A 72,089-nucleotide genomic window follows, 5' to 3' on the forward strand; every position below is an offset into this window, starting at 1 on the left:
GGTGTACTTGTTGTGTCATTGTCGTGTCCTTGTGGTGTACTTGTTGTGTCATTGTCGTGTCCTTGTGGTGTACTTGTTGTATCATTGTCGTGTCCTTGTGGTGTACTTGTGTGTCATCGTCGTGTCCTTGTGGTGTACTTGTGTCATTGTCGTGTCCTTGTGGTGTACTTGTTGTGTCATTGTCGTGTCCTTGTGGTGTACTTGTTGTGTCATTGTCGTGTCCTTGTGGTGTACTTGTTGTGTCATTGTCGTGTCCTTGTGGTGTCATTGTCGTGTCCTTGTGGTGTACTTGTGGTGTCATTGTCGTGTCCTTGTGGTGTACTTGTTGGTGTCTTTGTTGTGTCTTTGTTGTGTCTGTTATGTACTTGTTGTGTCTTTGGTGTGTACTTTTTGTCTTTGTAGTGTCCTTGTTGTGTTGTTATTGTTTACTTGTTGTGTACTTGTGATGTTTTTGTTGTGTCCTAGTTGTGTGTCCATGACTGAGGTGTATGTGGTGTGTGCTGCAGGTCTTCCTTCCGGCTGTGAGGAGGCCTACACGGCAGACGGGGTCAAGTACTTCATCAAGTAAGACCGTTTGGACTTATGGACTGGTCGTCATGGCGACCCTAGCGGCCATCTTGCTCCCGAGTCTGTCCCGTCCCTCAGCCTCCCGCGTCGCCATGGTAACATGACTCGCTGGTGTTGCTACAAAGGAGTCTCAAGTGGCTCCACTTCCTGTTTTGACAGTCATGTGACCCAGACCACCTCGTGGCGCTCACCAGGGACCAGCGGCGCCGTGACCCCGACGACTCCGCCCCCGATGACCCCGCCCCCGATGACCCCGCCCCCGACGACCTCGCCCCCGGACGGCTCCAGCGGCGAGCCGGAGTGTCAGCGCGGAGCGTCCTTGGAGACGGAGATGTAGACGGTGATGGTGCTGTTGCCATGGTGACACAGGTGTTAGCTGAGAACCAATCAGAAGCCAGAAGAAAGACACAATAATAAAGTGTGTACTTGTAATAATACACAATAAGAACTTGTAATAATACACAATAAGAACTTGTAATAATACACAATAATAAAGTGTGTACTTGTAATAATACACAATAAGAAAGTGTGTACTTGTAATAATAGACAATAAGAAAGTGTGTACTTGTAATAATACACAATAAGAACTTGTAATAATACACAATAAGAACTTGTAATAATACACAATAATAAATTGTGCACTTGTAATAATACACAATAAGTACTTGTAATAATACACAATAATAACGTGTGTACTTGTAATAATACAAAATAAGAAAGTGTGTACTTGTAATAATACACAATAAGAACTTGTAATAATACACAATAAGAAAGTGTGTACTTGTAATAATACACAATAAGAACTTGTAATAATACACAATAAGAACTTGTAATAATACACAATAATAAATTGTGCACTTGTAATAATACACAATAAGTACTTGTAATAATACACAATAATAACGTGTGTACTTGTAATAATACAAAATAAGAAAGTGTGTACTTGTAATAATACACAATAAGAACTTGTAGTAATACACAATAATAACGTCTGTACTTGTAATAATACACAATAAGAACTTGTAATAATACACAATAATAAATTGTGCACTTGTAATAATACACAATAAGAACTTGTAATAATATACAATAAGAAAGTGTGTACTTGTAATAATACAAAATAAGAAAGTGTGTACTTGTAATAATACACAATAAGAAAGTGTGTACTTGTAATAATACACAATAAGAACTTGTAATAATACACAATAAGAACTTGTAATATTACACAATAATAAATTGTGCACTTGTAATAATACACAATAAGTACTTGTAATAATACACAATAATAACGTGTGTACTTGTAATAATACAAAATAAGAAAGTGTGTACTTGTAATAATACACAATAAGAAAGTGTGTACTTGTAATAAAACACAATTAGAACTTGTAATAATACACAATAAGAAAGTGTGTACTTGTAATAATACAAAATAAGAACTTGTAATAATACACAATAAGAACTTGTAATAATACACAATAAGAAAGTGTGTACTTGTAATAATACAAAATAAGAAAGTGTGTACTTGTAATAATACACAATAAGAAAGTGTGTACTTGTAATAATACACAATAAGAACTTGTAATAATACAAAATAAGAAAGTGTGTACTTGTAATAATACACAATAAGAAAGTGTGTACTTGTAATAAGACACAATAAGAACTTGTAATAATACACAATAAGAAAGTGTGTACTTGTAATAATACACAATAAGAAAGTGTGTACTTGTAATAATACACAATAAGAAAGTGTGTACTTGTAATAAGACACAATAAGAACTTGTAATAATACACAATAAGAAAGTGTGTACTTGTAATAATACACAATAAGAAAGTGTGTACTTGAGGTGTTCAAATCAAGGAAATGATTGTTGGTCCTCGTATTGTCGCACACTAACACACAACTTTGTGTGTTTTTGTTGTGTTGTGACACAATCAATAAATCAATTTGTTCTTCTTGTCACCACTGAGTAACTAAACTACATGACATAGTACATAATACACTACATGACATAGTACATGATACACTACATGACATAGTACATGATACACTACATGACATAGTACATGATACACTACATGACATAGTACATGATACACTACATGACATAGTACATGATACACTACATGACATAGTACATAATACACTACATGACATAGTACATGATACACTACATGACATAGTACATGATACACTACATGACATAGTACATAATACACTACATGACATAGTACATGATACACTACATGACATAGTACATGATACACTACATGACAGAACATAATACACTACATGACATAGTACATGATACACTACATGACATAGTACATGATACACTACATGACATAGTACATGATACACTACATGACATAGTACATCATACACTACATGACATAGTACATGATACACTACATGACATAGCACATGATACACTACATGACATAGTACATGATACACTACATGACATAGTACATAATACACTACATGACATAGAACATAATACACTACATGACATAGTACATGATACACTACATGACATAGTACATAATACACTACATGACATAGTACATAATACACTACATGACATAGTACATGATACACTACATGACATAGTACATGATACACTACATGACATAGTACATGATACACTACATGACATAGTACATAATACACTACATGACATAGTACATGATACACTACATGACATAGTACATGATACACTACATGACATAGTACATGATACACTACATGACATAGTACATGATACACTACATGACATAGTACATAATACACTACATGACATAGTACATGATACACTACATGACAGAACATAATACACTACATGACATAGTACATGATACACTACATGACATAGTACATGATACACTACATGACATAGTACATGATACACTACATGACATAGTACATAATACACTACATGACATAGTACATGATACACTACATGACAGAACATAATACACTACATGACATAGTACATGATACACTACATGACATAGTACATAATACACTACATGACATAGTACATGATACACTACATGACATAGTACATGATACACTACATGACATAGTACATGATACACTACATGACATAGTACATAATACACTACATGACATAGTACATGATACACTACATGACATAGTACATGATACACTACATGACAGAACATAATACACTACATGACATAGTACATGATACACTACATGACATAGTACATGATACACTACATGACATAGTACATGATACACTACATGACATAGTACATCATACACTACATGACATAGTACATGATACACTACATGACATAGAACATAATACACTACATGACATAGTACATGATACACTACATGACATAGTACATAATACACTACATGACATAGAACATAATACACTACATGACATAGTACATGATACACTACATGACATAGTACATAATACACTACATGACATAGTACATAATACACTACATGACATAGTACATGATACACTACATGACATAGTACATAATACACTACATGACATAGTACATGATACACTACATGACATAGTACATAATACACTACATGACATAGTACATGATACACTACATGACATAGTACATGATACACTACATGACATAGTACATGATACACTACATGACAGAACATAATACACTACATGACATAGTACATCATACACTACATGACATAGTACATGATACACTACATGACATAGAACATAATACACTACATGACATAGTACATGATACACTACATGACATAGTACATAATACACTACATGACATAGAACATAATACACTACATGACATAGTACATGATACACTACATGACATAGTACATAATACACTGCATGACATAGTACATAATACACTACATGACATAGTACATGATACACTACATGACATAGTACATAATACACTACATGACATAGTACATGATACACTACATGACATAGTACATAATACACTACATGACATAGTACATGATACACTACATGACATAGTACATGATACACTACATGACATAGTACATGATACACTACATGACATAGTACATGATACACTACATGACATAGTACATAATACACTACATGACATAGTACATGATACACTACATGACAGAACATAATACACTACATGACATAGTACATGATACACTACATGACATAGTACATGATACACTACATGACATAGTACATGATACACTACATGACATAGTACATAATACACTACATGACATAGTACATGATACACTACATGACAGAACATAATACACTACATGACATAGTACATGATACACTACATGACATAGTACATGATACACTACATGACATAGTACATAATACACTACATGACATAGTACATGATACACTACATGACATAGTACATGATACACTACATGACATAGTACATGATACACTACATGACATAGTACATAATACACTACATGACATAGTACATGATACACTACATGACATAGTACATGATACACTACATGACATAGTACATGATACACTACATGACATAGTACATGATACACTACATGACATAGTACATGATACACTACATGACATAGTACATAATACACTACATGACATAGTACATGATACACTACATGACATAGTACATGATACACTACATGACATAGTACATGATACACTACATGACATAGTACATGATACACTACATGACATAGTACATGATACACTACATGACATAGTACATAATACACTACATGACATAGTACATAATACACTACATGACATAGTACATGATACACTACATGACATAGTACATGAGTGTGTGAGAAGGAGCTGGATGATTGTTTTCTTTGCTCAGTCATGTGCTTGTGTGACATCAGCTGGTTGCCATGGTGACAGAGTAGCATTTCCTGGTTCTGCCGCAGCGTCGCCTAGCAACCGTTGCTAGGGTCGTCCAAATGCAGCCTGATCATTGAAAATGATCTTTGGACACGCCCACTTATGCTTCCTTGGCCTTCTTTCCTTCTCATGTGTGTGTGTGTGTGTGTGTGTGTGTGTGTGTGTGTGTGTGTGTGTGTTAGTGGAAGGGGAGGGGCCAGGTTGGCTTTGGCTTCTGATTGGTTAAAAGTAGGTCAATCTTGTCCGCTCATTTGACCCAGCATTCCTGTGTGTGTGTGTGTGTGTGTGTGTGTGTGTGTGCGTGCGTGCGTGCGTGTGTGTGTGCGTGTGTGTGTGTGTGAAATGATGAGAGCTTAAACGTCAATAAAGTTATTGATTGTTTGTGGCAGGTCAAAGGTCATCTTGAATGTAAAGAAAGTGGAATTTAAAAAAAAATCATAGAAGTTGACTTTTCTTTCTTTTTTTTTTTCAGTAATTTGCCTTAAAAACACATTTTGAAAAAAATGACTGAGAGGAGAAGAAGATGATTTGATTGAATGATTTGAAGTTGAATCACATCATTCATGAAGTTATGAAAACATGAATTTGACATCCAGTTTGTTCCTGCCAGGACAAAAAAAAGTCTTGAGGGAGTTAAACATTTATAAAACATTTTTAAATTCAGTCCTAAATAAATAAAAATGTCAATCATCTCGTGTATTTAATACATATTTGTTTAACCCTTTATATGCCCATTTATGTCAGGTTTTTATGTATTCACTTATCTAGTTATTTATTTATTTTCTATTTATTTATGTATTTATCTATCTATGTATGTATTCATCTATTTATTTTGTCATTTATTTATGTATGTATTTTTTAATTAATTCTATTATTTATTTATTCATCTATTTTAAGTATCTATTTATTTATTCATCTATTTAAGTATGTATTTTTTTGTTTTTGTTTTTTTAATTTATCCATTTATTTGTGTATTCATACATTCATGTATTTATTTATTTATTCATCTATCAATACATGTATTTATTTATCTATTGATTGATTCATCTATTCATGTTTTTGTTTTTTCATGTGTTTAGTAGTTTATTCATCCATCCATCTATTTATTTATTTATTCATCTATTTAAGTATGTATTTGTTTTTTATTTATTTGTTTATTTACACATTTATGTATTTATTCATCCATCAATACATGTATTTATTTATCTATTGATTTATTTGTTTTTTCATGTATTTATTAGTTTATTCATCCATCCATCTATTTATGTTTATATTTATTCATCTATTTATTCATTTATTTGTTTTTTAATGTATGTATTAGTTTATTCATTCACCCATATATGTATCTATTTATTTATTTATTCATTCATTTATTTATTCATGTATTTAAATATGTATTTGTTTTTTATTTATTTGTTTATTTACACATTTATGTATTTATTTATTTATTCATAAATGATAAATAAATAAATCTATCTATCAATGCATGTATCTATTTATCTATTGATTTATTTATCTATTGATTTATTTGTTTTTTCATGTATTTATTAGTTTATTCATCCATCTATCTATTTGTTTGTATTTATTCATCTATTTATTCATTTATTTGTTTTTTAATGTATGTATTAGTTTATTCATTCACCCATATATGTATCTATTTATTTATTTATTCATTCATTTATTTATTTATTTATTCATCTATTTAAGTATGTATTTGTTTTTTATTTATTTGTTCATTTACACATTTATGTATTTATTTATTTATTCATAAATGATAAATAAATAAATAAATCCATCTATCAATGCATGTATCTATTTATCTATTGATTTATTTATCTCTTGATTTATTTGTTTTTTCATGTATTTATTAATTTATTCATCCATCTATCTATTTATGTTTATATTTATTCATCTATTTATTCATTTATTTGTTTTTTAATGTATGTATTAGTTTATTCATTCACCCATATATGTATCTATTTATTTATTTATTCATTTATTTATTTATTCATCTATTTAAATATGTATTTGTTTTTTATTTATTTGTTTATTTACACATTTATGTATTTATTTATTCATAAATGATAAATAAATAAATAAATCTATCTATCAATGCATGTATTTATTTATCTATTGATTTATTCATCTATTGATTTATTTGTTTTTTCATGTATTTATTAGTTTATTCATCCATCTATCTATTTATGTTTATATTTATTTGTTTTTTAATGTATGTATTAGTTTATTCATTCACCCATATATGTATCTATTTATTTATTTATTTATTCATTCATTTATTTATTTATTCATCTATTTATGGGTTTATTCATTCATGTGTCCATTTATTTGTTTACTCATCCATTTATTTATTTCTCTATCTATTTATGTATTTATTTATTTATTCATCTATTAATTTATTTATCTCTTAATGTATTCATCTATTTATTTATTTATTTATCTATCTATGTAGTTCTGTATCTATTTATTTATATATTTATTTATCTATCTGTGTAGCTTTGTATCTATTTATTTATATATTTATTTATTTTCTATTTATTGATCTCTTTTTTTAATCTATTCATTTATCTATTTTCGTATCTGTTTATTTATTCATGTATTTGTCTATTTATGAATCTTATATATTTCTGTATTCATTGATGTATTTATCTATTTATGTATTTAAATGAGTTATGATGATGTTGAAGGGCTGCAGTACTGGCATGAATAAACATAATATTAATAATAAAACTAATAATCATATTTTTGCTGTCAGACTCCAAACTTGATAGCAGTTTATTGTCATCGGAAGGAAAAAGTCTCCAATCACAAACATAAACAATATTTAGTTGATAAATAGTCCACGTGAACTCGGCGCCGTGTGGAAAAAGAGAGAGAGAGAGAGAGGGCGGGGCTTGAGACAGCTATGACGTCAGCGAGCTCTCAAGCCGGCAGAACGAGTTGAACATTCTGAGTCGATTCATTGCCGTTCGGCTCCGGCTCGAGCTCGTCGCTGTTTTGAGGAATATTCCAACATCGCCGAGAAAGTTCTAGAATGTCTTTCCTTTTGGGGCCGTCGCAACCCGGAAAGTGCTTTGCCGCGTCCGCGTTCGCGTGTTCGACTCCGAGAGTCGTTCGCAGAGTCCGACTCGCGCACTGCGTGCACGCAGCCCCGGCCCCCGGCGCGCTCCCGCACGCACGCGCGGGCGCGCGGGCGCGGCGTCGCTCCTCTTGTACGCGCGCAGCCGCGCAGGTCCGCTCACTTGTCGCGCGTCTGCTCCTCATGGAAGGAATGTTCCGCATGCGCGTCAGCGCCTTCACGCCCAACTTGCTTCGTGCGGCTTCTCACGGAGTCCTCAAGTCTCACGGAGTCCTCAAGTCCCTGCTGGAGAAACCCATCACGCACCATGAAGGTCTGCGCCGCTTACGTCATCGTACTAATTATGACTTTTGCATATTCTTACATTAACACTTTGATTGACACATTGTATCGACTTGATTGGCTCCTAATGTTAAATCCATGAACATAATAATATTTCTATGTCATCAATTGACATTTATGATATTTGTTGTGTATTGAACACTTTGTTGCTGTGAGTAAGAAGCAGCAAGTAATGTAAAAAAATAAAATAAAAGCGCTAGCTTTTACTGTGAAAAACGAACCGTCGCCAGAATTTGACTGTAAAAATAACGATGGTATCATTTTGTATTGCACCAAAAAAAATAAAATTGTGTTGACTTTTTTAAGTTGACAGTAATGTAAAAACACAACTGTAAATTTGACAATAAATAATTAGCAGCTTAGTTGCTGTAATTTTACAGTAAAAAATAAAAATGGTTTCTATTTACAGTCATAAAAAGAAGAACTGTAGATTGTACAACTAAGCACTGGCAGCTTAGTGGACACAATTTTACTGCAAACAAAGAACAGGTTTTGACTTTTTTCATTGACAGTAATGCAGTGTAAAAAAAATACAACCGTAAATTTGACAGTAAATAATTAGCAGCCATAATTTGACTGTAAAAATAACAAAGGTAGAATTGTTTGTAGTAATGCACTGGAAGAATAACAAATACACATCAAACTAATACACCACAAATGAAATTATTTACATTTATTGGTCAAATTCTAGCGATTGAGCAGCAATTTTTTTATTTTTTTTTATTTATTTTTTTTTACCGTAAAAGTTTTACAGCGCATTACTGTGAATGGAAACATTTGACCATTTTCATTTTCACAGTAAAATTCTCAGAATATTTTTGTTTTATTTTTCTACTGTCAATAGAGAAGTGAGACACTAGGGGGCGACCTTCTGTGTTATTTGGCCGTGGAAGTGAAGTTGTTAGCAGGAAGTGAAGTAGGGAAGCAGGAAGTGAAATAGGAAGCAGGAAGTGAAATAGGAAGCAGGAAGTGAAATGGAAGCAGGAAGTGAAGTGGCAAGCAGGAAGTGAAGTTGTAAGCAGGAAGAGAAATGGAAGCAGGAAGTAAAGTGGGAAGCAGGAAGTGAAATGGAAGCAGGAAGTGAAGTGGCAAGCAGGAAGTGAAAGGTTGGTAAGCAGGAAGTGAAATGGTAAGCAGGAAGTGAAATGGTAAGCAGGAAGTGAAATGATAAGCAGGAAGTGAAATGGTAAGCAGGAAGTGAAATGATAAGCAGGAAGGGAAGTGGGAACAGAAAGTGAAAGGTTGGTAAGCAGGAAGTGAAATGATAAGCAGGAAGTGAAATGGTAAACAGGAAGTGAAATGGTAAGCAGGAAGTGAAATGGAAGCAGAAAGTAAAGTGGGAAGCAGGAAGTGAAATGGTAAGCAGGAAGTGAAATGGTAAGCAGGAAGTGAAATGGTAAGCAGGAAGTGAAAGGTTGGTAAGCAGGAAGTGAAATGATAAGCAGGAAGTGAAAGGTTGGTAAGCAGGAAGTGAAATGTAAGCAGGAAGTGAAATGTAAACAGGAAGTGAAATGGTAAACAGGAAGTGAAATGGTAAGAAGGAAGTGAAATGGTAAGCAGGAAGTGAAATGGTAAGCAGGAAGTGAAATGGAAGCAGGAAGTGAAGTGGCAAGCAGGAAGTGAAGTTGTAAGCAGGAAGAGAAACGGAAGCAGGAAGTAAAGTGGGAAGCAGGAAGTGAAATGGTAAGCAGGAAGTGAAATGGTAAGCAGGAAGTGAAATGATAAGCAGGAAGTGAAATGATAAGCAGGAAGTGAAATGATAAGCAGGAAGTGAAAGGTTGGTAAGCAGGAAGTGAAATGGTAAACAGGAAGTGAAATGGTAAACAGGAAGTGAAATGGTAAGCAGGAAGTGAAATGGTAAGCAGGAAGTGAAATGGAAGCAGGAAGTAAAGTGGGAAGCAGGAAGTGAAATGGTAAACAGGAAGTGAAATGGTAAGCAGGAAGTGAAATGGTAAGCAGGAAGTGAAATGGAAGCAGGAAGTGAAATGGAAGCAGGAAGTGAAATGGTAAACAGGAAGTGAAATGGTAAGCAGGAAGTGAAATGGTAAGCAGGAAGTGAAATGGAAGCAGGAAGTAAAGTGGGAAGCAGGAAGTGAAATGGTAAACAGGAAGTGAAATGGTAAGCAGGAAGTGAAATGGTAAGCAGGAAGTGAAATGGAAGCAGGAAGTGAAATGGAAGCAGGAAGTGAAGTGGGAAGCAGAAAGTGAAGTGGGAAGCAGGAAGTGAAATGGAAGCAGGAAGTAAAGTGGGAAGCAGGAAGTGAAATGGTAAACAGGAAGTGAAATGGTAAGCAGGAAGTGAAATGGTAAGCAGGAAGTGAAATGGTAAGCAGGAAGTGAAATGATAAGCAGGAAGTGAAGTGGGAACAGAAAGTGAAAGGTTGGTAAGCAGGAAGTGAAATGATAAGCAGGAAGTGAAGGGGTAAACAGGAAGTGAAAGGTTGGTAAGCAGGAAGTGAAATGTTGGTGAAGTTATTTGTGATGTGCATGCAGTGTTCCACAAGGACAAGAAGTTGGAGGAGGACTTCAGCGTCCCTCAGTCGGCCTTCCTGGGCCCCACCTTGTGGGACAAGACTCTGGCCTACGACGGGGACAACTTCCAGATGGAGTACATGGACCTGGAGGAGTTCCTGTCCGAGAACGGGATCCCCGTCGGTCCCCTCATGGCCCCGCCCTCGCCCCCCGCGGTGGACCTCAGCAACCAAGCCTCCACCTCCGTGACGTCAAACTACCTGCACGGCGGCGGGACAGGTACGTCCAAGCCTTTTCAAAATAAGAGTGCGTGGAGGAAGCCCAAACAAACAACATTCCACAGTGGACCAGGCGACAGGATTAGCTCTGCAGATGTTAGTTTGTCATTTTAGGTTTCACTTATTTTGCACTAAAAAATAATAATTATTCAACAATTTCTTCCTTATGAATTCGTTTCAGTAAAAAACATTCAATTAAATTCAAGTTGGCTTAAAGAAAGTATAACAATAATTTCACACGGACAAACAAGTGTGGACATTTTTGTAACGTTTATGAGTTCACTTGGTTTTAGTTTAGCTCCGCGTGATAGCAAAAGTCTACTTTGGAGCTTTCGTGTTGTCGCGAAGTGGATAAAATGAAGGCTAGCCAGGATGCTAATGAAATGCTAACCGGAAGTGTCTGTCACAAACATCCTCTTCCGGCTGCAAAGCTCCAACAAAAACACTCTTAAAGATGATCCATGACAAACAGTCACTGAGTTTAAACCGCACAGGATGACTAGTTTTTACTACTCTAGTAAAAATAAATACAGTGTTAAACTTTAATTAAGAAGTGAATGTTTGTTTGTTTTTGTGACCGACAGCACCATCTTGTGGCCACATTTGCTCATTGCAGCTTTTACTTGCTTTCAACCGGAAGTAGAAAAGATTTTACTGTCGCTTTCCAAATCGATCTCTTGCTCAAGCAACGTCTGCCAAGTAATTTATTATTATTAATATTATCATTTTATTCAACGCGTGAATCTCTAGATCATCTTCAGAGCTGTCTCTTAATATTAAGGGTTGTTTTATTTTTTACACCCTTTTTGTCAACATTTTTTTTTCTATGGCCAACACACAAAATATGCAATATTTTCCCCCAAAAATATTGAAAGTTTAATATTTGATGTGAAGTAATTGGAGCCTTAAAGAGGTAAATAATTCATGACAACATTGATTTGAATTCATTTCTATTTTTTGAGAAAAAAAAAAATCACACTTAAGTTCTTGAGGATCCAAAAGGGTCCCATTCAATAAAAGTGTTTTTAAAAAATTCTTTTTTTTTTTTTTACTTTAAACATTTAAATCTTGGTTGAATTTCAGATGTATCCGTCGTTTATAAATTGTATTTTTTCCCTTATTGTTTGTCATAGAACATTTATTTTTTTATGGCAAAAACACAAAATAAACAATATTTTCTTCAAAAAATATTTAAAAGTGGAATATTTAATATGAAGTAATTAGAGCTTTAAATATTTATAGAATTAAAAAAAAACAAAAAAAAACTTCCATTGCTCAATGAATCAAAATCAATTAGGTTATGAATTCTATAAATATATATATATATTTATAGAATTCATAACGTGTATATAAATATATATATATATATATATATATATATATATATATATATATATATAGAATTCATAACATAATTGATTTTGATTCATTGAGCAATGGAAGTTTTTTTTTGTTTTTTTTTAATTCCATTCTACTATAAGTCTTGGGATCCACACACACACAGAAGTAGAAGGGGGGCGTGGTCTGGGGCGTGGCCAAAAGGGGAGGAGTATATTTACAGCTAAAATTCACCAAATCAAGTATTTCATATATATATATATACGTATATATATATATATTTTATTATATGTATATATATATATATATTAATTTTATTATATATATATGATATATATATATATATATATATATATATATATATATATGTATATATAAATACTTGAATTTCAGTGTTCATTTATTTACACATATACACACACATAACACTAGATGGCAGTATTGTCCTGTTTAAGAGTGTCACAACATTGCTGTTTACGGCAGACGAACTGCTTTACGGTATACAAAAACGTGACTGCTGTTGTTGTGTGTTGTTGCCGCGCTGGGAGGACGTTAATGAAACTGCCTAACAATAAACCCACATAAGAAACCAAGAACTCGCCCTCCATCATTCTACAGTTATAACGTGATTGGGCAGGTATGCTGGTTATATTGTGGGTTAGCGTTAGTCCGCCTGAATTTCGGGAGATTTTCGGGAGAAAATTTGTCCCGGGAGGTTTTCGGGAGAGGCGCTGAATTTCGGGAGTCTCCCGGAAAATCCAGGAGGGTTGGCAAGTATGGCGACGAGCTTGATGCTTATTTGTGTCAAGTTCGTGGACTGAACCACCGTTTTCTTGTTTGTACGTTTACAATAGCTTTTACATTTAAAGTTTTTGTACGGAAAAAAAATACTGGAGAGTAACCATTGTAACCAAATTAAAGCTGCAAGCAGCATTGGTCGGGCCCGCGTATTTGGCAGGTGCTAGTCCTAAGTGTCCCAATACTTTTGTCTACTTTTAGTCTGAAGTGTCCTAAGACTTTTGTCTAGTGTACCTACCTTGTCTGCATTGTGTGGGCACGTTGGTGCTTCCTGCTTTTAAGCAGCCATCTTAAAAAAACAGCAGCGGTCTTTGAAGGGTCATAAAATCAAAACCGGAGCAGTTAGAAAAAAAGCGCTTCTGTCATTGTAATCACAAGGGTTCAATCTCTCTCCTGTGTTAGTTTGAAGGCGAAACGACAAACGCGCTCAGAGGAGTTCGTTTTTGAAGGAAGGTGACCGGTTTTTACAAAAAAATGTGTTTTGAAGGGGGAATAGCAAACTTCCTGTTGATTTTTGCTGGGGGTTGTCAATTTATGAAATGTAGGTCTAAGTGAGACCTACGGAGAGGTTTTTGTTTCATGTCTCTCCGACCTTCCCAGTGGGAGTTACAGGCAGTTTTGTCATTTTTTTTTCTTCCGAGGAGCAGTTTTTTCTCCGTTTTATTCAAAAATTGCTCTAGAGCGCAATTTTTAAATTTGGGGTTAGGTTTTTTTTTTATTAGATCGCAATTTTTGCCAGTCCTGATGTGTGCGTTCAGTTTGGTGAGTTTTGAAGCATGTTAAGGGGGTCAAATTACAGCTCAAAGAGGCAAAAGTTACTGTTTTTTAGTACTTTTTTGTCTTGAAGGGGGAATTGCCAACTTCCTGTTGATTTTAGCCCGACAATGTACTATTATGAAATGTAGGTCTAAGTCAGACCTACATAGAGGTTTTTGTTTCATGTCTCTCCGACCTTCCCAGTGGGAGTTACAGGCAGTTTTGTCATTTTTTTCTTCCGAGGAGCAGTTTTTTCTCCGTTTTATTCAAAAATTGCTCTAGAGCGCAATTTTTAAATTTGGGGTTAGGTTTTTTTCATTAGATCGCAATTTTTGCCAGTCCTGATGTGTGCGTTCAGTTTGGTGAGTTTTGAAGCGTGTTAAGGGGGTCAAATTACAGCTCAAAGAGGCAAAAGTTACTGTTTTTTAGTACTTTTTTGTCTTGAAGGGGGAATTGCCAACTTCCTGTTGATTTTAGCCCGACAATGTACTATTATGAAATGTAGGTCTAAGTCAGACCTACATAGAGGTTTTTGTTTCATGTCTCTCCGACCTTCCTAGTGGGAGTTACAGGCAGTTTTGTCATTTTTTTTCTTCCGAGGAGCAGTTTTTTCTCCGTTTTATTCAAAAATTGCTCTAGAGCGCAATTTTTAAATTTGGGGTTAGGTTTTTTTTTTTATTAGATCGCAATTTTTGACAGTCCTGATGTGTGCGTTCAGTTTGGTGAGTTTTGAAGCGTGTTAAGGGGGTCAAATTACAGCTCAAAGAGGCAAAAGTTATTGTTTTTTAGTACTTTTTTGTCTTGAAGGGGGAATTGCCAACTTCCTGTTGATTTTAGCCCGACAATGTACTATTATGAAATGTAGGTCTAAGTCAGACCTACATAGAGGTTTTTGTTTCATGTCTCTCCGACCTTCCCAGTGGGAGTTACAGGCAGTTTTGTCATTTTTTTCTTCAGAGGAGCAGTTTTTTCTCCGTTTTATTCAAAAATTGCTCTAGAGCGCAATTTTTAAATTTGGGGTTAGGTTTTTTTCATTAGATCGCAATTTTTGCCAGTCCTGATGTGTGCGTTCAGTTTGGTGAGTTTTGAAGCGTGTTAAGGGGGTCAAATTACAGCTCAAAGAGGCAAAAGTTACTGTTTTTTAGTACTTTTTTGTCTTGAAGGGGGAATTGCCAACTTCCTGTTGATTTTAGCCCGACAATGTACTATTATGAAATGTAGGTCTAAGTCAGACCTACATAGAGGTTTTTCTTTCATGTCTCTCCGACCTTCCTAGTGGGAGTTACAGGCAGTCTAGTTTTTTTTTTTTTTCCTAGGGGGCGCTAGAGCGCAATTTTGAGTTTTGTGGTTCGGTTTTTTTTTTTAAAAAAGGCAATTTTCGCAGGTCCTGATGTGTGGGTCAAATATGGTGAGTTTTGAAGCATGTTAAGTGGGTCAAATTACAGTTTAAAGTGGCGGCGGAAGAATAAAGAATAAAGAATAAAACCTTACAAATACAATAGGTCCTTATGTCCCATTCGGGAGTCCTTTTGCAATGGGCCATGCGGGCCCTAATAATGGCCTGGTGCAAAAATAAATAAAAGCCTTGTGCAAATAACCGCCTGCTTCTTTTAAACGCCTGTCTCCAAAATCGATTTTGCGAAATAAACGCCCGGGCTACTATTTGGTAATATACGGTATTTATTTAATTTTGCACTGACTGTGTCCCGCAGTACTTTTACAGCGTCAGCCGACCTCAACAACTTTGATGGTGTTGTCCTGCAGGTCTGAGCAACACCGTCGACCCAGACTCCATCCAGGTGGCGGTGAACTACGAGCCCGACCCGGCCGATCTAGCGCTGTCCAGCGTGCCGGGCCAGGAGGTGTTCGACCCCAGGAGGCGCACGTTTTCCGCGGAGGAGTTGAAGCCTCAGCCGATGATGAAGAAAGCTCGCAAGGTCTTCATTCCCGAAGACTTGAAGGTAATTTGGAGCCGGTGCTCAGACACGTGACCTCCATCGTACTTAAAAAGTATGTTCAAGACTTGAACATACTTTTTATGTACTTGAACTTCAAGTACATAAAAAGTATGTTAGAGTGCATCAAAAGTACCAAGTAGAAAGTACATGAAAGTCATACTTGCCAACCCTCCCGAATTTTCCGGGAGACTCCCGAAATTCAGCGCCTCTCCCGAAAACTTCCCGGGACAAATATTCTCCCGAAAATCTCCCGATTTTCAGCCGGAGCTGGAGGCCACGCCCCCTCCAGCTCCATGCGGACCTGAGTGAGGACAGCCGTGACAGGAGGACAACAGGGTGACAAGAAATAAATCATCCAGACTAGAGATAAATTGTATTATTATGTTTATCTTACCTAAAAATAAATATATTTGTTAATTAAAAAAAAAAAAAAAACTAAATTAATTTTTACTATATTTTTCTAAAAACATCAAAATTAATTTTATTTTTTATTTTTTCTGACTCCTTATTACATCCAGCCATAGAATTATACATTAAAATAAACATATTTGAAATAATTAATTATAAATTATCATAATAATTCATTTAAAATGACCATATTTAATTATTAAAATAATTGCTTGTTTATCAACAACTTTAGCATTTTATTCATTACATTTTGAAGCTCTCAGAAGCCAAGTTATGTTATATTCCTTAATATTTATTTATGCAAGTTTGAAGTATCAATTATCTAAACACAGTTTTGTTTGCATATTTTCAGGATATATATATATCTATATATATATATATATATATATAGATATGTATGTGTGGGAAAAAAATCACAAGACTAGTTCATCTCTACAGGCCTGTTTCATGAGGGGGGGTACCCTCAATCATCAGGAGATTTTAATGGGAGCATTCGCATACCATGGTTTATATAGGGCACAGAGTGGGTGGGTACAGGCTGGCGTAGGGGCGTGGTGATTGGCTCATGTGTTACCTAGGAGGTGTTTCCGTCTATGGCGGCATGTTGTTACAATTTCGCTGCGCTTGTTGAGGGATGACAGGTCTGGACGGTAAATGATAAACAGTTTCTCTTTCAAGCATAGGTTGCATCTTTTATTACCACTATTGTAAGGTGTGCTGGATGCAAGAATTTGCCATGTTATTGAATATTCAACATTATTGTCTTTGAGGTCCCAAATGTGTTTGCTGAGTTCTGTGGTATTTCGCAGGTTTTTGTTCCTGAAAGAAGCCTTGTGATTGTTCCATCTGGTTTTGAATTCACCCTCGGTTAATCCTACATATGTGTCGGATGTGTTAATGTCCTTGCGTATTACCTTAGATTGGTAGACAACTGATGTTTGTAAGCACCCCCCGTTGAGAGGGCAATCAGGTTTCTTTCGACAGTTACATGCTTTGTTGGTTTTGGGGTCGCTCTGACTGGGGGTCGACGGCTCATTTGCAATTGTTTTGTTGTGGTTTGAGATGATTTGTCGTATATTGTTCATGCAGCTGTAGCTCAATTTAATGTTGTTCTTGTTGAATACTTTTCTTAGGTTGTTGTCTTTGGGAAAGTGTTTGTCAATCAGATTGAGGAATTTGTGTCCAATGTTCGTTGAGACGTTTTTGCTGTATGGGGGGTTGTACCAGATGATGTCGTTTCGTTTTCTGTTCTTTTTTGGCTGGTTTCCTGGCGTGGGTTCATAGGTGAGGGTGAAATTGTATCCGCTTTCATCAAGGGCTTTTTGGTACGGGGGGGTTGCTTGGTCAAATTCAGCTTTGCTAGATGACAGCATCGATAGCCTTTTATTGATTCCGATAGGTATTCTTTTCGTGGTGGTGGGTGGGTGGTTGCTGTCATGGTGCACGTATTGGAGTGTTGTGTTGGGTTTCGTGAATGGTTGGTAGCTGTTATTTCTCAGGTTGAAAGTGACGTCAAGGAAGTTGACGGTTTGCTTGTTGGCTTCAATCGTGATCCGTAGGCCGTATATATATATATATATATATATATATATATATATATATATATATATATATATATATATATATATATATGAAATACTTGACTTGGTAAATTCTAGTTGTCAATATACTCCTCCCCTCTTAACCACGCCCCCAACCACGCCCTGCCCCACCCCTGACCACGCCCCCACCCCCCACCTACCGAAATCGGAGGTCTCAATGTTGGCAAGTATGATGAAAGTTGAAGTATGAAGAAGAATGAGGAAAAAAAAGCATTTATTGGAAGTGGTCTGGGTTCTTGTCCTCGAGCAGGACGACAGGTACTGGGCCCGGCGCAGGAAGAACAACATGGCGGCCAAGCGTTCCCGCGACGCCAGGCGGCTGAAGGAGAACCAGATCGCCGTCCGAGCCAGCTTCCTGGAGAAGGAGAACAGCGTCCTGCTGCAGGAAGTGGCCGCCGTGCGGCAGGAAGTGGCCGTCATGCGCAAAGAGCTCAACAGCGCCAAGAACATCCTGGTCAAGTACGAGGCGCGGCACGGGACGCTGTGAGCGCTGCTTATGGCCTTTTACCAACCAACATGTCTGTTTCCACGGCAACTGTCACTCAGCACTCTTTGAAGTGAGTGGAGCCAATTAGAGAGCAGCGTGTCTGAACCCGCCCCCCTTCTCACAGACTCCGCCCCCTGCAGCTGCACACGTACTGTACACACGAACGTCTATGTCATCTTCCTGCGCTCGTACAAAAAAATGACATTTTAAAATGTCAAATCTAAAAAAAAAAACCAACATTTTTTCAAATCCCTCATAGTTCGTTGTTGTGTTTGAAGCTCAAGTGGGCTTTGTGTAAAAATTAGGGATGGCCGCCGATATTTGCCAAAAAATGCGTATCGGCAAGGCATGGGAAAATGCCGATCCAGATCCAGTTTAAAAAAAAAACCCCGGTCCGTGTTTTCCAACGCACAGATTTAAATAATACATTCCACTTTTCTGCTGCTCCCTAATTTCCGTTCCGCATTTTCCAGCACACCTTCAACACATCCACAGGTCTGTGGATTCTCACGCAGTTGCTTTTAGCTGCTGGTAGTGATGGGTTGATGAGGCGTCATGAAGCGTTTCGACACATTGCAAAACTGTATTGATACTGTGTCGATACTGTGTCACTAAATACTGACATCTGCTGGACATTAAAAATCCCTACAGGCAACCTATGGACCGACTCAACTGACACTGATTTGATGCCCTAGTACAGGGGTCACCAACCTTTTTGAAACCAAAAACTACTTCTTGGGTACTGATTAATGCGAAGGGCTACCAGTTTGATACACACTTCAATAAATAAATATATTGTCATTTGTAAGTTACACGTAAGTGTGATTTAAACAAGAATAGCTAAATAAATACATTTATATATATAAAAAAATGGGTATTTCTGTCTGTCATTCCGTCGTACATTTTTTTTTCCTTTTACGGAAGGTTTTTTGTAGAGAATAAATGATGAAAAAAACACTTAATTGAACGGTTTAAAAGAGGAGAAAACAAGAAAAAATTTAAAATAAAATTTAGAAACATAGTTTATCTTCAATTTCGACTCTTTATAATTCAAAATTCAACCGACAAAAAGAAGAGAAAAACTAGCTTATTTGAATCTTTTTGAAAAAAATAAAAAAAATAATTTATGGAACATCATTAGTAATTTTTCCTGATTAAGATACATTTTAGAATTTTGATGGCATGTTTTAAATTGGTTAAAATCCAATCTGCACTTTGTTAGAATATTTAACAAATTGGACCAAGCTATATTTCTAACAAAGACAAATCGGTATTTCTTCTAGATTTTCCAGAACAAAAATTTTAAAAGAAATTCAAAATACTTCGAAATAAGATTTAAATTTGATTCTACAGATTTTCTACATTTGCCAGAATAATTTTTTTGAATTTTAATCATAGTAAGTTTGAAGAAATATTTCACAAATATTCTTCGTCGGAAAAACAGAAGCTAAAATATTTATTATTCTTTACAATGAAAAATTAAAAAAATTACTTGAACATTGATTTAAATTGTCAGGAAAGAAGAGGAAGAAATTTAAAAGGTAAAAAGGTATATTTGTTTAAAAATCCTAAAATCATTTTTAAGGTTGTATTTTTTCTCTAAAATTGTATTTCTAAAAGTAATAAGAAGCAAAGTAAAAAATAAATGAATGTATTTAAACAAGTGAAGACCCATCCATCCATCCATTTTCTACCGCTTATTCCAAGTGAAAACCAAGTCTTTAAAATATTTTCTTGGATTTTCAAATTCTATTTGAATTTTGTCTCTTTTAGAATTAAAAATGTCGAGCAAAGCGAGACCAGCTTGCTAGTAAATAAATACAATTAAAAAATAGAGGCAGCTCACTGGTAAGTGCTGCTCTTTGAGCTATTTTTAGAACAGGCCAGCGGGCGACTGATCTGGTCCTTACGGGCTACCTGGTGACCGCGGGCACCGCGTTGGTGATCCCTGCCCTAGTATATACAATAATATAAACCAAGTCATTGTATTTCATTTAGGATTATTTCATATCTTCATTTAAATAAAAATAGATTTGTATCTTTTTTAGATACAGTCAATAAATAATGTGAACATGTATCATAACATGGACATCTAAGAGAACGTGTTGTGGATGATTGTGGACTGGGAATTGTTTTAATATTATTTTTTTTACACATTTGTATAAAAAAAAAAAAAAAAAGTTTTTCCGACGTATTACATTTTAGACGATTTCTCTTCTTAGTTATTATTTCTCCGGCTGTAGAAAAGAGCCGCTCACAGGGCACAGAGGAGGCGTCAGTGCGACACAGTTGGCGTATCGGTCACGTGACCAAAACAGCTCATGATCGGTCACGTGACTTTCTAAAACCGACACAGGGTTTTGCTCTATGAGCTCGACGCATGCGCCGATGCATCGGTGTTGCCGGACCCATCACTAGCTGCTGGCATTGCACTACAGGCTCTTCCCACTCCTTCTTCTGTCTCCCTCTCACAGACAGCAAGCGCAACTTCTTACACACGTCACACATCACATACGTATACGTCCTCTCCCAGCAGAGAGGTAGCAGCATGGCTAATGTTAGCTGTGATGCTAGCGCAGCCGCTAAGGTGCGCGCCTGCTCAAGCGTCCTCTGCGCACGGCAAATCTATGCCACGCACAAAATCAAATTAAAAAAATAAGCGCATAACAATTTTCGACACACGGACACGACAGAGAAAACAGTTTTTTCGTCATCATTGTTCAAATATTGTGACGTCTGTCGAGACGCTTATCTCCATTCGGTGCCACACGTCCACACCATCAAAATGCCGAGGCAAAAACTGGTTCACTCCTCCTCAATATGTGCCCGTCATAGTCTCATCCAATGCAAAGTAATCCATAAAATTCACTACACTAATTCAAAACTATCCAAAATCTACCCCACTGTTAGCAATACCTGCAATAGATGCAAACAATCTCCGGCTGATCACGTCCATATGTTCTGGTCCTGCTCTAAACTATGTTCCTTTTGGGAGGACATTTTTGACACAATCGGAAAAGCATACGGTCGAAACTTTCCTCCCAACCCATTATCAGCCATTTTTGGCGTATGCCCCGATAACATGTGCCCGGTACCACTAAAACGCGCTGTTGCTTTTACGACCCTGCTGGCCAGGCGATTGATCTTGTTTAATTGGAAGCTGGCTCGCCCCCCCCATCACACGGCCGTTGGATTAGAGAGGTTCTCTACAATCTAAAACTGGAAAAACTTAGGTTTTCGCTAAAGGGCTCGGTTCAAGCATTTGAAAGCTCATGGAGCCCTTTTTTTGCTGTATGTCAACTCTCTTGACCTATGCCCAGACGCAGATGAGGAATAATCTCCCTTTTATTTATTAGTATTATTTTATTCTATTTTTTATTTTTATTATATATTATTATTATTATTATTTTATTTTATTATTATTATTATTATAGATATATATTTTTTTATATATATCTGTCTGTCTCTGGCCGCGTATGTGTCTGTCTTTGTCGTCTTACTTGTTACATAATTGCGCCATTTGTCCCTCGTTAGTGGGACCTGAGTGGGGTGGGAGGGTGGGTGGGTGGGTGGTTTTGGGTTTTAAGGGAAAGGGTGTGAATCATTTACTGACTTTAAAATTGTACTGTTTTGACTTGCACTTTTTTTCTGTCTATTTGAAAATGCCAATAAAAAAAGTTGGGGGAAAAAAAATGCCGAGGCAAAAATGTCCACATCAACACCGTATGAAAAAATTTGTGATTTTTTTTTTGTTGTGATTTCCTTCTCTGCATGAAAGTTTCAAAGTAGCATATATTAATGCAGTATGAAGAAGAATGTTTTAATGTAGACATGCAAGCCTTGAAAGAACATTTTGAAAATCAAGACTACATTTCCTGCAAATGGGTGCATTTCTACCCTATATTTTAACTTTAGATTTATTCTCATATCAAATTTGGCGGCCTTTTGACACTTACATCAGGCGCCCCCCCTCCACACCCTGGATTATAAATAATTCAAAGTGATTATCTTGTGTGATGACTGTATTATGATGATAGTATATATCTGATAGTGTATATCTGTATGATGAATCAATTTAAGTGGACCCCGACTTAAACAAGTTGAAAAACTTATTCGGGTTTTACCATTTAGTGGTCAATTGTACGGAATATGTACTTCACTGTGCAACCTACTAATAAAAGTCTCAATCAATCAATCAAAACACATAGAATCATCATACTGCTGTGATTATATGCATCAAGTGTTCATTCAAGGCTAAGGCAAAATATCGAGATGTATATTGTGTATCGCAATATGGCCTTAAAATATCGCAATATTAAAAAAAGGCCATATCACCCAGCCCTAGTTCAATGATGCCATTTCTGTTTGTCATGTATAATTTTGTCTATTTTGTGTTTATCCTTGAATAAACAGGTCAGTTTCTTGTTACCAACCATTGTGTATTATTCAAACTCCCCTAATTCAGCTGGCTAGTTGTTATCAAGAGTACTAAAACCCTTTTCAACATGATTCTGACAACTAAGTAGGCTAAATAACTTTAAACTTTAATACATGCTCGGATAGGCCAGTATCGGTCAATATCGGTATCGGATCGGAAGTGCAAAAACCTGGATCGGGACATCCCTAGTAAAAATGTTTTCAGCAATGAACCCAAAGCGCAGCGGACATGTTTTATTTTGTTAGCTCAGGAAGCTAACGTGTCGCTGATAGCACTAGCTCATTAGCGATTAGCCGCAAAGCTAATATGAGCTTTCAGGACAACAAGACAAGATTCTGTGACAGGAAGGTGATATATTTGGAATATTAGAACCACAACATGGATTCTTTGTTTTGGTTTGATTCCGTTTAGAACGCAAACTGCAATAACTTGGCTGCTTCTTCTTCTGCGTTACCTGGAAGGCTACCAGTGCCGCCCCCCACTGGCAGGGCGAGGCATGAATGTATTTTGACTGATCAATGAACTGGACTACTGATCAAAATAAAACCTTTATTGTAATTGTATTGTAATACTGTAACGTATTATTTTCGGGTCTCCCTATGTCTAGCATTAAAAAATTACAGTTGGTACAAAATGCGGCTGCTAGACTTTTGACAAGAACAAGAAAGTTTGATCATATTACGCCTATACTGTATATACCTTTATATACATATATACATATATATATATACCTATACTGGCTCACCTGCACTGGCTTCCTGTGCACTTAAGATGTGACTTTAAGGTTTTACTACTTACGTATAAAATACTACACGGTCTAGCTCCGTCCTATCTTGTCGATTGCATTGTACCATATGTCCCGGCAAGAAATCTGCGTTCAAAGAACTCCGGCTTATTAGTGATTCCCAGAGCCCAAAAAAAGTCTGCGGGCTATAGAGCGTTTTCTATTGGGGCTCCAGTACTATGGAATGCCCTCCCGGTAACAGTTAGAGATGCTACCTCAGTAGAAGCATTTAAGTCCCATCTTAAAACTCATTTGTATACTCTAGCCTTTAAATAGCCCCCCTGTTAGACCAGTTGATCTGCCGTTTCTTTTCTTTTCTCCTCTGCTCCCCTTTTCCTTGAGGGGGGGGGGGCACAGGTCCGGTGGCCATGGATGAAGTGCTGGCTGTCCAGAGTCGGGACCCGGGGTGGACCGCTCGCCTGTGCATCGGCTGGGAACATCTCTGCGCTGCTGACCCGTCTCCGCTCGGGATGGTGTCCTGCTGGCCCCACTATGGACTGGACTCTTACTATTATGTTGGATCCACTATGGACTGGACTCTCACAATATTATGTCAGACCCACTCGACATCCATTGCTTTCGGTCTCCCCTAGAGGGGGGGGGGGGGGTTACCCACATATGCGGTCCTCTCCAAGGTTTCTCATAGTCATTCACATCGACGTCCCACTGGGGTGAGTTTTTCCTTGCCCGTATGTGGGCTTTGTACCGAGGATGTCGTTGTGGCTTGTGCAGCCCTTTGAGACACTTGTGATTTAGGGCTATATAAATAAAGATTGATTGATTGATTGATATATTGATGAATATATTGAACCTTTATTGGATATATTGATGAATATATTAAAATGTTGATATTGTTTTGTACAGTCTCTTCTCACACTTGGATATTTCATGTGTATTTTAAAAAGTATTACTACAATAGTTCTTCAGAGACAACGTTTAATGATGCTTATTGTCTACAGTGTAGACAATAAGCATCAATCAATCAATGTTTATAGTCTTCACTACCTTTATTGATCACAGATCAATGACGTTTGTCTTCACTACCTTTATTGATCACTGATCACTGAGTTCATAACTTTTATGGACAGAATTCCTAGGCGCAGTCAAGGCGTTGAGGGGATCTGGTTTGGTGGCTGCAGGATTAGGTCTCTGCTTTTTGCAGATGATGTGGTCCTGATGGCTTCATCTGGCCAGGATCTTCAGCTCTCACTGGATCGGTTCGCAGCCGAGTGTGAAGCGACTGGGATGAGAATCAGCACCTCCAAGTCCGAGTCCATGGTTCTCGCCCGGAAAAGGGTGGAGTGCCATCTCCGGGTTGGGGAGGAGATCTTGCCCCAAGTGGAGGAGTTCAAGTACCTCGGAGTCTTGTTCACGAGTGAGGGAAGAGTGGATCGTGAGATCGACAGGCGGATCGGTGCGGCGTCTTCAGTAATGCGGACGCTGTATCGATCCGTTGTGGTGAAGAAGGAGCTGAGCCGGAAGGCAAAGCTCTCAATTTACCGGTCGATCTACGTTCCCATCCTCACCTATGGTCATGAGCTTTGGGTTATGACCGAAAGGACAAGATCACGGGTACAAGCGGCCGAAATGAGTTTCCTCCGCCGGGTGGCGGGGCTCTCCCTTAGAGATAGGGTGAGAAGCTCTGCCATCCGGGAGGAGCTCAAAGTAAAGCCGCTGCTCCTCCACATGGAGAGGAGCCAGATGAGGTGGTTCGGGCATCTGGTTAGGATGCCACCCGAACGCCTCCCTAGGGAGGTGTTTAGGGCACGTCCCACCGGTAGGAGGCCACGGGGAAGACCCAGGACACGTTGGGAAGACTATGTCTCTCGGCTGGCCTGGGAACGCCTCGGGGTCCCACAGGAAGAGCTGGACGAAGTGGCTGGGGAGAGGGAAGTCTGGGCTTCCCTGCTTAGGCTGCTGCCCCCGCGACCCGACCTCGGATAAGCGGAAGAAGATGGATGGATGGATGATCAATAATGTTTATTGTCTCCACTACCTTTTATGACTGATCAATGATCGACCCAGACCTCATCCAGGTCGCCGCGGTGAACTACGAGTCTGACCCGGCCGACTTAGCGCTGTCCAGCGTGCCTAGCCAGGAGGTGTTCCACCCCAGGACGCGTACGTTTTCCGCGGAGGAGTTGAAGCCTCAACCGATGATGACGAAAGCTCCCACGGTCTTCATTACCGACGACTTGAAGATTCAAAAAAGACTTTGAGTTAACTGAAGTGAAGACAGAGAGGAGGCTAGCGAGAGGCTAGAGAACACACAGAAGATAATACAAATGCATACCTGCCAACTACTCCGGTTTTCCCGTAATTAGTACGGTTTTCATCAACCTATTCCGGGTTACGGTTGCAGTGATAAAAAATACGTTTTTTTAAAAAGTTTTATTCACGAAATCGCGTAACAACAATGACAATCGACACTGCTTCCCGTAACTTCCTATCGAGCCATTCCGAATGCCATGCGCGAGGCTATTTATAGCACCGCTGCCAAGCACGAGGCACCTGTTGCCCATTGTTTCCAAACGAGCGAACGATCATGGAATCAGCCGGAGAAAAATCGCAAACGAGTCTTAAACCGAAAAGAAAACTGCAGTCATTCCGTGAAGAATATTCAAAAGCCTATCCGGGAATAATTATCCGTTCCAAAAAGGGTGAAAACTACGCAAATTGCACCTTGTGCAGACAAGATTTTTCGATCGGACACGGAGGAATTAGCGATGTAAAAGACCACGTTGGGACAAAAAAACACAAGTCTAATGCCGTTGCTAGCGATACAAGTGGAAAACTTTCAACGTTTTTCGTCGCCCAAACAGATTCTTTGGATACATTTGGATTTTAGCCACAAAAAGGTAATGCCACCAATGTTATCTATTGGAATTGTTTAGTACTGTTATACTGTTAAAAGTGTTTATACTATTTATGCTTTCAAGTCCAAGTTGAAGAAATCTTGTTAAATGTTGACGGCATAACTACCAAAATACAGAAGTATGTCCTTAATATTTTTGCAGTGCTATTTCTGTTGAAAAGTTCAAATGATTACATTAGAGATGTGATGTGCCACTTTTCAAGTGTCTGATGGCTTCAATTAATTTTCATTAATTTTTCATATTTTGAATTCTTTCGAAAGGCTTACAAAAAAACTACATTTGAATTGTAATTCCATGCTATTGACAGGACTATTAATTTTAATGAAGTTAGCTTACCATGTTTACAGTATGATAATTGTGATAGAAATGTGAATTTTAGGCACAGAATATTTTTTTACAATTGAACAAGGCAGTAGATTATACAAGCTTGGACAGAAAGTTAATAATGACACCAATGGAATTGTTTAGTACTGTTTTACCATTTGTTTACTGTAAAAAGTGTTTATACTGTTTATACTTTCAATTAACAAATTGAAGTCTTGTGAAAGGTTGACGGGATAACTGGCATTAACTGTCAAAATAATTTCAAACTATTGAAGTTAGCTTACAGAATAAACATGTCAATCAACCCATATGATTTTTGCTGTAATATTTTTGTTTTGAAAAGTCACTGTGACTGATAGAAAAGTGATGGTTTTAGCAACATTTTAACCTGTCTGAATGCTAATAATCATTTTGCGTCGGGGGGGCGAAGCCTGAACCCCCCCACCAGGACTTTGTCCTGGACCTACCGGGGCCTGCAACCCCTGGACCCTTGCTACTAGGTTTTTCTGATTTCAAAAGTTGGCAGGTATGCAAATGTAATAACAGAAAAAAATGAACAAATTAAAAAGATGGTTTGACAAAAACAGACTATCTTTGAATCTCAGTAAAACTTGGTAACAGTAGAAAAGAGCATCATACACAAATACAAATAGACGGAGTAGACATTGAAAAGGTAAAAGAAACAAGATTTTTGGGAGTATTAATAGATGATCAAATGAACTGGAAATCTCATATACAAAACATACAACATAAGGTGGCAAAAAACATTTCATAAATGTATAAAGCAAAATACGTCCTGGGCCAAAACTCACTTCATACTCTCTACTGCTCCTTAGTATTACCATATCTGAGTTATTGTGTAGAAATATGGGGGAATAACTACAAATGTGCGCTACATTCGTTAACCGTGTTACAAAAAAGATCAGTTAGAATAATACATAATGTTGGATCAGAGCCGGCCCAAGGCATAAGCGTACTAAGCGCTTGCTTAGGGCCCCGCGGCCACCAGGGGGCCCCCAAAAGCAATTAACAAAAAAATCTTATTTTTAATTTTTTGCATGTACGAGTCTGACTGATGATTTCTAAATGATCAAAGATATATTATTGTACAAAAACACAATTTTAGGTCAACAGAGTGCTGCTGCTGATCTAGGCTTAGTGATTCTTCCTGCCTCTCTTTAAATGTAAAGCTGCCTCTGCTGCACCTGTGACGTTTGCCGCCTGCTATGGCGTCACATTAGTGCCAATAATCCGAGCGTATAAAAACTGTTATCGCGCGCTGATTCTCCACTTCGTGCGCGCGCGCGACACCCTTTTGCGCGCGTGTGGTGACTTTTTGCGCGCGCGCCGTCTCGGTCTGTGCGCTGGCATGTTTCGTTTTGGCACTTTGGGGGCGGGTATGCTTAGACGGCCCCTTCTTTCTGATTGGTCAGGCGAAATGCTCAGAGCCAATCAGAAGTATAGCAGGGCGGGTCATCGTCAATATGTATCAAGATTGTTATAGGCGCAAAGAATTCACTTCTTCTTGAACATTTGTTTTCTAATTTATGGAATTTCTTTTGATTCAGCCATAAAATTAATGAAATAATCTTTGAATTTTGTTTTTAAAATGTTAAAAATAGCCTTTTAATAATGTATTCTGAAACAGTTTAAAATAATCAGAGAACTGACTATCACTGACCCTACACAACTATGTTGCACAATTAAGTCATTTTTTTTATAGCGAAAGAGGTAATTTCAACAGGTGCAGCATCCTATGTCATATCTACATGTAATAAGATTTGTAACAAGGCAAACCGTTTGTAAATTGGTCGAAAATCGAGCAAGTTATGGTAATTTAATTAGTACATGTACCATTGACATCAATGTAATGATTGAGGCTAGATGTCCGAGGTAAGATGGCTACAACGTTGCTACGCTGGAGAATGATTGGTCATATGAAAAATGCTCACAGCCAATCAGAAAGGAGGGGCCGTCTAAGCATACCCGCCCCCAAAGTGCCAAAAAGAAACATGACATTGCGAGGAGAGATGCCAGGAGTACACAGAGAGCGCACAGACTGAGACGGCGCGCGCGCAGAAAGGTGTCATGTCTGTGTGATCAGGTTTTATTTTTGGACTTTTTGTGCACTTTTGTTTTGTTCTGTCACCATAGTTACCCATTAGTTTCACCTGTCATGTCACGCACCTGTTTTGAGTCACGCACCTGTTGTTAATCATGTCCATAGTATTTAAGTTCATTCATTTTCTGTTGTTCGTCCTGACGACCTCACAACACATTTATGCTCTGTTCATGCCTGATACCTCTTTTCATGTCAATTCCTCAAGCAACGACTTTTGTCCAAGCCAAGTAAGTTTTTGTTCCATATTTATAGTCTTTTTGGTTTCATAGTTTGTTCTCCGCCATTGTGCGTGTTTTTTGTTTGTACTTTTTTGCTATAGTCTTTTGGTTTCATAGTTTATTCTCCGCCACTGTGCGCGCTTTCATTTATTCCTTTTTTTTGATAATAATAAATCATGTACCTTAATTCCCGTCTCGCCCGTGCCAACTTTCCGTTGCATCCTGGAAAAGCAAACTCCCAAGATCAAGTCCTGACAAAAGGCACCGTGCGCGCGCAAAAAGACACCACGCGCGCGCAAAAGGGTGTCGCGCGCGCACAAAGTGGAGAATCAGCGCGCGATAACAGTTTTTATGCGCTTGGATTTTTGGCACTAATGTGACGCCATATCTTTCCTCTCAGATTCAGACAGGACTGAGCAGGTGATCAGAGGACCACTGTCTATTAAGGAGAACTTTTCATTCCCCAAACGGCATGATGGCCCAAGTTTTCATGATCATTATACCTACAGACAGCTAGTCAATGGGGAAAAAGTCAAGCGTAGCTGGCTGACTTATTCAAGAAGTAAAGATGCAGTCTATTGCTTTTGCTGCAAATTATTTTCCAAAAAGTCCTTAAAACTGGCAGCCGAGGGACAGCGGGATTGGGTCAACATAGGTGCACTGCTGAAACAGCATGAAAACAGTGAAGATCATTGTAGCAACATGGTGAAATGGAAGGAATTTCCCTTGCGTCTTTCAAAGGGGAAAACTATTGATGAATTTAACTTCAGTAGACTGCGCTCTCTTTGTACAAAGTAAACATTAAATATGAACAATTAACTAAAAATGTAAACTAGTAATTAAAGACTAATATGTACAAGACTGATGAGACAAGATGACACTTTTACTGTAAATACAAAGCTTTATCAATCAATCAATCTTTATTTATATAGCCCTAAATCACAAGTGTCTCAAAGGGCTGCACAAGCCACAACGACATCCTCGGTACAAAGCCCACATACGGGCAAGGAAAAACTCACCCCAGTGGGACGTCGATGTGAATGACTATGAGAAACCTTGGAGAGGACCGCATATGTGGGTAACCCCCCCCCCCTCTAGGGGAGACCGAAAGCAATGGATGTCGAGTGGGTCTGACATAATATTGTGAGAGTCCAGTCCATAGTGGATCCAACATAATAGTAGTAAGAGTCCAGTCCATAGTGGGGCCAGCAGGACACCATCCCGAGCGGAGACGGGTCAGCAGCGCAGAGATGTTCCCAGCCGATGCACAGGCGAGCGGTCCACCCCGGGTCCCGACTCTGGACAGCCAGCACTTCATCCATGGCCACCGGACCTGTGCCCCCCCCCCTCAAGGAAAAGGGGAGCAGAGGAGAAAAGAAAAGAAACGGCAGATCAACTGGTCTAACAGGGGGGCTATTTAAAGGCTAGAGTATACAAATGAGTTTTAAGATGGGACTTAAATGCTTCTACTGAGGTAGCATCTCTAATTGTTACCGGGAGGGCATTCCATAGTACTGGAGCCCGAATAGAAAACGCTCTATAGCCCGCAGACTTTTTTTGGGCTCTGGGAATCACTAATAAGCCGGAGTTCTTTGAACGCAGATTTCTTGCCGGGACATATGGTACAATGCAATCGACAAGATAGGACGGAGCTAGACCGTGTAGTATTTTATACGTAAGTAGTAAAACCTTAAAGTCACATCTTAAGTGCACAGGAAGCCAGTGCAGGTGAGCCAGTATAGGCGTAATATGATCAAACTTTCTTGTTCTTGTCAAAAGTCTAGCAGCCGCATTTTGTACCAACTGTAATTTTTTAATGCTAGACATAGGGAGACCCGAAAATAATACGTTACAGTAGTCGAGACGAGACGTAACGAACGCATGAATAATGATCTCAGCGTCGCTAGTGGATAAAATAGAACGAATTTTAGCGATATTACGGAGATGAAAGAAGGCCGTTTTAGTAACACTCTTAATGTGTGATTCAAAGGAGAGAGTTGGGTGGAAGATAATACCCAGATTCTTTACTGATTCACCTTGTGTAATTGTTTGGTTGTCAAATGTTAAGGTGGTATTATTAAATAAATGTCGGTGTTTAGCAGGACCGATAATCAGCATTTCCGTTTTCTTGGCGTTGAGTTGCAAGAAGTTAGCGGACATCCATTGTTTAATTTCATTAAGACACGCCTCCAGCTGACTACAATCCGGCGTGTTGGTCAGCTTTAGGGGCATGTAGAGTTGGCTGTCATCAGCATAACAATGAAAGCTAACACCGTATTTATCACTTAGACTGTTCAACCCCAGGCCACTCTTGTAGCTGAATGTTTTCTACATTTTAAGATTAGGAACCATATGTGGCACTCTGGACATCAGTCGTTCATTCATTGGTATTATTTATGTTCTTAACTGGGCCACCCCCATATCTTTATAAATGACATGTCTATGTAAAGACATGCCAGGCTGACAATAGGATCATGTAAACAACACTGCCAGAGCCGCAATGACTTTATAGTAGGTGTGTGAATGATCAACAATCAATATTATTGGCAGAAATAGAGGGCCCCAAAATCAAATTTTGCTTAGGGCCCCATGGAGGCTTGGGCCGGCACTGTGTTGGATATAGAGAACATACAAACCCTTTATTTCTAAAGGTCAAAAATATTAAAGTTCGGTGATTTGGTAAAATTGCAAACAGCTAAAATGAAGTACAAAGCAAACTATAACCTGCTACCAAAGAATGTACAACAATTCTTCTCAACTACAGAGGAGAAATATAACCTTAGAGGAAAAAAATCATTTAAAACATTTGTATGCACGTACAACACTTAGAACTTTTAGCATATCAGTATGTGGAATTACATGATGGAATGGATGACGTAAAGAAGTGAAACATTGTACTGATATGATCCAGTTGTTCAAAATAATAGTGCTTACAAAGTACAAAGAAGAATTATGAGAAATACTTTCAACCTTATTGAAAGTAAGATATTCTTCATCTCAGTATTTTAATAATGACTGGATTAATTAATTATATATTACAAAACTGTTGTGCATACTAATTCACAGATGTTATTTCATTATACAAAAAGGTCAGTAAATGATTCTATATAATTGTAAACGCTCTGAAGTGGGAAAGGGGCAGGATTAAATAAGCTTTGCTTCTTCCTACTCCTTTTCGGACATGATGTCAAGTGAAATGATATGAAATTGTGTGATGTATTATACTGCAAGTGTGTTCATGCTCCAAATAAACTAAAAGAAATAAAAGAAAGAATGATGTTTATTGTCTACATCAGGGGTCCTCAAGTACAAATCTTGAAGGTCCACAAATGTTTTTTTGAAACAGGCTGGGTCCGTTTATTATCGGTCAAGCTTATATAATAGCAGGAGGTAGGTAGTTTAACATTTTCTTAAAATTAACAAAAATAAAATAAATATCCAATAAAATACATGAAATATTTTCTTTGAAACAAAAATAAATAAGAACTTTGAAAAAATGTGTCCTCTGCATTTGCAGTAGGTAGGATGAAAACATATTGCTCTGTCCATTCTTCCTTGAAACGTCGGTTTTCCCTGTCCACCTTTCTTTTACCAGCCTGAGCCAACTTGGAGCATGCCATTGTGATTTGATTCACATTCAGAGACTGACAAGTGAACAGTTAGCGAAGTAGCGATACGAGACAACTGTGTGCCTGCAGCGAAAGGTTCCATGCACTGTGCACATGACCCAGGTGGTAACAGCCTATCAGCGCGTCGTTATGAAAGAGATGACAACCCATACCCCGGAATTAGCCAATCAGAGTGGCGTTCTCTCGCTCTCACTCCGTCTCTCTCTCTTTCTCTCCCTGAGAGAGAGAGAGAGAGAGAGAGAGAGAGAGATAGAGAGAGAGACGGAGTGAGTGAGACACGAGAAGTGTAAACGAAACGTGGAGATATTTGACTAAAAACAACAAAGAACGTTGACTTGCGCTAGCGATAACTCACAGATAAATACAATTATTATATTTTTTTATAATAATTATAATTATAATAATAAAAAAAAAATTTTTTTTTTTCTTTTACTATAATTCGTGCTGGGTCCGGACGGACACGTCGCTGGGTCCGGACATGGACCGCGGTCCGCCTGTTGAGGATCACTGGTCTACACTACCTTTATTGATGACTGATCAATGTTTATTGTCTTCATTACCATTATTGACTGATCAATGTTTCTTGTCTTGACTATCTTTATTGATGACTGATCAATGATGTTTACTGTCTACACTACCATTATTGACGACTGATCAATGATGTTTATTGTCTTCACTACATTATTGACCACTGATCAATTATGTTATTTGTCTACACTACCATTATTGTTCACTGATCAATGTTTATAGTCTTCGCTACCTTTACTGATCACTGACATTTGTCTTCACTACCTTTATTGATCACTGATCAATGATGTTTATTGTCTACACTACCATTATTGATGTCTTATCAATGTTTATTGTCTACTAGTGATGGGTCCGGCAACACCGATGCATCGGCGCATGCGTCGAGCTCATAGAGCGAAACCCTGTGTCGGTGCGCGTACCGCTTTTAGAAAGTCACGTGACCGATCATGAGCTGTTTTGGTCACGTGACCGATACGCCAACTGTGTCGCACTGACGCCTCCTCTGTGCCCTGTGAGCAGCTCTTTTCTACAGCCCGAGAAATAATAACTAAGAAGAGAAATCGTCTAAAATGTAATACGTCGGAATTTATTTATTTATTTTTTTAAATAAAAATGTGTTAAAAAATTAAATTAAAAAAATTCCCAGTCTACAATCATCCACAACACGTTCTCTTAGATTTCCATGTTATGATACATGTTCACATTATTTATTGACTGTATCTAAAAAAGATTAAAATATATTTTTATTTAAATGAAGATATGCAATAATCCTAAATGAAATACAATGACTTGGTTTATATTATTGTATATACTAGGGCAGGGGTCACCAACGCGGTGCCCGCGGTCACCAGGTAGCCCGTAAGGACCAGATCAGTCGCCCGCTGGCCTGTTCTAAAAATAGCTCAAAGAGCAGCACTTACCAGTGAGCTGCCTCTATTTTTTAAATTGTATTTATTTACTAGCAAGCTGGTCTCGCTTTGCTCGACATTTTTAATTCTAAAAGAGACAAAACTCAAATAGAAATTGAAAATCCAAGAAAATATTTTAAAGACTTGGTCTTCACTTGGAATAAGCGGTAGAAAATGGATGGATGGATGGGTCTTCACTTGTTTAAATAAATTCATTTATTTTTTACTTTGCTTCTTATTACTTTTAGAAATACAATTTTAGAGAAAAAATACAACCTTAAAAATGATTTTAGGATTTTTAAACAAATATATCTTTTTACCTTTTAAATGTCTTCCTCTTCTTTCCTGACAATTTAAATCAATGTTCAAGTAAATTTATTTATTTTTTATTGTAAAGAATAATAAATATTTTAGCTTTTGGTTTTTCCACGAAGAATATTTGTGAAATATTTCTTCAAACTTACTATGATTAAAATTCAAAAAAATTATTCTGGCAAATGTAGAAAATCTGTAGAATCAAATTTAAATCTTATTTCAAAAGTATTTTGAATTTCTTTTAAAATTCTTGTTCTGGAAAATCTAGAAGAAATACTGATTTGTCTTTGTTAGAAATATAGCTTGGTCCAATTTGTTAAATATTCTAACAAAGTGCAGATTGGATTTTAACCAATTTAAAACATGTCATCAAAATTCTAAAATGTATCTTAATCAGGAAAAATTACTAATGATGTTCCGTAAATTATTTTTTTTATTTTTTCAAAAAGATTCAAATTAGCTAGTTTTTCTCTTCTTTTTGTCGGTTGAATTTTGAATTTTAAAGAGTCAAAATTTCAAAATTCTATTTTAATTTTTTTCGTGTTTTCTCCTTTTTTAAACCGTTCAATTAAGTGTTTTTTTCATCATTTATTCTCTACAAAAAACCTTCCATAAAAGGGAAAAAAAATGTATGACGGAACGACAGACAGAAATACCCCTTTTTTTATATATATAAATTTATTTATTTAGCTATTGTTGTTTAAATCACACTTACATGTAACTTACAAATGACAATATATTTATTTAAGTGTGTATCAAATTGGTAGCCCTTCGCATTAATCAGTACCCAAGAAGCAGTTTTTGGTTTCAAAAAGGTTGGTGACCCCTGTACTAGGGCATCAAATCAGTGTCAGTTGAGTCGGTCCATAGGTTGCCTGTAGGGATTTTTAATGTCCAGCAGATGTCAGTATTTAGTGACACAGTATCGACACAGTATCAATACAGTTTTGCAATGTGTCGAAACGCTTCATGACGCCTCATCAACCCATCACTATTGTCTACACTACCATTATTGATGACTGATCAATGGTTGTCTTCACTATCTTTATTGATGACTGATCAATGATGTTTACTGTCTACACTACATTATTGACCACTGATCAATTATGTTACTTGTCTACACTAGCATTATTAATGACTGATCAATGATGTGTATTGTCTTCACTACCATTATTGATGACTGATCAAGGATATTGGGTGAAAGTCGTCACCCAACACAAAGCACTTCTGTTCTTTCTTTCTCTGCTGTCATGTTTGTCTATTTTCACCACTGGTGTCCTCACTTTGACCCAGGGCCGGCCCGTGGCATAGGCCGTATAGGCAAATGCTAAGGGCGCCGTCCATCAGGGGGCGCCACACCAGTGTCACAAATGTTGGAGAGAAAAAAAAAAAAAAAAAAAAAAAAAAGTTGGTACTATTATTTCTAAATACAAAACATAATCCCGCGTTAATTAAAATGCAAAGTAAAGCCTATTTAATAGAAACATTATTTGTTACAACATTACGCCCCCCCCCCCCCCAAAAAAATGGAACAAGTTAGTGTATTTGGCAGACCATAAGGCGCACTTGAAACCTTTTCATATCTTAAAAATGGAACAAGTTAGCGTGTTTTTCGGACGATAAAGTGCACTTAAAACCTTTCCATGTCTCAAAAATGGAACAAGTTAGCCTATTTTTCGGACTATAAGGCGCACTTAAAACCTTTTCATATCTCAATAATGGAACAAGCTAGCCTATTTTTCTGACCATAAGGCGCACTTAAAATCTTTTCATATCTCAAAAATGGAACAAGTTAGCCTATTTTTCAGACCATAAGGTGCACTTAAAACCTTTTCATATCTCAAAAATGGAACAAGTTAGCCTATTTTTCGGACCATAAGGCGCACTTAAAACATTTTCATATCTCAAAAATGGAACAAGTTAGCCTATTTTTCGGACCATAAGGCGCACTTAAAACCTTTTCATATCTCAATAATGGAACAAGATAGCCTATTTTTCGGACCATAAGGCGCACTTAAAACGTTTTTCATATCTCAAAACTGGAACAAGTTAGTGTATTTGGCAGACCATAAGGCGCACTTGAAACCTTTTCATATCTTAAAAATGGAACAAGTTAGCGTGTTTTTCGGACCATAAAGTGCACTTAAAACCTTTCCATGTCTCAAAAATGGAACAAGTTAGCCTATTTTTCGGACTATAAGGCGCACTTAAAACCTTTTCATATCTCAATAATGGAACAAGCTAGCCTATTTTTCTGACCATAAGGCGCACTTAAAATCTTTTCATATCTCAAAAATGGAACAAGTTAGCCTATTTTACAGACCATAAGGTGCACTTAAAACCTTTTCATATCTCAAAAATGGAACAAGTTAGCCTATTTTTCGGACCATAAGGCGCACTTAAAACCTTTTCATATCTCAAAAATGGAACAAGTTAGCCTATTTTTCGGACCATAAGGCGCACTTAAAACCTTTTCATATCTCAATAATGGAACAAGATAGCCTATTTTTCGGACCATAAGGCGCACTTAAAACGTTTTCATATCTCAAAACTGGAACAAGTTAGTGTATTTGGCAGACCATAAGGCGCACTTGAAACCTTTTCATATCTTAAAAATGGAACAAGTTAGCGTGTTTTTCGGACCATAAGGTGCACATAAAACCTTTCCATGTCTCAAAAATGGAACAAGTTAGCCTATTTTTCGGACTATAAGGCGCACTTAAAACCTTTTCATATCTCAATAATGGAACAAGTTAGCCTATTTTTCTGACCATAAGGCGCACTTAAAATCTTTTCATATCTCAAAAATGGAACAAGTTAGCCTATTTTTCAGACCATAAGGTGCACTTAAAACCTTTTCATATCTCAAAAATGGAACAAGTTAGCCTATTTTTCGGACCATAAGGCGCACTTAAAACTTTTTCATATCTCAAAAATGGAACAAGTTAGTGTATTTGGCAGACCATAAGGCGCACTTGAAACCTTTTCATATCTTAAAAATAGAACAAGTTAGCGTGTTTTTAGCGTGCCCAGGGAAGAAAAAAGAGAAAAGAAAAGGAGGAGAAACGAGAAAAGACAGAGGTAGCAGGTAGGTAACGTTAGCCTACATGAAATTATTTGTCTGTTACAGAATGTGATAGTAACCTGGCTTTTTAGCATTAAGCTAATGTTACATGATTCGGCAATTGCTAATCAATAAATAGCGAGTTCTGTTTTAACGTCGGGTTAATATTGTGGAGGGGGCTACATTGTTATGGAAAATAATAATGTAACGTTAGGTAATTACAGTACTCCCACCTTACATTCCTCAGGGACATTTGTATTAGATCTTTTAAGCAGGTGTTTTTTGTTTACATTGTTATTGCCTTCTGGTTAGCTAATGTTTGCCCTGCAGGTAATAGTCACTTTTCCACCCCTTTATATATTAGGTATAGTTGTAAGTAAAAAAAAAAAAGGTCAAAGACAAAGCTATTCGGTTTCTTGTGAGTATATACACTTCACTGCCGATGTGGGGGGGCGCCACCTAAAATCTTGCCTAGGGCGCCAGATTGGCTTTGACCATCAACGTTACGAATAAAAGGAAATATATACCAACAAATAATTCCTGGTTGAGTCCTTTTGCTGTAGACACATAAAACATCCATAAACATTTCAGTATAGACAGTTCCATTAAAAATGATTTAAATATCATTTCATGTATTATGAACTATAATTTTTATTTATTTATTTATTTATTTTGAATGTATCAAATACATGTGTACAGTATATTTATTCAAATGTACATTATATGTATTTTATAATTTTTATATTACTATTGTTTTTATAATCATTTCATTTTATTTTCAAGTGCATTTCATTGAACATTAAAAAGCGATGAGTTGGCATGCTGACCAGCAGGTGGCAGCACCTCCAAATGAACATTACAACTATCAAGCCACAAATGTATGCTTTTGTTCAACAAAAATGTTGGAATATTTGATTATTTCCTTCTAATACATCGTCAACATGTGCAACTTTTTGTTGATTTTGTCGTGTTTTTGCCCCGGCTAAGTTGCAAATGTACTTACGTAAGTCCATTTTGTCAAAGTGGAAGCAAACACATGGGAACATTTTGCTAATCCCAGAACATGTTTATTTAGCGCTGCTTCAAAAGGCAGCTGGCATGGATTGAAATGCGCTCTGCCGCCCGCTGAAATGTTTTTATTTTAATCACTTGAAAGCTCACCTCTAAATACTCGGTGTTGCATTAACTTTAACCCCTGAAAAATCCCCAAATCGTGCTAGCGCCAGAAGCAACAAGTTAAATTTAGCGTTAGCCTGCGACAGCACAGGCCAGAATACGGCCATATGTGAATTTCAGTGATTTAAATTCAGGGAACTGTCGAATTTTTCGTATACAGGTAAAAGCCAGTAAATTAGAATATTTTGAAAAACTTAATTTATTTCAGTAATTGCATTCAAAAGGTGTAACTTGTACATTATATTTATTCATTGCACACAGACTGATGCATTCAAATGTTTATTTCATTTAATTTTGATGATTTGAAGTGGCAACAAATGAAAATCCAAAATTCCGTGTGTCACAAAATTAGAATATTACTTAAGGCTAATACAAAAAAGGGATTTTTAGAAATGTTGGCCAACTGAAAAGTATGAAAATGAAAAATATGAGCATGTACAATACTCAATACTTGGTTGGAGCTCCTTTTGCCTCAATTACTGCGTTAATGCGGCGTGGCATGGAGTCGATGAGTTTCTGGCACTGCTCAGGTGTTATGAGAGCCCAGGTTGCTCTGATAGTGGCCTTCAACTCTTCTGCGTTTTTGGGTCTGGCATTCTGCATCTTCCTTTTCACAATACCCCACAGATTTTCTATGGGGCTAAGGTCAGGGGAGTTGGCAGGCCAATTTAGAACAGAAATACCATGGTCCGTAAACCAGGCATGGGTAGATTTTGCGCTGTGTGCAGGCGCCAAGTCTTGTTGGAACTTGAAATCTCCATCTCCATAGAGCAGGTCAGCAGCAGGAAGCATGAAGTGCTCTAAAACTTGCTGGTAGACGGCTGCGTTGACCCTGGATCTCAGGAAACAGAGTGGACCGACACCAGCAGATGACATGGCACCCCAAACCATCACTGATGGTGGAAACTTTACACTAGACTTCAGGCAACGTGGATCCTGTGCCTCTCCTGTTTTCCTCCAGACTCTGGGACCTCGATTTCCAAAGGAAATGCAAAATTTGCTTTTGTCAGAAAACATGACTTTGGACCACTCAGCAGCAGTCCAGCTGGTGTCGGTCCACTCTGTTTCCTGAGATCCAGGGTCAACGCAGCCGTCTACCAGCAAGTTTTAGAGCACTTCATGCTTCCTGCTGCTGACCTGCTCTATGGAGATGGAGATTTCAAGTTCCAACAGGACTTGGCGCCTGCACACAGCGCAAAATCTACCCGTGCCTGGTTTACGGACCATGGTATTTCTGTTCTAAATTGGCCCGCCAACTCCCCTGACCTTAGCCCCATAGAAAATCTGTGGGGTATTGTGAAAAGGAAGATGCAGAATGCCAGACCCAAAAACGCAGAAGAGTTGAAGGCCACTATCAGAGCAACCTGGGCTCTCATAACACCTGAGCAGTGCCAGAAACTCATCGACTCCATGCCACGCCGCATTAACGCAGTAATTGAGGCAAAAGGAGCTCCAACCAAGTATTGAGTATTGTATTTTTCATTTTCATACTTTTCAGTTGGCCAACATTTCTAAAAATCCCTTTTTTGTATTAACCTTAAGTAATATTCTAATTTTGTGACACACAGAATTTTGGATTTTCATTTGTTGCCACTTCAAATCATCAAAATTAAATGAAATAAACATTTGAATGCATCAGTCTGTGTGCAATGAATAAATATAATGTACAAGTTACACCTTTTGAATGCAATTACTGAAATAAATCAAGTTTTTCAAAATATTCTAATTTACTGGCTTTTTTACCTGTATATCGTGTATCGTGACATGGCCTAAAAATATCGAGATATTAATAAAAAGGCCATATCGCCCAGCTGTAGAGGATACGCTATTAAACTTCACTGTATAATTCACCAGCAGGCTCTCTGCGCCAAACATCTCAAATTTGATCATGTTATGAAACCAGTGGTAAAGGAAATCAATTCTATTCGCTCTAAAGCTCTACACCACCGACAGTTTCAGCAGTTGTTGCTTGACATTCAGGCTGAATACGGAGACGTAATATATCACAAGGATGTGAGGTGGCTAAGTCGGGGGTCTGCAATGCAGCGATTTTTCTCTCTCAGTGAGGAAATCTGACATTTTTTATGTGAAAAGAGGCAACCGATGGGAGAACTCTCTCCTTTTTATCCTATACATAAATGATTTTGTAAACTCCTCCGAAACTTTTCATAAAATAATTTTTGCTGACGATACAAATTTGTTTACCTCACACAGGAGTCTACACGATCTACAAGCAACTGTCAATTCAGAGCTTGTGAAAGTAGATTCCTGGTTCAAATGCAATAAGCTCTCACTTAATGTAAATAAAACAAATTTTATTCTATTTCGTTCTAATAAAAACCGGACAAATACTGAGCACTGCCATATCAACATCAATGGGCAGGAAATACAGAGAGTGTACTCCACAAAATTCCTGGGGGTCATCATTGACGAATACCTCAATTTCAAATGTCACATTAGCCATCTGTTAAACAAATTATCCAAATATGTTGGCCTGTTCTTTCACCTTCGTCATTATCTTCCTCTTTATGCTCTACTCACCGTATATAAAACTCTCTTTGAAGCACATCTAAACTACTGTAATGTCATCTGGTGTAACACCTTCCCTACCTACCTCCACAAATTAGAATCCATGCAAAAGAAAATTATATGGGCCCTGTCATGGTCCAAGTTTAATGCCCCCACTCGACATCTACCGTATTTTCCGCACTATAAGCCGCACCTAAAAACCACAAATTTTCACAAAAGCTGACAGTGCGGCTTATAACCCGGTGCGCCTTATATATGGATTAATATAAATATTTATTTTCATAAAGTTTCGGTCTCGCAACTACGGTAAACAGCCGCCATCTTTTTTCCCCGTAGAAGAGGAAGCGCTTCTTCTTCAATGGTAAGCAACCGCCAAGGTAAGCACCCGCCCCCATAGAAGAGGAAGCGCTTCTTCTTCTACTGTAAGCAACCACCCGCCCCCATAGAAGAAGAAGCCCCCGGATATTGCGTTGCATTTCATTTGTGTGTTTACATCTGTAAAGACCACAAAATGGCTCCTACTAAGCGACACGCGTATAACGCAGAATTTAAACTTAAGGCAATATTTAACCAAAGAACTCCAACCGCTCGATATTGGTGTCAACAGGGAATTTAAAGCACGACTGCGAACGGCGTGGGAACAATGGATGACCGAAGGCGAACACACCTTCACTAAGACAGGGAGACAGCGCCGGACGACATACGCCAACATCTGCCAGTGGATCGTAAATGCCTGGGCGGATATTTCGGTCACAACTGTGGTCCGAGCTTTCCGGAAGGCAGGATTCACAGAACTGCGACGAGACGGAGCCGGCCATTTTGGATCCCGTATTCGCCCAACTTTTTAGAAGGAGAAGAATTCGAGGGATTTATGAATGAAGAATAACTTCAGAAAGTGAGCGTTATGTTTATTTTGTGTGTTGTGACATTAACGTTCGAGCAACATTAAGTTATTGATGCTTATTGATTGCACATTTGCACATTACCGTACATTTTGGGAGTGAACAGAGTTGTTAGAACGCTGGTTTTTAATATATTATTAAAGTTTGACTGACCTATCTGACTGTTTTTTTGACATTCCCTTTAGCGCAGTTAGATGCGGCTTATAACACGGGGCGGCTTATAGGTGGACAAAGTTTTGAAATATGCCGTTCATTGAAGGCGCGGCTTATAACCCAGGGCGGCTTATGGTGCGGAAAATACGGTATTCCATAATTATCATCTCTTAAGACTGACAGAGTTCAATATTTATCAAAATGCTTGTTTAACCTATCAAGTCATTTACAGGCTGAATTTTAGGCTCTGTAGCTTGGTTCCTATCTACCATCCCCAGCATGCCCACAACACTCGTAACTTAGATCTGATTTCAGGGAAACATGGTTTACTGGCTTGTACCGCTCGAAGTGTTGTATGCAGGGGACCAAAGATTTGGAACCGGCTTAATGAGAGCCTCAAGATGCTGTATCCATTCTCCAACTTCAAAAATAAACTGAAAACTTACCTATTAACCACCTATATTTAATGCCTCATGTGGGGTAGACTACTGTTGGGTTTTGCATGGTTGAATGAATGTATGTATGTATGTGTATGCTTGCTTTAGTACTATTATCTTGTGTTAATCATATAGCGTTGTTTTTTATTTTGTTTTTTGTTGTTGTGCTTGCTACCATGTTCCATCATTTCATGTATATACTATCCTCTGGACCCCATGTCAAAAGCTTCTTCTAGCTTATTTGGGGGACCCTTTCACGTACCAACATCTTTAAATGATGATATTTCACTACTATTGTAATTGTTATATGGTATTGTGAATAAACTTGAAACTTGAACTTGAAACTGTCCAATCCTGTATGGCTGGCAGATTTGGCTTTTTTGATTGACATAACGAAGCATCTGAATGTGCTGAATGTTAATCTGCAAGGACAAGATGCAGTGGTGAGCCAGATGTACGCTCACATCAAGGCCTTTAGAACCAAACTGCAACTTTTTCCCAAACAGAGCCCTGCACTGGGGACTTCCCAGCTTTGAAAGAGGTCATCGACAGTTTCCCACAGGACAACATCGGTGCGCAAATGATGAGTTATGCAGCAGCTATCGTATCTCTTTCTATGGAATTTAACAAACGCTTTCGGGATTTTGCTGTTATTGAAAAGGACATGTTGCTTTTCTCTTCTCAATTCTCCGTGGACCCTGGCGATGCTCCTCCACAGCTGCAGCTGGAGCTCATTGAGCTGCAGTGTGATGATGAGTAAACACCAGCAGCTTTCTCTTGTTGACTTTTATAGGCAGCTGGATAAAGGCAGGTTTCCAGAAATGCGAACATTTGCTAAGAAAATTCTGAGCTTATTGGGCTCCACATATTTGTGTGAGCAGACATTCTCTGTCATGAACTTAAACAAGAACCGACTGAGATCAAAACTAAGTGACCCCCCACTTGCGTGACATTTTAGGCATTTCAACACCTTCCCTCAAACCAGACCTGGGCTCTTTACTGAAATCCAGATCTCAGTATCACCCTTCTCATTAGTGACAGCAAGTTATTGGTTTCTTGGATAAGTGTTTCCTCGAAGTCTGCTACACCATGCCAGACTGCAGAGCGCCAGTTGGAACGATGTTGGGCATCGGCTTCCCAGGTCTCTGGGTTCAGACCACAGCCCTTGAGACTGGCCTTTAGGGTGTCCTTAAAGCGTTTCTGCTGTCCGCCGCGTAAGCGCTTTCCATGGAGCAGTTCATAGTACAGGAGCCTTTTTGGTAGACGTTCGTCTGACATGCGACAGACATGGCCAGCCCATCTCAGCTGGGAGCATTTGAGGATGGCATAGATGCTCTCCATCTAAGCCCTGTGGAGGACCTCAGTGTCTGGGATCTTGTCTTGCCACCTGATGTTGAGCAGCCTCCTGAGGGATCTCATGTGGAAGGCGTTAAGCTGTTTAGCATGCTGGCTGTATACAATCCAGGTCTCACAGGCATACATCAGGGCGGAGAGGACAACAGCACGGTAGACCTTAAGTTTGGTCCGTAGGCTAAGCCCTCTGCGCTCCCAAACAGAACGGCGGAGTCGGCCGAATGTAGCACTTCCATGCGCTATCCTATGCATGACCTCCTCGTCGATGTTGCCCACGCGTGACAAGGTGTTACCCAGGTAGGCAAACCTTTCAGCAGCTTTGAGGTCTTCACCATTTACGACGAGGGGCTCAGTGTACGGGGCTCCAGGAGCAGGTTGATGCATCACCTCGGTTTTCTTTGTACTGATGGTGAGTCCAAAGGCTGAGCATGCTGTGGCGAAGTTTTTCATGCTCAGTTGCATTTCCAGCTCATTGGAAGCATTCAGGGCACAGTCGTCCACAAAGAGGAAGTCACGAACCTTGGTGGTCTGTACTTTCGTCTTTGCCTGGAGTCTTCGCAGTTTGAACAGCTTGCCATCAGTGCGGTAGCGCAGGTCTATCCCCATGTCCCCAGACTGGAAAGCATCCGTCAGCATGGCTGAGAACATCATGCTGAACAGAGTGGGTGCCAGAACACAGTCTTGTTTGACTCCACATGGAAAGGCTCACTTTTGACACCCCTGCTATAGATAATAAAAAATGACATCTGCTAAATCTATGGATAAAAAGCAGAGCGTTTATCATAACGCACAGTCAGCATCTCTGCTTCAGTAAACAATGACGGTCATGATGTCAGCCACTTCTCAAAGAGACACACATTAACACTTCTAAAGGCACATGTTTGTTGACCTGCAAAGTATGTTTTTGGGATGGAGGAGTCTGGTCGGGTGCTGGTTAGCTTCAAGCTAACAGCTAGCCTGTCTCCATCCTCGAACGACGTGGATCAAGCGGGAGATAAAAGTGAAGTTTCCATGGACTCACAAGTCATTTACTGGAGACATGGCCCAGGGTGAAGTCAAAAATGTTGACTTTACACTCACCTTAGTGTTGAACATGAAGTCTTTCTTCTGACAGCCCCTCGCGGTAAAGTTGTCCGAGTGCAAACTGAGGCAGTATTTGTCATTGATAAACTTTCGGCGAATCAAAATTTTAATACATTGTACCGGAAAGTTCATTACTTTGGAGACGACCAATAAAAACGCGGAGAAGGCCCGGTCGGTAAAACAAAAATCTGCGTCCCAGGGACGAGCGGACTTCCGAAAATGTGTGTTCTTTCTGATTTCAATGCGTAAAAAGACAAAAAGTGCGTTAACGCCAACACTGCCTCAGTGTCATATCTTTTAGTATTTCACAAATGCTTACTGTAAGCATGCTATTGTTAGCATTGTACTATTAGCATGCTGGCTTTTTTGTTACTTGACACTATCTGGCCAGTAGAGATGGGCGGATAGGCAATTATTTAATCCGCAACCGCATCAGAAAGTCGTCAACCATCCGCCCGATCTAACATTTAATCAAAACCGCATCCGCCCGCACCCGCCCATTGTTATATATCTAATATAGACGATGCAAGGCATTAGTGAGGTTATAAAGCTTTTGCCTGTTAAAGAAAGGCGACTGATCCAATGCACTACAGACATTCAATGCGTGCCACGCTGTCACGGCCCAGACGCACACCAGTGCGCAATCATATGGGAGCCGCGCTGAGCGCACCTCCAAGCGCGTGGAGGTGCGATGTCCCTCGCACCCGAGGCTTCAGCGCGCACCGCGGCGGCCATCCTACTCGTCGCGGCCTAGCCCTCGCTGCCGGCGACGGCCGGGTATGGGCCCGACGCTCCAGCGCCATCCATTTTCAGGGCTAGTTGATTCGGCAGGTGGGTTGTTACACACTCCTTAGCGGGTTCCGACTTCCATGGCCACCGTCCTGCTGTCTATATCAACCAGGGTGAGCCCCACCCCTTTCGTGAGCGCACTGCGCGCGGAGTGACCCGTTACGCGCCCCCGGCAACAGGGGTGGCGGGCAGGTAAGCTGCGCGGGCGGAGCGCGCGGAGTGACCCCTGTTACGAGCCCCCGGCCACGGGGGTGGCGAGCAGGTAAGCTGCTTACCTGCTGCGCGTGACGCCGGCCGCGGCGAAGGCGGACGAGGCGGGGTGTCGGTGCGGTGGGCGCGGTGGTGACCCTGGACGTGCATCGGGCCCTTCTCGCGGATCGCCTCAGCTACGGCTCCCGGTGGGGCCCTCTCGGGGGAAGGGGCCTCGGTCCGTAAAAGTGTCCATCTCTTTTTTTCTTCTTCTTCTGTTGTGGCATATGCTGCAGGTGCCTGCTCGTTTTTCGTATGTGGGTAACAACATTTAACTATGTATATATATTTCTGAATTGGTTTAACTGCCACCCGCCTGAATCTATTTAAAATCTAATTTTTTTTTATTTCAACCGCCCGACCCGACCCGCGGATAAAATCTAATTTTTTTTAATTTCAACCGCCCGATCCGCGGATAATCCGCGGGCTCCGCGGTTGTGTCCGCAAACCGCGCATCTCTACTGGCCAGCATGCTAACTGTTACGGCTTTGGCTCTTCAGCATTCACAGGAACCTTCTACCAAAATTCCATTTTCTAGTTCTTTGAATTGTACCGGTTTTGAAGGTGAAAACTACCAAAATGGCCACCGCATCCTTTATTTGTCAGTCTGCTTTGGTCCGTCCTCCCTCCGGCGTCCCGTGGACGCGGGCATGGACTTGGCGAGGTTCAAACGAGGCTTAAGTTATTAAAAGTGAGCAGCTTTAGTGATTGGTTGGTGAAATTGAAGGTTGGAGGAGCAGCCAGGATTAATTCCCATTCGGCCCTGATCCCTCATTTCATCTCTTGCTCTTTCGCTCCTCCTGCCAGCTGTCCACCGCTCGCCACCTTTCCCACCCGTCCCCCGTCCGCCGCTCGTCGGCCGTGGATATGAAGCGTCAGAATGGGTTTCATGGAATTCTACCTGGAGATTGACCCGGTCACCCTCAACCTCATCATCCTGGTGGCCAGCTATGTCATTTTACTGCTGGTCTTCCTTATCTCCTGCATCCTGTACGACTGCCGGGGCAAAGACCCCACCAAGGAGTACGCCCCCGACAACGCGCCGCCGCCGCCCAGCCAGTCGCCCATCCGCCTGGTGGTCATGCAGAACTCGCCCGCCTCTGCCCGCTACGAGCCCAACCACACGGCGCCCCACGCCGAGCTGCAGACGCCCGACCTGAGCCGTGACCGTGGCGAGCGCGAGAAGAGGAGCACGCTGGTGTGAGGACGGGAGAGGGGGAGGGGCGCGCCCCGGACCCTTGAATCGTTTTCAACGGCCATGGAAGGTAAAAACAGGTAAGGTGACCTCACCTTTTCTTCATATTTGGGCTGTCAAAGCTAACGACCTACCGTATTTTCCGCACTATTAGCCGCACCTAAAAACCACAAATTTACTCAAAAGCTGACAGTGCGGCTTATAACCCGGTGCGCTTTATATACGGATTAATATTAAGATTCATTTTCATAAAGTTTCGGTCTCGCAACTACGGTAAACAGCCGCCATCTTTTTTCCCCGTAGAAGAGGAAGTGCTTCTTCTTCTACGCAAGCAACCGCCAAGGTAAGCACCCGCCCCCATAGAAGAGGAAGCGCTTCTTCTTCTACTGTAAGCAACCACCCGCCCCCGTAGAAGAAGAAGAAGCGCGCGGATATTACGTTTCATTTCCTTTGTGTGTTTACATCTGTAAAGACCACAAAACGGCTCCTACTAAGCGACAGGTTTCCGGTTCATGAAAAGACGCAATCTCTCCATCCGCACACGGACTACTATTTCACAGCAACTGCCTAAAGACTTTCAAGAAAAGCTGGCTACTTTCCGTGCATATTGTAAAAACAAGATAGCTGAAAAAAAGATCCGGCCAGAGAACATTATCAACATGGACGAGGTTCCACTGACTTTTGATATTCCTGTGAACCGCACTGTGGATACAATGGGAGCACGTACGGTGAATATTCGCACCACAGGGAATGAGAAGTCATCCTTCACTGTGGTTCTAGCTTGCCATGCTAATGGCCAGAAACTTCCACCCATGGTGATATTCAAAAGGAAGACCTTGCCAAAAGAGACCTTTCCAGCCGGCGTCATCATAAAAGCTAACTCGAAGGGATGGATGAAGAAAAGATGAGCGAGTGGTTAAGGTAAGTTTAAGTTTACGCGAAGAGGCCGGGTGGCTTTTTTCACGCAGCTCCGTCCATGTTGATATACGACTCCATGCGCGCCCACATCACGCTGGTTTTTAATATATTATTAAAGTTTGACTGACCTATCTGACTGTTTTTTTGACATTCCTTTAGCGCAGTTAGATGCGGCTTATAACACGGGGCGGCTTATAGGTGGACAAAGTTTTGAAATATGCCGTTCATTCAAGGCGCGGCTTATAACCCAGGGCGGCTTATGGTGCGGAAAATACGGTAGTTAAAATAACAAACAAACAAGCAAATACACTGAAAAAGGAGTGTTATTGTTTTTGCTACGGTGCCATCTTTTGGACGAGTTCGCTCACTACAGGTGCTGCAGTGCCCTTCCATTTAGTGCTTTCAACCTGAAGTAGAAGTGCCGTTCCTTCTTCTAGCGGTTCTACTCGTATGGATTCTTCATTCATCACTCCAAGCAACGGTTACAAGTTTAACAATAAAACTAAAACAATTCTAACTTACTAAAACGGCCCATGTGTGATGTCTGTAGGAGTGTTTTCATGCATATTTGTACGCGCTGTCGTAATTCAATGACACTAGCGTCGCAAGCATTAGCTAATATGCTAACACGTTTACGAGTGTCTGTGTTAGTATTATTAACTTACAATCGTATACTTTTTGTATTGTTTCACTTTCACAAATCCATCCATCCATCCATCTTCTTCCGCTTATCCGAGGTGGGGTCGCGGGGGCAGCAGCCTAAGCAGGGAAGCCCAGACTTCCCTCTCCCCAGCCACTTCGTCCAGCTCCTCCCGGGGGATCCCGAGGCGTTCCCAGGCCAGCCGGGAGACATAGTCTTCCCAACGTGTCCTGGGTCTTCCTCGTGGCCTCCTACCGGTCGGACGTGCCCTAAACACCTCCCTAGGGAGGCGCTCGGGTGGCATCCTGACCAGATGCCCGAACCACCTCATCTGGCTCCTCTCGATGTGGAGGAGCAGCGGCTTTACTTTGAGCTCTCCCCGGATGACAGAGCTTCTCACCCTATCTCTAAGGGAGAGCCCCACCACCCGGCGGAGGAAACTCATTTCGGCCGCTTGTACCCGTGATCTTGTCCTTTCGGTCATAACCCAAAGCTCATGACCATAGGTGAGGATGGGAACGTAGATCGACCGGTAAATTGAGAGCTTTGCCTTCCGGCTCAGCTCCTTCTTCACCACAACGGATCGATACAGCGTCCGCATTACTGAAGACGCCGCACCGATCCGCCTGTCGATCTCACGATCCACTCTTCCCTCACTCGTGAACAAGACTCCGAGGTACTTGAACTCCTCCACTTGGGGCAAGATCTCCTCCCCAGCCCGGAGATGACACTCCACCCTTTTCCGGGCGAGAACCATGGACTCGGACTTGGAGGTGCTGATTCTCATCCCAGTCGCTTCACACTCAGCTGCGAACCGATCCAGTGAGAGCTGAAGATCCTGGCTAGATGAAGCCATCAGGACCACATCATCTGCAAAAAGCAGAGACCTAATCCTGCAGCCACCAAACCGAATCCCCTCAACGCCTTGACTGCGCCTAGAAATTCTGTCCATAAAAGTTATGAACAGAATCGGTGACAAAGGGCAGCCTTGGCGGAGTCCAACCCTCACCGGAAACGTGTCCGACTTACTGCCGGCAATGCGAACCAAGCTCTGACACTGATCATACAGGGAGCGGACCGCCACAATCAGACAGTCCGAAACCCCATATTCTCTGAGCACTCCCCACAGGACTTCCCGAGGGACACGGTCGAATGCCTTCTCCAAGTCCACAAAACACATGTAGACTGGTTGGGCAAACTCCCATGCACCCTCAAGGACCCTGCCGAGAGTATAGAGCTGGTCCACAGTTCCACGACCAGGACGAAAACCACACTGTTCCTCCTGAATCCGAGGTTCGACTATCCGGCGTAGCCTCCTCTCCAGTACACCTGAATAGACCTTACCGGGAAGGCTGAGGAGTGTGATCCCACGATAGTTAGAACACACCCTCCGGTTCCCCTTTTTAAAGAGAGGAACCACCACCCCGGTCTGCAAATTCCTCAGTAAATTCAGCAAAACGTCACTGTGGCGTTATTGAGTCTGTTTAGCTGATTGGAGAGCTAGCTTCCGCAGCTAGTGGGTCCACGAGGATGACTTCTGTTTTGTTTGATCAGCCGTTTTATAGACACCATTTGGAAACAATTAAAGGTATGTAAAGAAACATTTATAAAATATTTCTGTGTAAATAACTCATTTCACAACAAGCTTAGTATTGTATTCTTTCTTAGGTTATTTAAATTAAGAGGAGAAAACTATCATTTACAGGGGATATTGATTTTTGAAATAGGTAAAGTAAGAAGGAATATAAAATACAAATGTATTTCAGTTTTAGGAGTTAAATGGTGGAACAAGCTCAGTGATGAGTTGAAGACATGTAGCTCTTTGTTAAGGTTTAAGAAAACCTTGAAAGGTGAAATAATTGAAAATTATAAAATATAGTAACAATTACTTTCATCCCATTGATTTTTTTAACGATGTTCCAGACAATCTCATTTTCAGTGAATGTATAGGATAGGCAAACATAAGCTTTGGCTTCAGCCTATTCCTTTTTCTTTTCTTTTTGTGCGTAAATGTGTATGATTGTTAAATACAATCTGTACCGTTAAACTGGTCACACAAAATGGTTGAAGACTTATTTCATTCATTCACTGTTGTCCGTCATAAATTCACATTATAGTCTGATGAATAAAGGAGTTAATGTTAATAAAGCAATGTATTTAATTATCCTGCCAGCTGACAGGATTGATAATAATAATCTGATAATGAAATCATGCTAATGTGTGATGGATTACACGCACACACATACTGTATGTGCACGTCTCAATGAGAAAGTCCATGTCCACACCAACACAGATACTTAATAAACGCATACTTATCTCTGCGTTTCGGCCTCTTGTCCACACGCATACTTTTGTCTTTAAAAAGGCAGATTTTTACCAAAGTGTAGAGAAAATGCATATGTTCCTTTTGACTGTACATGTACTGTACATGTACAATGTATTTATATTACCGTATTTTCCGCACTATTAGCCGCACCTAAAAACCACAAATTTACTCAAAAGCTGACAGTGCGGCTTATAACCCGGTGCGCTTTATATATGGATTAATATTAAGATTCATTTTCATAAAGTTTAGGTCTTGCAACTACGGTAAACAGCCGCCATCTTTTTTCCCCGTAGAACAGGAAGCGCTTCTTCTTCTACGCAAGCAACCGCCAAGGTAAGCACCCGCCCCCATAGAAGAGGAAGCGCTTCTTCTTCTACTGTAAGCAACCACCCGCCCCCGTAGAAGAAGAAGAAGCGCGCGGATATTACGTTTCATTTCCTTTGTGTGTTTACATCTGTAAAGACCACAAAATGGCTCCTACTAAGCGACAGGTTTCCGGTTCATGAAAAGACGCAATCTCTCCATCCGCACACGGACTACTATTTCACAGCAACTGCCTAAAGACTTTCAAGAAAAGCTGGCTACTTTCCGTGCATATTGTAAAAACAAGATAGCTGAAAAAAAAGATCCGGCCAGAGAACATTATCAACATGGACGAGGTTCCACTGACTTTTGATATTCCTGTGAACCGCACTGTGGATACAACGGGAGCACGTACGGTGAATATTCGCACCACAGGGAATGAGAAGTCATCCTTCACTGTGGTTCTAGCTTGCCATGCTAATGGCCAGAAACTTCCACCCATGGTGATATTCAAAAGGAAGACCTTGCCAAAAGAGACCTTTCCAGCCGGCATCATCATAAAAGCTAACTCGAAGGGATGGATGGATGAAGAAAAGATGAGCGAGTGGTTAAGGGAAGTTTACGCGAAGAGGCCGAGTGGCTTTTTTCACGCAGCTCCGTCCATGTTGATATACGACTCCATGCGCGCCCACATCACGCTGGTTTTTAATATATTATTAAAGTTTGACTGACCTATCTGACTGTTTTTTTGACATTCCCTTTAGCGCAGTTAGATGCGGCTTATAACACGGGGCGGCTTATAGGTGGACAAAGTTTTGAAATATGCCGTTCATTGAAGGCGTGGCTTATAACCCAGGGCGGCTTATGGTGCGTAAAATACGGTATTCAGATGTGAATAATACTGTATAATAGACTGTATTTATGTTATTCACATGTGAATAATGCTGTATAATAGACTGTATTTATATTATTCACATGTGAATAATGCTGTATATACTGTATTTATATTATTCACATGTGAATAATGCTGTATAATAGACTGTATTTATATTATTCACATGTGAATAATGCTGTATAATAGACTGTATTTACATTATTCACATGTGAATAATGCTGTATAATAGACTGTATTTATATTATTCACATGTAAAAAAATACCTAAGTGTTTATTGTCTATTGTCGGAGGCAGATATTTACATATATCCGTATTTAAGTGTTACTTCTTTATTTTCATAATCATATTACAAAACAGCTAGTGTTTTTCTTCCAATTGTGGTCTTTTGGTTGTCTGCAAATACTGTGTGCTAACCTTGACTTTGGAATGTAAGGAGGAGAGATACTCCTTTTTCTTTATCTGTTCTTGTGTCCAGCTGCGGAGGACAATGGGCATGTGTTTGGGCTGGAAAGACAAGACAACGAGGGTGGGAGGGAGAGAGACTTTATAGAAGAGAAGGTTTCCATATTTTAGAGCAGACCATCTTAGCTGCGCGATTGAATGTTCTATGCTGGACTGGTCCCATTATATTTCCAAAGCTTTGGAGATAAAATGACAAAATACCTATTCTGTCTCTGGTGGTTCTTCTACTCAGCTTTCAGTGTCATAAAGAGCTTGGGAGCGACCAGAAACTTGAATTCCCTGGGAGGAACAACTAGTCCAAACGCAACATTATTGTGAGTGAACTGTGGTGCTGAATTTCCCCCAGGGATCAATAAAGTACTTTCTATTCTATCCAAAACTCTCCACTTAGCGTGTGCTTGTACGTGGTACAAACGGAAACTTGTGATAACGTCACGGTTGTACGCTGTCATTTCCAAGCTCAACAACACTGCCTTGCTGCCTTTAAACACACTATAAGAGGACTTAATGTATGTTTGAACGTAAACATGCTGCTCTTTTCACTCAACATTAATAAAAAAGACACATCAAAATGGGTTTTGCGACACTCCTGCCGGCGCTAATGACAGTCAGCTGTTTTGGATACGATCGCTGTGGAACCTCCTCCACCTGATGGAACAACTTTGACCAGCAAGACTTTTTGCTCGGTGTCGTAAGCATACTTGCCAACCCTCCCGATTTTCCCGGGAGAGCCACGAATTTCAGTGCCCCTCCCGAAAATCGCCCGGGGCAACCATTCTCACAAATTTCTCCGGATTTCCACCCAGACAACAACATTGCCTTTAGCGTCCTCTCTCACCTGAAACCTTCACCCTTTAACAGCCGCATGCTGTCCTCAGTCACATCCGCTTTTCCTCCATATAAACAGCGTGCCGGCCCGGTCACATAACATCTATGGCTTTTGGAACTCAGTGCACACACAAGGTGCACACACAATAACCTATCTGGATTCGATAAGAGATTTGATAAGGAATCGGTTCGATAAGAGGATTCGCTAATGGCATCTTGAATTTCAGTGAATTACAGCTATATACAGGTAAAAGCCAGTAAATTAGAATATTTTGAAAAACTTGATTTATTTCAGTAATTGCATTCAAAAGGTGTAACTTGTACATTATATTTATTCATTGCACACAGACTGATGCATTCAAATGTTTATTTCATTTAATTTTGATGATTTGAAGTGGCAACAAATGAAAATCCAAAATTCCGTGTGTCACAAAATTAGAATATTACTTAAGGCTAATACAAAAAAGGGATTTTTAGAAATGTTGGCCAACTGAAAAGTATGAAAATGAAAAATATGAGCATGTACAATACTCAATACTTGGTTGGAGCTCCTTTTGCCTCAATTACTGCGTTAATGCGGCGTGGCATGGAGTCGATGAGTTTCTGGCACTGCTCAGGTGTTATGAGAGCCCAGGTTGCTCTGATAGTGGCCTTCAACTCTTCTGCGTTTTTGGGTCTGGCATTCTGCATCTTCCTTTTCACAATACCCCACAGATTTTCTATGGGGCTAAGGTCAGGGGAGTTGGCGGGCCAATTTAGAACAGAAATACCATGGTCCGTAAACCAGGCACGGGTAGATTTTGCGCTGTGTGCAGGCGCCAAGTCCTGTTGGAACTTGAAATCTCCATCTCCATAGAGCAGGTCAGCAGCAGGAAGCATGAAGTGCTCTAAAACTTGCTGGTAGACGGCTGCGTTGACCCTGGATCTCAGGAAACAGAGTGGACCGACACCAGCAGATGACATGGCACCCCAAACCATCACTGATGGTGGAAACTTTACACTAGACTTCAGGCAACGTGGATCCTGTGCCTCTCCTGTCTTCCTCCAGACTCTGGGACCTCGATTTCCAAAGGAAATGCAAAATTTGCATGGTTGGGTGATGGTTTGGGGTGCCATGTCATCTGCTGGTGTCGGTCCACTCTGTTTCCTGAGATCCAGGGTCAACGCAGCCGTCTACCAGCAAGTTTTAGAGCACTTCATGCTTCCTGCTGCTGACCTGCTCTATGGAGATGGAGATTTCAAGTTCCAACAGGACTTGGCGCCTGCACACAGCGCAAAATCTATCCGTGCCTGGTTTAAAGTTAAAGTTAAGTTAAAGTACCAATGATTGTCACACACACACTAGGTGTGGCGAAATTATTCTCTGCATTTGACCCATCACCCTTGATCACCCCCTGGGAGGTGAGGGGAGCAGTGGGCAGCAGCGGTGGCTGCGCCCGGGAATCATTTTGGTGATTTAACCCCCAATTCCAACCCTTGATGCTGAGTGCCAAGCAGGGAGGTAATGGGTCCCATTTTTATAGTCTTTGGTATGACTCGGCCGGGATTTGAACTCCCAACCTACCGATCTCAGGACGGACACTCTAACCACTAGGCCACTGAGTAGGTTTACGGACCATGGTATTTCTGTTCTAAATTGGCCCGCCAACTCCCCTGACCTTAGCCCCATAGAAAATCTGTGGGGTATTGTGAAAAGGAAGATGCAGAATGCCAGACCCAAAAACGCAGAAGAGTTGAAGGCCACTATCAGAGCAACCTGGGCCCTCATAACACCTGAGCAGTGCCAGAAACTCATCGACTCCATGCCACGCCGCATTAACGCAGTAATTGAGGCAAAAGGAGCTCCAACCAAGTATTGAGTATTGTACATGCTCATATTTTTCATTTTCATACTTTTCAGTTGGCCAACATTTCTAAAAATCCCTTTTTTGTATTAGCCTTAAGTAATATTCTAATTTTGTGACACACGGAATTTTGGATTTTCATTTGTTGCCACTTCAAATCATCAAAATTAAATGAAATAAACATTTGAATGCATCAGTCTGTGTGCAATGAATAAATATAATGTACAAGTTACACCTTTTGAATGCAATTACTGAAATAAATCAAGTTTTTCAAAATATTCTAATTTACTGGCTTTTACCTGTATATACTGCGTGAAGAAATGTTACTCTTGAGGACAAAATGTCTGCCATGAGCAGTGTAATCTGTCTTCTTCACCAAAAAAAAAAAAAAAAATATATATATATATATATATATATATATATATATATATATATATATATATATATATATATATATATATATATATATTAGGACTGCAACATCAAATCGATTAAATCGATCATAAAAATAGTTGGCGATTAATTTAGTCATCGATTCGTTAGATCTATGCTATGCGCATGCGCAGAGGCTACTTTTTATTTTATTTTTATTTATAAACCTTTATTTATAAAGTGCAACATTTACAAACAGCTGAGAAACAATAATCAAAATAACTATGATCGATTTAATCGATTTGATGTTGCAGCCCTAATATATATATATATATATATGTATATATATATATATATACTAGGGCTGCAACATCAAATCGATTAAATCGATCATAAAAATAGTTGACGATTAATTTAGTCATCGATTCGTTGGATCTATGCTATGCGCATGCGCAGAGGCTACTTTTTATTTATAAACCTTTATTTATAAAGTGCAACATTTACAAACAGCTGAGAAACAATAATCAAAATAACTATGGTGCCAGTATGCTTTTTTTTCTTTCAATAAAATACTGGAAAGGATAGATGTACAGCCCTTACCTTTGGGCTGGTATAGTGGGCTCGGAGAGTTTTCTCTCCACGCGACAATGACGATGGAACCATCGAACGAGGACGTTCAACGGGTCTTGGACCAAATGGAGCCATGCCAACGGGAGGTGATGGAGGCCAAAATAAATGGCATGCAGTACTACAGGTGCAGCGGAGGACCCAGAGAGGTCAGTTGCCTGGATCCTGAAAATAAGGACTCTATTGGAGATGAGTCAAGAAGAAACCATAAGTGATGATAAAATAGATCAGGAAAAAATGCGCATTAAAGCTGCACTGAAAATCCCTTACTCAGAGATGGTTATTATTTGTTTATATTTATGGCTCCATTGTTATTTATTTTGAGTTGTTCATGGCATACTTGCCAACCTTGAGACCTCCGATTTCGGGAGGTGGGGGCAGGGGGCGTGGTCGGGGGTGCGGCGGGGGGCGTGGTTGTGGGCGTGGTTAAGATATATATATATATATATATATATATATAAGAAATACTTGACTTTCAGTGAATTCTAGCTATATATATATATATATATATATATATATATATATATATTATTATTATATATACATATATATATATATATATATATATATATATATATATATATATATATATATATATATAAATATATAAAAGAAATACTTGAATTTCAGTGTTCATTTATTTACACATATACACACACATAACACTCCTCTACTCATTGTTGAGTTAAGGGTTGAATTGTCCATCCTTGTTCTATTCTCTGTCACTATTTCAGAACACACACATTATACAAATATACATTATAAAATCAATAAAAAAACGGGAGCTCTAATTTGGGAGTCTGAATTAGGATCAGAAGTTCCTATATAAACATTGCGTACTTACGTCGCCATTTTGTATTGATTACTGCAGCTGTACACTGGATTCATTCACAAATACAAACTACAACTCACAAACACTTTAGAGTTAGGCTCCACCATCAGAATGTGTACTTAAACTTATAAAGATCACATGGATATTATTCAGTGAGTTGATTCACCAAAACTAACCTGTTATACAGGAGGAAAAAGCACACAGGACGTTTCAATTGTTCACAGACTGGTCGCTCTCATCAGAATGACAAGACACTTCCGGTCTGCAGGTGATAGCATTCAATTGGGAAGAAACGCCCTACTGCCCCCTACTGACCAATGTGAATACTGATAAATGTGTAATGACAGCTCCAAAAACGAATTCAAACCACAAAATAAACTAAATAAATCAACACAAAAATGTGACACATTATGGGTGGGTCACATGTGCATGTACAACAGGCTGTCAACACGCCACTCAGGTCCGCATGGAGCTGGAGGGGGCGTGGCCTCCAGCTCCGCCTGAATTTCGGGAGATTTTCGGGAGAAAATTTGTCCCGGGAGGTTTTCGGGAGAGGCGCTGAATTTCGGGAGTCTCCCGGAAAATCCGGGAGGGTTGGCAAGTATGGTTCATGGCATCCTGCCCTTCTCAATTGGGGGCCGGAGTGTTGGAGCCAAATATCCTTATTTGTTTATATTGTTTTTATTGTATTTTCTCTAATTGATTGCTGGCCTCAGCTCAAGTTGTCAACACTTCCTGGTTCTTAACAGGAAGTGAAATACAATGTGCATGACAGGAGGTGTACGTGTTTGTGTGTAGACAGAGACACTTTTGAAACTATACTTGTGTGGATGGAGATTGTTTAAATCCTAGTGATTGATTGATTGAAATTTTATTAGTAGATTGCACAGTACAGTACATATTCCGTACAAATGACCACTAAATGGTAACACCCCAATAAGTTTTTCAACTTGTTTAAGTCGGGGTCTACGTTAATCAATTCATGGTAAATATGTGTTTTTGAAACTCTCTATGTTCGTGTGGACATGGAATAGAATAGAAAGTACTTTATTGATCCCTGGGGGAAATTCAGCACCACAGTTCGCTCACAATAGACAATAAACACTTGGGTATTTTTTTACATGTGAATAATATAAATACAGTCTATTATACAGCATTATTCACATGTGAATAAAATAAATACTGGCCTATTTATGGCCTAATGGCGAGCTAATGTTAGCTGCTAATACTAGCTAGCAGGCTAATAGTGAGCTAATGTTAGCCGCTAACGCCAGCCAGCAGGCTAATAGCGAGCTAATGTTAGCCGCTAACACCAGCCAGCAGGCTAATAGCGAGCTAATGTTAGCCGCTAACACCAGCCAGCAGGCTAATAGCGAGCTAATATTAGCCGCTATCACCAGCCAGCAGGCTAATAGCGAGCTAATGTTAGCCGCTAACACCAGCCAGCAGGCTAATAGCGAGCTAATGTTAGCTGCTAACACAAGCCCGCAGGCTAATAGCGAGCTAATGTTAGCCGCTAACACGCTACATGTTGTTATGTTGCAGACTGTACATGTGTTTTGGGAGGAGATCAGAGATTGGCTGAGAAACATGTCCCCATTCTCTATAGAAGGGATCAAATTTGGTATTTTTTTTATAAACGACTGTAATATAGAAATGTTTGTCAACATTATTATGCTCCAGGCAAAAATGTTCCCAAATAAATGTCGATTTATAAAAGTAAGGCCTGCATTTTCTAATTGGCTTGATGGTTTACAATTATCAATCAAATCTCGGAGAATGATTAAGACATACTTGCCAACCCTCCCGGATTTTCCGGGAGACTCCCGAAATTCAGCGCCTCTCCCGAGAACCTCCCGGGACAAATTTTCTCCCGAAAATCTCCCGAAATTCAGGCGGAGCTGGAGGCCACGCCCCCTCCAGCTCCATGCGGACCTGAGTGACGTGTTGACAGCCTGTTGTACATGCACATGTGACCCACCCATAATGTGTCACATTTTTGTGTTGATTTATTTAGTTTATTTTGTGGTTTGAATTCGTTTTTGGAGCTGTCGTTACACATTTATCAGTATTCACATTGGTCAGTAGGGGGCAGTAGGGCGTTTCTTCCCAATTGAACACCTGCAGACCGGAAGTGTCTTGTCATTCTGATGAGAGCGACCAGTCTGTGAACAATTGAAACGTCCTGTGTGCTTTTTCCTCCTGTATAACAGGTTAGTTTTGGTGAATCAACTCACTGAATAATATCCATGTGATCTTTATAAGTTTAAGTACACATTCTGATGGTGGAGCCTAACTCTAAAGTGTTTGTGAGTTGTAGTTTGTATTTGTGAATGAATCCAGTGTACAGCTGCAGTAATCAATACAAAATGGCGACGTGAGTACGCAATGTTTATATAGGAACTTCTGATCCTAATTCAGACTCCCAAATTAGAGCTCCCGTTTTCTTATTGATTTTATAATGTATATTTGTATAATGTGTGTGTTCTGAAATAGTGACAGAGAATAGAACAAGGATGGACAATTCAACCCTTAACTCAACAATGAGTAGAGGAGTGTTATGTGTGTGTATATGTGTAAATAAATGAACACTGAAATTCAAGTATTTCTTTTATTTATTTATATATATATATTAGAGATGCGCGGTTTGCGGGCACAACCGCGGAGTCCGCGGATTATCCGCGGATCGGGCGGATGAAATTTAAAAAAATTATATTTTATCCGCGGGTCGGGTCGGGTCGGGTGGTTAAAAAAAAATTAGATTTTAAATAGATTCAGGCGGGTGGCAGTTAAACCAATTGGTAAATATATATACATAGTTAAATGTTGTTACCCACATACGAAAAACGAGCAGGCACCTGCAGCATATGCCACAACAGAAGAAAAAAAAAAAAAAGAGATGGACACTTTTACGGAGCGGAGAAGTGACGCCTCGCCGGGGTCCGGGACCGAGGCCCCTCCCCCCGAGAGGGCCCCACCGGGAGCCGTAGCTGAGGCGATCCGCGAGAAGGGCCCGACGCACGTCCAGGGTCACCACCGCGCCCACCGCACCGACACCCCGCCTCGTCCGCCTTCGCCGCGGCCGGCGTCACGCGCAGCAGGTAAGCAGCTTACCTGCCCGCCACCCCCGTGGCCGGGGGCTCGTAACAGGGGTCACTCCGCGCGCTCCGCCCGCGCAGCTTACCTGCCCGCCACCCCTGTTGCCGGGGGCGCGTAACAGGGGTCACTCCGCGCGCAGTGCGCTCACGAAAGGGGTGGGGCTCACCCTGGTTGATATAGACAGCAGCTAGGACGGTGGCCATGGAAGTTGGAACCCGCTAAGGAGTGTGTAACAACCCACCTGCCGAATCAACTAGCCCTGAAAATGGATGGCGCTGGAGCGTCGGGCCCATATACCCGGCCGTCGCCGGCAGCGAGACGCGCTTGGAGGTGCGCTCAGCGCGGCTCCCATATGATTGCGCACTGGTGTGCGTCTGGGTCGTGACAGCGTGGCACGCGAATGTCTGCACTGCATTGGATCAGTCTCCTTTCTTTAACAGGCAAAAGCTTTATAACCTCACTAATGCCTTGCATCGTCTATATTAGATATATAACAACGGGCGGGTGCGGGCGGATGCGGTTCTGATCAAATGTTAGATCGGGTGGATTGCGGATGGTTGACGACTTTCTGATGCGGTTGCGGATGAAATAATTGCCTATCCGCGCATCTCTAATATATATATATATATATATATATATATATATCTCTTAACCACGCCCCCGCCCCACCCCCAACCACGCCCCCCACCCCCCAATATCGGAGGTCTCAAGGTTGGCAAGTATGGATTAAGAGTACAAAAGTCCTTAAATTGATATCTTAGTTAAAAACATTTAAAGTGATTTAGGTAGCCCTTTTTGTCTTCTTTTTTTAAACTACTTAATTCTCTATCTGTATTTGCTTTTGTTTTCTTTCCTTGTTGTTGAAAGTGCCTTGACTGTTGAGTGAATTATAAATGAATGTTTGTTTGTTCAATAAAAAAATTATTTCAAAAAATGTTGTTATGTTGCAAATACAGTACATGAAGTGGCACCAAAGCAGTTTGATTTAAAGCTGTCCATGTTGTAAAGCTTCTGTTAAACATGCATGTTAAAGCTTTGCCAACACAACTTTAATCAAAATGTTGTCGACATGTTGAAACTCTGCTGGTGTTTATGTACAAAATGGCACAGTTATATTGCTGAAGATTAAAAAAAACCACCACAATCACTTACTGTTGTCCATCATAAATTCACAATATAGTCCGATTAATAAAGGAATTAATGTTAATAAAGCAATGTATTTAATAGTGATGGGTCCGGCAACACCGATGCATCGGCGCATGCGTCGAGCTCATAGAGCAAAACCCTGTGTCGGTGCGCGTACCGCTTTTAGAAAGTCACGTGACCGATCATGAGCTGTTTTGGTCACGTGACCGATACGCCAACTGTGTCGCACTGACGCCTCCTCTGTGCCCTGTGAGCGGCTCTTTTCTACAGCCCGAGAAATAATAACTAAGAGAAATCGTCTAAAATGTAATACGTCGGAAAAACTTTTTTTTTAATTTTTTTTTTATAAAAATGTGTAAAAAAAAAAAAAAAAAAAAAAAAATCCCAGTCCACAATCATCCACAACACGTTCTCTTAGATTTCCATGTTATGATACATGTTCACATTATTTATTGACTGTATCTAAAAAAGATAAAAATATATTTTTATTTAAATGAAGATATGAAATAATCCTAAATGAAATACAATGACTTGGTTTATATTATTGTATATACTAGGGCAGGGGTCACCAACGCGGTGCCCGCGGTCACCAGGTAGCCCGTAAGGACCAGATGAGTCGCCCGCTGGCCTGTTCTAAAAATAGCTCAAAGAGCAGCACTTACCAGTGAGCTGCCTCTATTTTTCAAATTTTATTTATTTACTAGCAAGCTTGTCTCGCTTTGCTCCACATTTTTAATTCTAAAAGAGACAAAACTCAAATAGAATTTGAAAATCCAAGAAAATATTTTAAAGACTTGGTCTTCACTTGGAATAAGCGGTAGAAAATGGATGGATGGGTCTTCACTTGTTTAAATAAATTCATTTATTTTTTACTTTGCTTCTTATTACTTTTAGAAATACAATTTTAGAGAAAAAATACAACCTTAAAAATGATTTTAGGATTTTTAAACAAATATACCTTTTTACCTTTTAAATTTCTTCCTCTTCTTTCCTGACAATTTAAATCAATGTTCAAGTGAATGTATTTATTTTTTTTGTAAAGAATAATAAATATTTTAGCTTCTGGTTTTTCGACGAAGAATATTTGTGAAATATTTCTTCAAACTTACTATGATTAAAATTCAAAAAAAATATTCTGGCAAATCTAGAAAATCTGTAGAATCAAATTTAAATCTTATTTCAAAGTATTTTGAATTTCTTTTAACAGTTCTGGAAAATCTAGAAGAAATACTGATTTGTCCTTGTTAGAAATATAGCTTGGTCCAATTTGTTAAATATTCTAACAAAGTGCAGATTGGATTTTAACCAATTTAAAACATGTCATCAAAATTCTAAAATGTATCTTAATCAGGAAAAATTACCAATGATGTTCCGTAAATTCTTTTTTTTTATTTTTTCAAAAAGATTCAAATTAGCTAGTTTTTCTCCTTTTTGTCGGTTGAATTTTGAATTTTAAAGAGTCGAAATTGAAGATAAACTATGTTTAAAAATTTTATTTTAATTTTTTTCATGTTTTCTCCTCTTTTCAACCGTTCAATTAAGTGTTTTTTTCATCATTTATTCTCTACGAAAAGCCTTCCGTAAAAGGAAAAAAAAAAAGTACGGCGGAATGACAGACAGAAATACCCATTTTTTTACATATATACATTTATTTAGGTATTCTTGTTTAAATCACACTTACGTGTAACTTACAAATGACAATATCCATCCATCCATCCATCCATCTTCTTCCGCTTATCCGAGGTCGGGTCGCGGGGGCAGCAGCTTAAGCAGGGAAGCCCAGACTTCCCTCTCCCCAGCCACTTCGTTCAGCTCCTCCCGGGGGATCCCGAGGCGTTCCCAGGCCAGCCGGGAGACATAGTCTTCCCAACGTGTCCTGAGTCTCCCTCGTGGCCTCCTACCGGTCGGACATGCCCTAAACACCTCCTTAGGGAGGCGCTCGGGTGGCATCCTGACCAGATGCCCGAACCACCTCATCTGGCTCCTCTCGATGTGGAGGAGCAGCGGCTTTACTTTGAGCTCCCCCCGAATGGCAGAGCTTCTCACCCTATCTCTAAGGGAGAGCCCCGCCACCCGGCGGAGGAAACTCATTTCGGCCGCTTGTACCCGTGATCTTGTCCTTTCGGTCATAACCCAAAGCTCATGACCATAGGTGAGGATGGGAACGTAGATCGACCGGTAAATTGAGAGCTTTGCCTTCCGGCTCAGCTCCTTCTTCACCACAACGGATCGATACAGCGTCCGCATTACTGAAGACGCCGCACCGATCCGCCTGTCGATCTCACGATCCACTCTTCCCTCACTCGTGAACAAGACTCCGAGGTACTTGAACTCCTCCACTTGGGGCAAGGTCTCCTCCCCAACCCGGAGATGGCACTCCACCCTTTTCCGGGCGAGAACCATGGACTCGGACTTGGAGGTGCTGATTCTCATCCCAGTCGCTTCACACTCAGCTGCGAACCGATCCAGTGAGAGCTGAAGATCCTGGCCAGATGAAGCCATCAGGACCAAATCATCTGCAAAAAGCAGAGACCTAATCCTGCAGCCACCAAACCGGATCCCCTCAACGCCTTGACTGCGCCTAGAAATTCTGTCCGTAAAGGTTATGAACAGAATGGGTGACAAAGGGCAGCCTTGGCGCAGTCCAACCCTCACCGGAAACGTGTCCGACTTACTGCCGGCAATGCGAACCAAGCTCTGACACTGATCATACAGGGAGCGGACCGCCACAATCAGACAGTCCGAAACCCCATACTCTCTGAGCACTCCCCACAGGACTTCCCGAGGGACACGGTCGAATGCCTTCTCCAAGTCCACAAAGCACATGTAGACTGGTTGGGCAAACTCCCATGCACCCTCAAGGACCCTGCCGAGAGTATAGAGCTGGTCCACAGTTCCACGACCAGGACGAAAACCACACTGTTCCTCCTGAATCCGAGGTTCGACTATCCGGCGTAGCCTCCTCTCCAGTACACCTGAATAGACCTTACCGGGAAGGCTGAGGAGTGTGATCCCACGATAGTTAGAACACACCCTCCGGTTCCCCTTTTTAAAGAGAGGAACCACCACCCCGGTCTGCCAATCCAGAGGTACTTCCCCCGATGTCCACGCGATGCTGCAGAGTCTTGTCAACCAAGACAGCCCTACAGCATCCAGAGCCTTAAGGAACTCCGGGCGGATCTCATCCACCCCCGGGGCCTTGCCACCGAGGAGCTTTTTAACTACCTCAGCAACCTCAGCCCCAGAAATAGGAGAGCCCACCACAGATTCCCCAGGCACTGCTTCCTCATAGGAAGATGTGTTGGTGGGATTGAGGAGGTCTTCGAAGTATTCCCTCCACCGATCCACAACTTCCGCAGTCGAGGTCAGCAGAACACCATCCGCACCATACACGGTGTTGGTGGTGCACTGCTTCCCCTTACTGAGACAGAAATACCCATTTTTTTTTACATATATAAATTTATTTAGCTATTCTTGTTTAAATCACACTTACGTGTAACTTACAAATGCCAATATATTTATTTATTTAAGTGTGTATCAAACTGGTAGCCCTTCGCATTAATCAGTACCCAAGAAGTAGTTTTTGGTTTCAAAAAGGTTGGTGACCCCTGTACTAGGGCATACAATCAGTGTCAGTTGAGTCGGTCCATAGGTTGCCTGTAGGGATTTTTAATGTCCAGCAGATGTCAGTATTTAGTGACACAGTATCAATACAGTTTTGCAATGTGTCGAAACGCTTCATGACGCCTCATCAACCCATCACTAGTATTTAATTATCCTGCCAGTTGATAGGATTGATAAAAAATAAACTGATAATGAAATCATGCTAATGTTAGCATGATAGCATTAGCTCGCTATTAGCCTGGTAGCTAGTGTTAGCGGCTAACATTAGCTCGCTCTTAGCCTGCTAGCTAGACTCATAAGCATTAAAACATCTCAACATGTAAAAAAGTGTCGATAGAACAAGTTTGACGTTTAAGGAGTAAATAAAAAACACACTCACTGTGTTCCTCCGCGTTTGTCTTGCAGGCCTTTGGCGCGACTGCTGAAATCAAGACTACAAGTCCCACAATTCCCTGGAACAATTTCGACTTGCAGCCAATCAGTGCAGACCCTCGCCCCGCCCAACGCACACTTTGGGACCAATCGGCTGAAGCTCAAGGGGTCATGTGACTTGTAGTCCGGATGTGGCATCTCATGGACGTCTGTCTGCGCTGGTCTGATAAGGGACCTGATTGGTTGTTCGGACCAGAAAATGACCATATATGGAAATGAGGCTACTTTAATGTAAAATACGGTGTATTTTGACGTTCTTAAAAAGACATTTGATCACAGGAAGTGACCATATATGGAAAAGGGGCTACTTTAATGTAAACTATGCTGTATTTTGACGTTCTTAAAAATAAATTTAAACACAGGAAGTGACCATATTTGGAAAATAGGCTACGTAAATGTAAAATATGCTGTATTTTGACGTTCTTAAAAATGCATTTAAACACAGGAAGTGACCATATATGGAAAAGAGGCTACTTTAATGTAAAATACACTGTATTTTGACGTTCTTAAAAAGACATTTGATCACAGGAAGTGACCATATTTGGAAAAGAGGCTACTTTAATGTAAAATAAGCTGTATTTTGACGTTCTTAAAAATACATTTAAACACAGGAAGTGACCATATTTGTAAAAGAGGCTACTTTAATGTAAAATAAGCTGTATTTTGACGTTCTTAAAAATACATTTATACACAGGAAGTGACCATATTTGGAAAAGAGGCTACCTAAATGTAAAATATGCTGTATTTTGACGTTCTTAATAAGACATTTGATCACATTATTAAAGTTTAACAGTGGATTTTTTTATGATAAGCACTACTAGGAGTTTGTTGTTAGCCATCTTAGCCAGGAAAGCTAATATTAGCCATTAACTGCTAAGTGGACAAATAATATGGTCACACCAAGCTAATTTTTAGCCAAAAAATGTTGAAAACGCTAACAAGGACCAGTTACAGTTTTGACATTTTTCATCGCGTCACTGCGTGAAGAAATGTTACTCTTGAGGACAAAATGTCTGCCATGAGCAGTGTAATCTGTCTTCTTCACCAAAAAAAAAAAAAAAAAGACGAGCGTGTCCTTTTTGCTCATTGGAGGCCTCAGAGGAACAAATCCTCTTACGTAAAAGCGCCCGGCGCTCCTCTTCCATAACAGGAATTGCACAATTATCCTCCTGCTCCCATATTCCATGTTTGTGGATTACGTGCAGAGTATTAGCAGCGTGTTTTATGTGTTTGTGCTGCTTTTTTGTCCGCTGGGGGGGGGGCGTTACATAAGTCTAGTCATCTGGCGGCGGTACGAAGCTTAGGGGGCGGGGGCTCGCCGCCGCACGCGAACCTCAGCGGAGGTGAAAGTTGACCGGCGTTCCCGTCTGACCGTGACGTCAAACGTAATCTTGGTCAAAACAACATCTGCGGGTTTTTGGCACTCAAAAAGTTTCTGAAAATGAATTAAACCGCCCTGATGATCACAACATGCTGTCCGGTATCGTTTATTCATTTATTTGACACTCTGCTCTCATGAAACGTCTCTCAACTGCTATATGGCAGATATCAAAAGTGTACATACACGTGTAAAGAACATCATGTCATGGCTGTCTTGAGTTTCCAATCATTTCTACAACTCTTAGTTTTTTGTGATGTAGTGATTGGAGCACATTCTTGTTGGTCACAAAAAACATTCATGAAGTTTGCTTCTTTTATGAATTTATTATGGCTCTACTGAAAATGTGAGGGTCAAAAGTATACATACAGCAATGTTAATATTTGCTTACATGTCCCTTGGCAAATTTACCTGCAATAAGGCGCTTTTGGTAGCCATCCACAAGCTAAATGTGTTGCTTTTCTGACATGGACTTGTTTCTTCAGCATTGTCCACATGTTTAAGTCAGGACTTTGGGAAGGCCATTCTAAAACCTTCATTCTAGCCTGATTTAGCCATTCCTTTACCACTTTTGAGGTGTGTTTGGGGTAGAGATGCGCGGTTTGCGGGCACAACCGCGGAGTCCGCGGATTATCCGCGGATCGGGCGGATGAAATTTAAAAAAATTAGATTTTATCCGCGGGTCGGGTCGGGCAGTTGAAATAAAAAAAAATTAGATTTTAAATAGATTCAGGCGGGTGGCAGTTACCGTATTTTCCGCACTATTAGCCGCACCTAAAAACCACAAATTTACTCAAAAGCTGACAGTGCGGCTTTTAACCCGGTGCGCTTTATATATGGATTAATATTACGATTCATTTTCATAAAGTTTCGATCTCGCAACTTCGGTAAACAGCCGCCATCTTTTTTCCAGGTAGAACAGGAAGCGCTTCTTCTTCTATGCAAGCAACCGCCAAGGTAAGCACCCGCCCCCATAGAACAGGAAGCGCTTCTTCTTCTACTGTAAGCAACCACCCGCCCGCGTAGAAGAAGAAAAAGCGCGCGGATATACCGTACGTTTCATTTCCTTTGTGTGTTTACATCTGTAAAGACCACAAAATGGCTCCTACTAAGCGTCAGGGATCCGGTTCATGAAAAGACGCAATCTCTCCATCCGCACACGGATTACTATTTCACAGCAACTGATATTCCTGTGAACCGCACTGTGGATACAACGGGAGCACGTACGGTGAATATTCGCACCACAGAGAATGAGAAGTCATCCTTCACTGTGGTTCTAGCTTGCCATGCTAATGGCCAGAAACTTCCACCCATGGTGATATTCAAAAGGAAGACCTTGCCAAAAGAGACCTTTCCAGCCGGCGTCATCATAAAAGCTAACTCGAAGAGATGGATGAAGAAAAGATGAGCGAGTGGTTAAGGTAAGTTTAAGTTTACGCGAAGAGGCCGGGTGGCTTTTTTCACGCAGCTCTGTCCATGCTGATATACGTATGTTTGTGATTGCACATTTGCGTACATTTTGGGAGTGAACAGAGTTGTTAGAACGCTGGTTTTTAATATATTATTAAAGTTTGACTGACCTATCTGACTGTTTTTTTGACATTCCTTTAGCGCAGTTAGATGCGGCTTACAATACGGGGCGGCTTATAGGTGGACAAAGTTTTGAAATATGCCGTTCATTGAAGGCGCGGCTTTTAACCCAGGGCGCCTTATGGTGCGGAAAATACGGTAAACCAATTGGGAAATATATATACATAGTTAAATGTTGTTACCCACATACGAAAAACGAGCAGGCACCTGCAGCATATGCCACAACAGAAAAAAGAAAAAAAAAAGAGATGGACACTTTTACGGAGCGGAGAAGGGACGCCTCGCCGGGGTCCGGGACCGAGGCCCCTTCCCCCGAGAGGGCCCCACCGGGAGCCGTAGCTGAGGCGATCCGCGAGAAGGGCCCGACGCACGTCCATGGTCACCACCGCGCCCACCGCACCGACACCCCGCCTCGTCCGCCTTCGCCGCGGCCGGCGTCACACGCAGCAGGTAAGCAGCTTACCTGCCCGCCACCCCCGTGGCCGGGGGCTCGTAACAGGGGTCACTCCGCGCGCTCCGCCCGCGCAGCTTACCTGCCCGCCACCCCCGTGGCCGGGGGCGCGTAACAGGGGTCACTCCGCGCGCAGTGCGCTCACGAAAGGGGTGGGGCTCACCCTGGTTGATATAGACAGCAGGACGGTGGCCATGGAAGTCGGAACCCGCTAAGGAGTGTGTAACCACCCACCTGCCGAATCAACTAGCCCTGAAAATGGATGGCGCTGGAGCGTCGGGCCCATATACCCGGCCGTCGCCGGCAGCGAGACGCGCTTGGAGGTGCGCTCAGCGCGGCTCCCATATGATTGCGCACTGGTGTGCGTCTGGGTCGTGACAGCGTGGCACGCGAATGTCTGTGCTGCATTGGATCAGTCTCCTTTCTTTAACAGGCAAAAGCTTTATAACCTCACTAATGCCTTGCATCGTCTATATTAGATATATAACAACGGGCGGGTGCGGGCGGGTGCGGTTCTGATCAAATGTTACATCGGGTGGATGGCGGATGGTTGACGACTTTCTGATGCGGTTGCGGATGAAATAATTGCCTATCCGCGCATCGCTAGTATACGTACAGCAATGTTAATATTTGCTTACATGTCCCTTGGCAAGTTTACCTGCAATAAAGCGCTTTTGGTAGCCATCCACAAGCTTCTGCTTGAATTTTTGACCACTAAATTGCTGCAGTTCAGTTAAATGTGTTGCTTTTCTGACATGGACTTGTTTCTTCAGCATTGTCCACACCTTTAAGTCAGGACTTTGGGAAGGCCATTCTAAAACCTTCATTCTAGCCTGATTTAGCCATTCCTTTGCCACTTTTGAGGTGTGTTTGGGGTCATTGTCCTGTTGGAACACCCAACTGCTCCCAAGACCCAACCTCCGGGCTGATGATTTTAGCTTGTGTCACGTTCAAACACTGAGGACATCTATTAAACAAGACAAAAGGCAAGGAATCAAACAGAGACAGAATTCAATTTGGACTCAATATTGAGGAGAGACATGGCCACTGCACTCTCTGTACAGTCCTGCACCACGCTCTGGCGAAGAAGGTTTTCGTCTCCTCTTTTAATTCAGATGTTCAATGTTCACGCACCAACACATGTCACAGCAGGAATGGGAAGTATGTAAAACAGTCATTGTTTTCGGTCGCTTTGAAGACCAAGAAGAGGATTTCTCGGGCTTGGGCTCTTCCTGGATCCAGCTGGGGCAGGTGTTGGAGGACAATGGATAACCCCTCCCGTCTCCTGACCACAGTTGCTTCAAAAGGGCAGCGGGTCGTAAATAGCGTTGACTTCAAAGAGAGTTCGTTTAACACTTCAAAGAGAGTTCCTCTGGAAGTTGAGCAGATCCTGCCATCTGTCCGTGTTGAAATCACAGTGGCGTTTCACGAGCCTTCTTCCTCTTGTTAAGCCTCGAAAGACAACATTCATAATACAACGTTTCTTTTGTGATAACTTACAAACAATTATTCCAACAGCTTGTCCTGAAGAATTTGGAGATAATCCTCCTTTTTCATTGTCCCATTTAAAGCACCAGTTCCATTGGCAGAAAAACCAGAGCATTATACTACCACCACCATGCTTGGCGGTAGGAATGGTGTTCCTGGGATTAAAGGCCTCACCTTTTCTCCTCCAAACATATCGCTGGGTATTGTGGCCAAACAGCTCCATTTTTGTTTCATCTGACCATAGAACTTTCCTCCAGAAGGTCTTATCTTTGTCCATGTGATGTCGGATGAAACAAAAATTGAGCGTTCATCGTCTCGTTCCTGTGGTTCTCAACATGTTGTTTGTGAAGGAGGTCACCATGTTGGTCACCTTCCTGTGTCCGTGTGCCAGCTTCATGGGGTATTAAATGGTAAATGGTAAATAGGTTATACCCAGAGGTGGGTAGTAACGCGCCACATTTACTCCGTTACATCTACTTGAGTAACTTTTGGGATAAATTATACTTCTAAGAGTAGTTTTAATGCAACATACTTTTACTTTTACTTGAGTATATTTATAGAGAAGAAACGCTACTTTTACTCCGCTACTTTTATCTACATTCAGCTCGCTACTCGCTACTAATTTTTATCGATCTGTTAATGCACGCTTTGTTTGTTTTGGTCTGTCAGACAGACCTTCATAGTGCCTGCGTTTCAACAAATACAGTCACTGGTGACGTTCACTCCGTTCCACCAATCAGATGCAGTCACTGGTGACGTTGGACC

The 72,089-nt window shown here is 40.3% G+C and overlaps 3 protein-coding genes across 4 annotated transcripts in view; all 3 read left to right on the forward strand.

Moving 5' to 3' along the window:
- Positions 1-904, forward strand: part of stxbp4 (syntaxin binding protein 4) — a 92,810-nt gene extending 91,906 nt beyond the window's left edge. The window contains exons 21-22 of the mRNA XM_061926682.1: positions 507-564; positions 727-904. Coding sequence (XP_061782666.1) covers positions 507-564; positions 727-904 — 236 coding nt within the window. The remainder of the gene's footprint in view (positions 1-506; positions 565-726) is intronic.
- Positions 905-8,717: 7,813 nt separating this feature from the next.
- hlfb (HLF transcription factor, PAR bZIP family member b) lies at positions 8,718-20,283 on the forward strand. 2 transcript variants are annotated; one of them, XM_061926970.1, is made up of 4 exons: positions 8,718-8,872; positions 11,395-11,652; positions 16,308-16,504; positions 18,758-20,283. In XM_061926970.1, the coding sequence occupies exons 1-4, from the start codon at positions 8,743-8,745 to the stop codon at positions 18,995-18,997; spliced, it is 825 nt and encodes a 274-aa protein (XP_061782954.1). In that variant the 5' UTR covers positions 8,718-8,742; the 3' UTR covers positions 18,998-20,283. The 2 variants fall into 2 exon arrangements, with proteins under 2 accessions (XP_061782954.1, XP_061782955.1); XM_061926971.1 differs by having other exon boundaries at positions 18,761-20,283.
- A 27,292-nt stretch (positions 20,284-47,575) lies between these two features.
- smim36 (small integral membrane protein 36) lies at positions 47,576-67,344 on the forward strand. The gene is made up of 2 exons (XM_061926972.2): positions 47,576-48,149; positions 66,391-67,344. The coding sequence occupies exon 1, from the start codon at positions 47,755-47,757 to the stop codon at positions 48,076-48,078; it is 324 nt and encodes a 107-aa protein (XP_061782956.1). The 5' UTR covers positions 47,576-47,754; the 3' UTR covers positions 48,079-48,149; positions 66,391-67,344.
- Positions 67,345-72,089: the final 4,745 nt, after the last annotated feature.

The sequence above is a fragment of the Nerophis lumbriciformis genome, linkage group LG32 (assembly GCF_033978685.3).
Source record: "Nerophis lumbriciformis linkage group LG32, RoL_Nlum_v2.1, whole genome shotgun sequence".
NCBI classification, from domain to species: Eukaryota; Metazoa; Chordata; class Actinopteri; order Syngnathiformes; family Syngnathidae; genus Nerophis; species Nerophis lumbriciformis.

Coding starts and splice junctions, on each gene's coding strand:
- hlfb (XM_061926970.1), top strand. CDS start 8,743: ATGGAAGGAATGTTCCGCATGCGCGTCAGCGCCTTCACGCCCAACTTG. Junction 8,873..11,394: donor ACCCATCACGCACCATGAAG/GTCTGCGCCGCT, acceptor ATGTGCATGCAG/TGTTCCACAAGGACAAGAAG. Junction 11,653..16,307: donor CCTGCACGGCGGCGGGACAG/GTACGTCCAAGC, acceptor GTTGTCCTGCAG/GTCTGAGCAACACCGTCGAC.
- smim36 (XM_061926972.2), top strand. CDS start 47,755: ATGGGTTTCATGGAATTCTACCTGGAGATTGACCCGGTCACCCTCAAC.